At 40.2% G+C, this 60948-nt stretch overlaps 4 protein-coding genes across 4 annotated transcripts; 2 read left to right on the top strand and 2 right to left on the bottom strand.

The window, feature by feature from the left end:
* The first annotated feature begins 1241 nt into the window (after positions 1 to 1241).
* Positions 1242 to 2442, top strand: SmB (small ribonucleoprotein particle protein SmB). The gene is made up of 2 exons (XM_065235150.1): positions 1242 to 1397; positions 1669 to 2442. Exons 1-2 carry the CDS (start codon positions 1395 to 1397, stop codon positions 2281 to 2283), a joined length of 618 nt encoding a protein of 205 aa, XP_065091222.1. The 5' UTR covers positions 1242 to 1394; the 3' UTR covers positions 2284 to 2442.
* Positions 2443 to 2542: 100 nt separating this feature from the next.
* Positions 2543 to 4786, bottom strand: LOC135712184 (uncharacterized protein KIAA2013 homolog). The gene is made up of 3 exons (XM_065235149.1): positions 4484 to 4786; positions 3952 to 4423; positions 2543 to 3895 (listed from the first exon to the last, which is right to left on the bottom strand). Exons 1-3 carry the CDS (start codon positions 4653 to 4655, stop codon positions 2665 to 2667), a joined length of 1875 nt encoding a protein of 624 aa, XP_065091221.1. The 5' UTR covers positions 4656 to 4786; the 3' UTR covers positions 2543 to 2664.
* A 3482-nt stretch (positions 4787 to 8268) lies between these two features.
* Positions 8269 to 14112, top strand: LOC135712180 (aspartate aminotransferase, mitochondrial-like). Its single transcript, XM_065235143.1, has 4 exons — positions 8269 to 8381; positions 8480 to 8577; positions 8958 to 9465; positions 13405 to 14112. Exons 2-4 carry the CDS (start codon positions 8492 to 8494, stop codon positions 14098 to 14100), a joined length of 1290 nt encoding a protein of 429 aa, XP_065091215.1. The 5' UTR covers positions 8269 to 8381; positions 8480 to 8491; the 3' UTR covers positions 14101 to 14112.
* An 11732-nt stretch (positions 14113 to 25844) lies between these two features.
* On the bottom strand, positions 25845 to 53877 carry LOC135712181 (BRCA2-interacting transcriptional repressor EMSY). Its single transcript, XM_065235144.1, has 5 exons — positions 53512 to 53877; positions 53234 to 53408; positions 31877 to 32228; positions 28956 to 31803; positions 25845 to 28284 (listed from the first exon to the last, which is right to left on the bottom strand). The coding sequence occupies exons 1-5, from the start codon at positions 53570 to 53572 to the stop codon at positions 27875 to 27877; spliced, it is 3846 nt and encodes a 1281-aa protein (XP_065091216.1). The 5' UTR covers positions 53573 to 53877; the 3' UTR covers positions 25845 to 27874.
* Positions 53878 to 60948: the final 7071 nt, after the last annotated feature.

The following is a 60948-nucleotide window of genomic DNA, read 5'->3' as shown; positions in this document are numbered from 1 at the left end:
GAGTACCAGAGCTGAGCCAAAAAGTTGAGCACGTTATTTCGGGACCTTCTAGTCTTAGAGTTACCTCTATGCTAGTAGCATAGAGGTAACTCTAAGACCAGAAGGTCCCGAAGAAACGAGCTCAACTTTTTGGCTCAGATCTGGTACTACCTTCGGTCCCAAGCTAATCGATGCACCCCTCGAAATATAGGAAAAACCGCGAACCCCTCATTTTATCTGTCATACTTTCATATAGAATCAAAACAAACATAGTGTAGTACTAGAATTTCAAGTAGAATGGGGTACGTTAATCGATTTACTTGGGACCAATAGGCTAGTCAAGTAGTGAGCCAATTTCAAATCGATAGATTCGTATTGATTGTTGCTAGTAGGTCCCGAAGAAACGAGCTCTACTTTTTGGCTCAGCTCTGGTACTATCTACGGTCCCAAGCTAATCGATTCACCCCTCGAAATATAGGAAATTCCACTAACCCCTCATTTTATCTGTCAAACTTTCATAGTGAATCAAAACAAACATTGTGTAGTACTAGAATTTTGAGTAGAATGGGGCACGTTAATCGATTTGCTTGGGACCAACAGGCTTGTCAAGTAGTGAGCCAATTTTAAAATCGATAGTTTCGTATTGATTGTTGGTTGTTAGCTGTTAGCTACCCATCGGTGTACCTCCATGTTTGTCTTTTTCATCAGAGTGTCGCTTAGTTCGAGATCAAGAGCACATTGCTCTCCAAACCTTGTGTTCACAATCCCTACCCTGCCATCCATTTATTACAATTTGTTACCCCTAACCTCGAGATAGCCGCGAGTAATCGGCCCCCGCTTTACTAACGTTAGTTTTAAGTAATTTTGTAATCTAAACAATGAATACCGGCTCCGCAAAGCTACATCAAAAGAGCCTGGAAAAATAAACGCATTATATAAAAAAAAACTTATTTCAATCCGAAATGGGTTTTGTTAAATACTTTCAACCACAACAAATTTTGTTCTACCGATATCCATTTATTTTCATAAAATCCCTTGGTACCGGTAATATACCGGTTTTACTGAGATTTTACGGAAGAGATGAAAATAAGGCCGCGATAAAAAGGGTTGTGTGCGAGGTTGTGGACGCATTATTTGAACGTGCCCAAATTATAGATAATAGTGCAGCGCCCCTCGGTAGAGGAATCGATATTTTTGACATTACACGAACGATCCAGCTCCCGCTCCTCGCTCTCGGTCTGTTTGTCATTTTCTCGGTCGCTCGTTTGCTTGTCGTCAAAAATCACTTTGCCGAAAAAGAAGCTGCTTTCTTGGGCGGCTAGTTTCTTCCCTTTTCGTGTATTTTGTGGTCAAAATACCAGAATAAAACGTTTGTATTGTTCTAAATCGGTAGTTCTTGGTCAAAATTAGTCAAGATGGTAAGTGGTGCTTAAATTTTACGTAAACTAATAACACAAAGCTTGGTTTGATCAGTGTTCCTCTATAGAGGTTAGAAATTTTGTTTCCGCATCAAGATGGCAGAAATTTATGATTTTCGTCCATAAATCGTTAACTGGGGTTGTTTTATCTCTACGCTTAGATTTCTATTGCATATCATACCAGTGCATTCTTAACATATTATGATACAATGTTCGTTTCCAACATTTTGCTCCTAAACGTTTACTAACAATGTCAACAAACCTCTTCCAGACGATCGGCAAGAACAACAAAATGATCCAGCTCCTGAACTATCGGGTGCGGATCGTTTTGCAGGACTCTCGAACCTTCATCGGTACCTTCAAAGCATTCGACAAGCACATGAACCTGATCCTCGGAGACTGCGAAGAGTTCCGTAAAATTAAACCTAAAAACACCAAACTACCAGAGCGGGAGGAGAAGCGTGTGTTGGGATTCGTGCTGCTACGAGGTGGTAACATTGTATCTTTGACGGTTGAAGGTCCTCCGCCACCAGAGGAGGGTCTTCCAAGAGTGCCGATTCCAGGAGGTGCTCCCGGACCCGGAATGGGACGCGTTGCTGGTCGAGGTATGCCAGCCAATATCACCGCAGTTCCGGCCGGTTTGCAAGGACCCGTCCGAGGTGTTGGGGGACCATCTCAGCAGCACATGGCCCCGGTAGGACGTGGCGGTCAGGTTTCGGCTCCTCCTCAGATGCGGCCGATGATGCCGGGTGGCCCTCCACCTGGCATGATGCCCGGCCCGGCAGGACTCGCTCAGATGGCCGGTATGGCCCGAGGTGCTCCTCCACCGATGCGTGGCCCACCACCCGGTATGATGCGCGGAGGACCACCACCGAGGCCGTATTAGATGTAACAACTATACATATACATACTGCTCTGCCTCTGTCGTAGGGGAGACCTAGAATTAAGTTTAAGAAAGCAAGAAGATCTTTCTGCATTCTTTTCTCTGTATTTGCATTATAATCAATAAAACTGATGAACTAAAAGAACGGTTTGATGTTTAGTACCTAGTAATTTATTTCCTTCTATAAATAAAACAAAACCCACCTTATTGCCTTCATTCTAAAATATAGAAAGCACTTACCGATGCTTTTATTGCCAATACTTTGCAAACCATTTCTACTGGTTAAACCGAGAAGAAAAAAACACTTCTTATATACAGTCTCTACGGCAAATTTTGCGTGCGGGCGGAACATCCCTTCTACGGCAGCAACAGCAGCCCACCGTCTCATGGTTTACTGTATCGGTAACGCATCTTATCCGGGGGCTCGCAGTACTCCTTCACTATTAGCTTGCAGAGGAACACATGGAAAACGACAATGATGACGCAAATCGAAACCCAAAATAGCGTCGGAAGTGCCCCAAGCGAGTGGCCATGTTTGTGCAGTGCAATGACGTGATGTTCGTGAGCCGGCGCTTCGACGACCTCCTTCACGTGGATCGCGTGCCGCAAATCCTCCATGTGCATCTTGTCCGAAGTTATGTAGAGGATCGATGTGAGGGGTTCGGTAAGTTTCACTGGGAAAATCGTTTTGGATGGACCGAGCTGAACGGGAGGATCCAGGCAACCGGCATCGCAAGCGTAATAGTTTCGATCGGAACGATCCAATGCGACAAAGAGGACAGCTTTGTTATCATCCCGAACGGCAATGGAAACATTCACGTGCGTCATATTGCCATAATTTAGGCGACGGAAATCGTAATCTCTATGAAGGTATTTTGGGTGAATATTTAACTCCAGGTGCTGATTGCTGAAGCGGAAACCACCGAAACTGAGGATCATGGCTTGAATGATTCCACTCGCACCTGCCTTGATGAGGTTGTGACAGCCTTGCTTTTCTAGAGTCAACATCCAAGAAGCCACAATGATATTCAATTCTTCCAGGTTACTCATCTTCCTCCAGAGGTTTTCAGCTTGTAACGTATGATAACTGTCGTAGCAACCTTCCGCATAGGTCAGTGCCCTCTCAATATCTTGCTTACTCTGCACAGTGCTGGATACTTCGTACTCATATGCCCTGGACTGCGAGATAACAGCATACATGGTCGCATTGACATCGTTTCCATTCAACGTATTCTCCGCCTTGGAAGTGCTGATATGAAATCCAGTCTCCCACAGACTGTTCCACACCTTGATGTGATCTCGCTTGAAGGCATAATATGCATTGTGCTCCCCGTGTTCCGCAGCTTGCAATGCCTTATTCATCGCATCAATCGTCTGCTGCTCAATCATTTCTTTGTACGACGTATACTTGTCTCTAGGAATCGCATCGGAATAGTTTATAGTCAGCAACAAGTCTAGCTTTGTGGTACCACGCTTCTTCAATGTCAAAACCCGCGGCATTTTACGGGCCACAATGCAAACCACTCGGATTCTTCTATCGCCGACGGAAGTGGCGATGACGTCCACCAATCCCGTTATCACCTGGTACTCTAGGATGGTCGAACCATGTTGGAGCCTAAAATAAAACCAATCAATCAAACTCGTTCCCAGCTCCTTCCGATTTCAACTCACTTTACGCTCCTAGTGACGGCTGTAGGCCAGTCTGAGATCCTCGGAACCACCAGTTCCACGTCGACCAGTTGATTTTTAGTGTTTGTGATCTGTATCTCCTGCACCAGCACCGAAGGCATTGTCCGGTGGGCATAGTACTGATAGGACACAAAATATCCCTCAGAAAAGCACTGGAACCGGTGCACGATTCCACTTAGGTATTCCACTACGGTCGCTTCCCGGTGCATTCCCATTCCACCAGCAGCGACACTAACGATCGGATGAAAGTTGACCGGCTGAAGTAACGCTCTGCCACGGAAAATATTCAGATTTGCATCCGCTTGGATCTCCAACCCGAACATCCCGTTGCCCACGTATGGAATGGCATCGTGTTCATGCGGAAAGATTGGCTGATGACGGATGTTGACATTGTACTCCAAATTTTGCAAGTAGAAGGGCGTCAACCGGTCATCCATACACCGAATGGTGTGATCTGCTTGGAAATATTTGTTTTTTCTTTATTTACCCCAATCAACAGAAACATCTTTCATACCTTTAGCCGGTTCGCTTCCGCCAAACAGCCACCGCAGGAAGGACGGTCCAATGTACAGAAGGAAAACGGCCACCACGAAGAGCAGTGCAAAAAGTTTCCGGTAGGAAATGTTGCCGTCGAACGTCCGCTTCAACCGACGCGTAAATTCACTCACGTCGAACTTGGTATTCATTTTGAAAGTAACACTGTCGCAGTTATTGCTATCGATAATCGGCCACTGCCACGCAAAATTATCATGTTTTTCAGCGACCTAAAACTTGCAGCATTTTTTCACCTCCGAAAAAATCTGATGTTTTTCACTGTCCTTTGCGTTTCTTCTTCGGTGTTGAACTTGTCAAAGTTACGAAACGAAAACAAAAGCATTCGCCCTGTGGCTGAAGTTTTGCTGCACATATATATACACGCTTACTTGTAAGTTTCCATGAAATGAGTACAGAAAATTGTTTGCATTGAACCAAAAAAAAACTTTATTTGTATCCCGCATAAACGCGAACCATCACATGACCTTACCGATAATGGTTATAAATTGTTTATAATCCCTGCTTAACTTCAACTGAAATGGTTATGGAACTTTACATGAACGTTTGTGTGATAAAGTTTTAACCTTATGTATTATGGTTTTTTGGAACTGGACCTTACAAATAATGGGTTGTTTAAGAACCATTACCATTCCAAATTCTTGTTTTCTCCATACATTTTCGGAAAGAGAACTATATTAGAACGTTCTTACTTATGGTTTGAGAACATTAATGGTTATGGTTATGGCTATGGTAGTCAGTAAGGTTCATTAATGGTTTTGTATTATCACTCAACTTTACGTGAAATATATCGTGAATTGGTAATCAGTAATTTACAGGCAACCAATTAATCATGTTTTGTTGTTTTTGACATCATCCATATCCAGAGGGCATTTCAATTTCGAATGTATGGGAATGGTAGGAAACCATTTGGAAATGTATGAAAATTTTCAGTTTTTATTCATTATCGTCTTTATGGGCAGTTTTAGATGCACAAAAATTGAACGAGTACATTATTATGGTGATAAGGTAAACACTCGTTTATTTGTTTCCTTCTGTGAAAGCATGTTTAGTCACCAATCGTGGATTTTCTGATATTCTCCATACTGCAAAAATGATTTTCCTACCACTGAAGGGGCGACATCTCTCGGATCTTCAGTATAGCTACTACTCAAATCATATAATTAATTCGCGATATATTCCACATAAAGTTGATCGATGTTACAAAACCATTAATTGACCTTACTGGTTACCATAACCATTACCATTAATGTTCTCAAACCATAAGTTAAAAGGTTTTAGTATAGTTTTCTTTCCGAAAATGTATGGAGAAAACAAGAATTTTGAATGGTAATGGTTATTAACAACTCATTATTTGTAAGGTCCACTTCCAAAAAACTATAATACTTAAGGTTAAAACTTTATCATTAAACGTTCATGTAAAGTTCCATAACCATTTCAGTTGAAGTTTAGCAGGGATTCCCTAATAAAAATTGTATGGTTAATTCGCTTAACGACGTGTTCTGGGTATCATCCAAACCATTTGTGGAATAGTTCAATGATTTGGGTTATCGTTTGTTTATGGTTATTTTTTATTAGGGTTATAAACAATTTTAACCATTTTAGGTAAGGTCAATTTATGGTTCGCGCTTATGCGGGATTTAAACAAACAATTCCGGTTGAAATTATATTGCATTTTATTGATTCGATAATACTTATTCAAATAAATTCAAAATAAGATTCTTTTTGTTTTAATAAGCCACCGTTAAACTCCAACTATTGTTAAAATAATAGTACGTTCAGACTACAGAGTTATAAATAACATGTTATAGCGCTATCTTGATGGTGGTTTCTGTGTTGCAATTATTTAACAACCGTTATAACATGTTTTAACTCTCCAGTCTGTACAGCGTTTAACACGAGGTTTAACAATATTCTTTTATTAAGCCAACAATAGTACATTTTAATTTACCATTTATTTGTTGTGTCCGTTCTCCGTGCAATGAATGAAAAAATAATTACCAACCATTCCCTCGTTTTCTCCTGGAAAAAAATGTAAACAATAACACAAAACTGTTCTCGTTTGATTCCTAGTTTGATTCAGCACTTTTCCGCGTTCGACGTAAGCATTGTTTTTAACAGTGAATTGGGTTCTTTAAGGGTATTGAGATTAACCTCAACATATTCGTAATCTGCATTAAAAATGGAACCGAAATCCAAAATTTCATCCATTTTGGAACACTGGAACTATTTTAAATAAGTACGATTACATTTGCAAAAATCACATTATTAGCGCCCCTCGGTGTCACTTTGTATGGGAGCAAGCTGTCAGTTTGTGAGTTAAGCGTCAATCAGTGAAATTATTATTTTGCTTCAGGGAGTAGCCTTGCTTTCCGGCAAGACTGACGAGGCTGCTCAAAACACATAAATTATTAAAATCGGAAGCAAGATCGAAAGTATTCGAAAATTTCATCAACCTACCTCTAAATCCCGTAACTGGAATATCTTTCCGATCCTTCCACTCCTAGTTCCACTCGATAGCGTCAGAAGAGAAACAAGCGCGCCGACGGATGAAAATGTGGGAAACTTGAAGAAACGGCTGCTGCTCATGTTAGCTGCTGGTTTCGTTTTCTTTTTTTCACATGTCCAATTTGGCGGGAAACGGTGGTCTACTACTGTCAAAAACTTTGCAATGAAGAGGTTTTTGACAGTTTTTCGACTTTTATTCTAAAAAATACTTTTATAAAATTACAAGTGAAAGAAACACTTTCAAACCAAAAAAATATGTTTTATTTTGAAAATTTTCATAGTTAAAACTACGAAATTTGGGAAACTTTTAATTTGATCTACCATTATTTTTATAGCAACAATTTTTGTTCTTTGTGTGTAGATGCGAGAAATGAAAGAAGATGTTTTGAAGATTGATTCGCTAATGTGAGATTTATTGAGCATAAAGAATTGAGATTTAGATGTCTCGCGTCACTTTTCAAATAGACCAATGTAACAAATGTAAACAAATCGAGTTAAGCGATACAAACTATTGCTTTTCTGTCATTGTATGTGATACAAAAACATCCATCCAAATTTACTTTAATTTATTTAAAATAATCATTGATCAAAAATTGTCCAATGTACAGTTTGAAATGATGGGTACATGATTGTTACTTCGGTCATTCGGACTGCCTAACATGATTGGTGCTCATTTTCCAAAGGCGGGGCCAATCTAAAGTTAGGTACTATACTCTGAAATCTGTGAAAGGGAATCTAGTATCATGTAGACAAAACGTCCAATGTAACACTCACAGATTATGTCATTGAGAAAAATCGTCCAATGTAACATGTCCGATGTACAACTCGACTTGTCAAAACGTCCTATGTGATTTTTTATATGTTGTAGCATGAAATTCAAAGTAAAATTGTGATTTTACTGTTTCTTCTGAATTTTCAACGTTATTATATGCTGACTACATTAAAAATAGTAATGCAAAATGTATTGTTTTTAAACAATTAAAATAATAATCTGTCGATCTTCAACTTCGATTTTTTCAAAATGGTGGATATGTTACATTGGTCTATTTGAAAAGTGACGCGAGAAGTCTGACTGTAGCATCTTCAGTCTCGAGGTAAGAAAATAAGAGCGGAGCAACTTGCAAAAACGGCAGTAATTTTGCAAAATCTCTTCGTTGCTCTCTCCGTTCCGTTATCTTTCTTGTTGAGTGTTGATCGACTAAATAAACCGCAGTCGCTTCTCGTCTCGTCATCTTTACTTTCTCAACCAGTGATAGAGCAGTGTGCGATTATAACTATTTTTTTTTCCTTCCGGAATAATAATCTCGTTATCAACCCATTTTACAACAGCATTTTGATCACTCCAAACTGCAGTAAGTGGTGTGGTGCACCGCCTGAAATTTTAATAATTTTAGCAGTGAAGGTAAAACGGAAATAACTTTTTTTTTACCGTGCGCTTCTTCCGTTGTAGTTTGTGTGAAAAATGGCCTGTTCCAAGACGATTCACGGCTCAGCTGCTCTGCTGAAGAATTCAGCTGCATTCAATAGTTTCATCGGTAAAAGAGCCTGGTAAGTAAGCGTTTTACACACGAATAAATTGATTGGAAAATGGAGTTTCCACCGCACTGGAAACGACCTTACCGGCATTCAAGGTCACGGTATCATGCGGCCTGCAGAGTAATACAATTGAATTCGACGATTAAATAGGATGTTGTGTAATTTGCTAATAAATGATTGTCAGGTGGTGTGCTGGTTATACCTAATTTTTCTAATCGTGGCGTCCTGGTGTTTGACGTCCTTCTTAAATCATTGATTACCTAACAAATTTTATGTTTGGTGTAGGGAAGTTAAAAATAGAACAACACAACATTGTCTAGGTGGTTAACCTTGTGCGAAACGCGTAAATGGGTGATGATAATGAATCTAACTCCTATTTCCTTCTTTTGCAGCTCATGGTGGGGTGCGGTGCAGATGGGTCCACCGGACGTAATCCTGGGTGTGACCGAAGCCTACAAACGGGATACCAACCCGAAGAAGATCAACCTTGGTGTGGGTGCCTACCGGGATGACAATGGCAAACCGTTCGTGCTTCCCAGTGTCCGCAAGGCCGAACGCCGCCTCATGGAGAAACAGCTGGACCATGAATACTCGCCCATTGGTGGAACGTCCGAGTTCTGCAAGTACAGCATTTCCCTGGCATTGGGAGATGACAGCCAACACGTAGCAAACGGACAGAATGCCACGGTACAGTCAGTCAGTGGAACCGGTGCCCTGCGCATCGGAGGAGCCTTCCTGAATGGGTTCTTCCCGGGCTCGAAGGACATCTATCTACCAACTCCATCCTGGGGTAACCACGGTCCAATCTTCCGTCATTCGGGACTGAACGTCAAAGCCTATCGGTATTACCAACCGAGCACTTGTGGATTTGACTACCAAGGAGCTCTAGAGGATTTATCGGTAAGTCTTAATAAAACGTAAATTAGCCTTTCAACCGGTTTCTTGACTTGGTGGCGCCATGATATGGCAAATTACTCTGTGAAGAGAATGATAAGAATGCTTTTTAAATAGTCGTTATTTGTTTCGGGATCACTAGCCTATATGGAAGAATAAATCGTCATTGAGTGTATATCAATTTACACAGGGGAGATAAGTCGAGACAAGAAATAAACAATAAATTTAAACTGCACTTTGCTGGGGGTTCTATAGTTGCTACGCAATCAATTTGCTAGTGTTACTGTTTGATTGATTCGTGCTTGGGTTATCACACGATGACGCATTTGAATATTTGTAGAGCCAAGTTGTTGACTGTTTTTCATAATGTTTGTAACTAATTCCATTTGTTAACCGAACTTGGCATGTATTAGGTATGAATCCTAGCCTATCTAGGATCCATAAAAAGCATTTGTCGCCATGAAAATGACCCTTATATGGTACGCAGCGATGCCAAATGAATGACAGATTGTTGACGATGAGAACATTGACTACGATTTGCTTGAGTTTTGAAAAGACTAACTTGGTTTAGTCTGGTTATGGATGTGAAAGTTACGCAAGAAGCTTTGGAGAAGTTCAGGGGAAACATTGACTTCGAACGTCGATTTCTCTTGAATGACCACACACCCACGGAATCTGACTACACCAGCTCATAGAACAAACATACACAGAAAAAAAGTTGTTGAATATTACATCCAAACAGCTGCACAGAGGTCATTCCGCCGGTTGTGTAATATTACGTTGTACGATGTACATCGATTTTGCGAACAAAATTACATCTATTGATGTAATATTGTATCTGCTTTTTGCTATTACATCATTATTTCATACATCAGCTTGAATTACGTTGATCGATATTACATTTTTTTTGCTGTGTTGTTCTGCACGGTTAGAAAAAAGTACCCAAAATTAAGTTCTTTTCACTCATCTCGGCACTATAGTGCAGGAACCCAAAAGTAGGTAAAGCTGGTCAAAGTAGTTTTCATTTACTTGTGTGCAGTTCGTATGGAATTTTCCACTGGCTTTTTAACCAAAAGTAAGTTAGTTGTACCCAACAGTAGGTAAATATGATTATACTCAACGTTGGGTTCCCACACTTTACCACTCCTGTTGGGTGGATTTGCTCCTCCGTTTTTGACAACATTAGAAGGAGAAAAGGAGACAAACTAGTCAAAAGTAGGTAAAAGTGAACTTTCCGTTGGGTACTTTTTTCTTACAGTGTGTTAGATGATTTAGTTAGTTTGAGTTACAGACGGTATAGTAAACACAGACCGGCGGATACGAATCTAGCGGAGCCAAACGAACTGTCAAAATGTTGAGCCAAACGGACAAACGAATAATGTGTGGAGAGTATTGTAATCCCGAACATGGTTTTCCGTTATTATGTTTTTAATGATTAAAAAAAAGTTTAATCTTCTTGGTGTCTTGGGTGCACTATTCTTTATAATGCAAGAAATAAGCGCACCGAAAACACCAATAACATGAGACGTAACCGAGCACTTTTATCACACTTTTTAATAAGTTTAAAATGCGATCATTTGTCCAGTTAGACGTGAAGTACACAATAGATCCACATTGATCTAACACACAAAATAATCACTATTTGATCTCACAGAACTTTATTTTTGACACTGTTGACTCTGGGTTTTGTTCCAGACAAATTGGTTACATTCAAGATTCTCCGGAGGATTTGATTGCATACTTGTATCCTCGCTTGTATCATTAACGGATTGAGAATAATAAACAAAATCGGCACTATTTTCGCCGTCATGTTCATCCGGGTGTAGGAAAATTTCGTCGAAATATTCAATATCTTGATACTGCATACTTGATACTGTCGAGGTTTGTAGGCTTGGATGTATGTTCTCAATATCATCAACGTCATCCTCCATACTACGATCAGTGCGTTTTAGATGAGAAATTTGCTGGACATCTGAGTAGCAGGGAATCGCCCCGGAAACTTTTCTGATTTTTCCTCCACAGTCCAAATACCCATGCTCCTCGCCAAAGTGCAACTAAAATCGGTTTGAAAAGCTTTGTTGTTAAGTCTTCACTTGTGAAAAATAAGTTTACTTACGCTACAAAGTCGGTTACTTCCGACTATTCGAAAATCTTCCGGCAGTCCGCAAAACAGTTTTCATTGTTTCAGAATGCCATTCTTCGCGGGGAATCGAAAAAAAACCCAACATTTATTATGCCATAGTGGGAATTATTCATGCAACCTTTATATAAACACTTCATTTTCAAACCAAAATTAAAGCTTGTTTACATAACAGCTTGCTGCACTGAATACGAGTCATTCTATGTGTAAGCATTTGCAAGTGTTGCTAGACAATAGGAAAAATAATGTAAAAATAACCGTGCTGCCATTTTTACGGGATTTCTATCCGCCGGTCTGTGTTTGCTATACCGTCTGTAGTTTGAGTGGGTGTGTTGTCATTTGTCATTCGGCGCACAGGTCTACTTCACATCCATATATATCAGTGCCAACATTTCAAAGGGGCGTAATTGCTTTTGTAAACAATGACTTTAGCCGTCAATTTCTCGCGAATGAAATCTTACCTCTCCAAAATTACAATGCTAGCAGGTAAAGTAAACATTCCTCTACCTGGTGGTGTCATTATTTTTCATGAGTGAGCTTTTATTCGCGAGAAATCGACGGCAAAAGCTATTGTTTACAAATGCAATTACGCCCCTTTGTAATGTTGGCACTGATATACCGCGTATAGCCTGGTACGCAGCTGAAAAGAAAACGGAAAAGTAATTTTTGAGGATTTTTCCCAAAAGAAAATTTGACAGCTATAGTCTGCTAAATTTTGAGATTACAGGGAGATGTCGTCAAATTGTAAAATCAACACTTATTAGTGTTTATGTTGTTTAAATGCATCCAAAACATCAGTTTTGAAATAAACGCCAACATTACCTAACGGAATAATTGATCAGACCATTATTCCGCAAGGAAAGTGAAATTGCATTCAGAATGCGCCACCTTCATGTCGATCACGATACTAATGTAATCGATCTTTCCTTTACCGATTTCTTTTGAACTGCATACTGGGTCAAGAAATGCTGAGGAAAAGTAATTTCTTTTGCATTCCGTGTCCCATCCGGTAGCACATAAAAACGTCATTACTTTTCAGCTGCGTACCAGGCTTATTCCTGTATATACCTCAAAACACAGATCAGTTGGAAATTTCTCCCGGATGATACGTTTAATTTTTCCATATTTCCCTAGCACTTTATCCAGCTCGTTGTCGGGTACCTCTGGTGGCAAATCATACACGCGCACATATTGAATGAATTCACCAGCATGCGCCATGCGTACCTTTGCCGTCGTTCCATTCGCATAATGGAAGATTAAATTCTCCGAATTGAATGTCAGAGCATGGAGCATCGCTTCCTCTGATTTGAACTTCATGAAGACTCCCCTTTCCTCACCAATGCGATAAACTGCTTCAATTTCAGCCGAATCCGCGTCGAGTACTTTGGCGACATTTACAGTCTCTCCGATGTTTGGTTTAACATCATGGTGGCTGAAGCTAAACTTGATGGTGTTTTTTACTTCACACATCTTGCACCGTAGTAGCGAGTCTCGAAAACAGGCTATCGCGAGGTTCACACCGAAATAAAAAATCGACTGCTGCTGTAGTCAGCTATGGGACAACTGATAAATACTTTCCTTTTTATAGCTGAATATTATAAACCGGGAAATTAGTGAGATTTAAACCGGCAAAAAAAACGAGTATTTCAAAATTAAAATTCTCTTGCGACCCTGGTTTGAACAGACATGAAATAACTATATCTACCTGACCTGAGATAGACAATATTTCAATGTCCATGCTAAGATTTTCCCAATGAATATCTTCACCTGTTTGATTCTTATTTCACTTTTCTTATCCTCCGCAGAAAATTCCAGAACGTTCCATTGTTCTCCTGCATGCCTGCGCCCACAATCCAACCGGTGTCGACCCGCGTCCGGAACAGTGGGCCGAGATATCTGCCGTCATGAAGAAACGAAACCTGTTCCCATTCTTTGACATGGCCTACCAGGGCTTTGCCAGCGGTGATGTCACCAAGGATGCGTTTGCCGTTCGTGCCTTCCTGAAGGACGGTCACCAGATTGCACTGGCTCAGAGTTACGCCAAAAACTTAGGCATGTACGGTGAACGTGTTGGAGCATTCTCGTTGGTCTGCACCGACAAGGAGGAAGCCGCTCGTACCATGTCGCAGATTAAGATCCTGATTCGTCCGATGTATTCCAATCCTCCAATTCACGGTGCTCGTTTGGTGACGGAAATTCTTGGCGATGCCAGCTTGAAGCAGGAATGGCTGGGCGATGTCAAACTGATGGCCAACCGTATCATCTCGGTGCGTAGCAAGCTGCAGGACAATCTGAAGAAGCTGGGCTCTTCCCGCAACTGGCAACACATCACCGACCAGATCGGCATGTTCTGCTTCACCGGCATGGACCAGAAGCAGTGCGAACGACTGACGAAGGAATTCAGCGTCTACTTAACCAAAGACGGCCGCATCTCGATGGCCGGCGTTACGACCAAGAACGTCGACTATCTGGCTGAAGCCATGCACGCCGTAACCAAGTAAGGCAAGCTCGAGCTTGGCAACGAAAGTAAACCGAAACACACACTTGAAAGCATTTTGCCTGTACCCCTTCCCTTGGTTGGACAAGCTTGAAGGATTCATTTAGATGGAGGCATTTAAAACCAAATTAATCAAAGTCTGCACTAGAGCTTTTTTGTTTTGATCTATCAAACTTACTGCGTACTGTTTGCAAGGAAAAGTGATTTACAGTCAAACCCATATTTTGTATATTTATATATTTACCTCCTAAAGGTGTACGAGCACGATAAACAAAAACCAATATGAATATAAAAAACGATGCATGCACGAAAAAACACGACTCGGATACTGATTCGCAGCAACTGATAGTTGATAGAAATAAAAATCATGTTAACAAATGTAGACAAGAGATGGTTCATTTTAATGAAACTCCTCCTTCTTCTCTGGTTGTCGCCTAATTTTCCTCTGAAGGAAAGGGTTTCATTCCGAGACCGTACACAGTTTTTATGTCATTAACATCAGGGATGCAAAATGTCTTCACCGCTAGACCGCTAAAAAGTGTTCAATATTTCATGATGTCAAGGGGCAATCAACTCTGCACACTGTGCCGAAACACATCGTAGCACAATGATCGGTACGTTATAGGGCACACGAGGACAACATGATACAGAGTACATATAAAATGGCATCACTGCTTTGAGTTGATATTTTACCAAGCGTTGCTAACGTTTACTACTTTGTTTACTTCAAAGTAAAGGGGACGTGTTTTTTTCAGTTTCATTGTTTTGTTGATTTTCCAGCGAGATTGTCCCCATAATAAAAGGTTGGACAATCGACGCGACTCTCCGTGCTTATACCTTTTGGGGGATGGACCTCTAATTAAAGAAAGTCCACAGGATATTGCAGAGATGTCCATAGCTTCGGAAGGATTCATGTTTTAGGGGAAACCCAAGAGCCACTATGCCGCGCAGAATAGGCCTTCTAACGTATTAACCCCAAATGGCAATAGGATTGATGTGCGCTGTCCATAACAACCCGGTACATAACGATCCCGTCATTCTTCAGATGCAACTAAAGGGCGAACACGAAATTATTGCGACACATTCAACAGGGCATAACTTTTTTACCATTGGGTAAAAATCAACCAAATTTTGCACACTTTCTCATTGATGTGTATTGTGTACATGCTGTCAAACTCGAAGTCGTGTTTTTCGATTCAACGAAAATGGAGGTGAACCAACGCGAGTTGAGAGAACAAATTATTTCCAAACACCTGGAATTTCCTGACCTGTCGCACCGGCAGTTGGGAAAAATGTTGAACATTCACCATTCAACCGTCTCCAGAGTGTTGAAGCGGTTCCAGGAGCGGTTGACGTTGGACCACGGCAAAGGAGCTGGAAGAAAACCCGGACCGGAGAACAAAAAGACGGAGGGAAAGGTGAAGCGGATGATTAAAGCAAATCCCAACGTCTCAAGCCTTGATTTGGCTAAAAAGATCGGCATGTCGCAGAGCTACGTCCAGAATGCAAAGAAGAGAGCTGGACTACATACATACAAGGTACAAAACTTCCCAAACCGCGATGAGCGGCAACAATCGACGGCTAAAACTCGGGCACGGAAGCTCTACGAGAAGATGCTGACAAAATATGGCTGCTGTGTGATGGACGACGAAACGTATATAAAAGCCGATTTTAAGCAAATTCCGGGGTTGGAGTTTTTCACCGGCAAGAGCAAGTTCGATGTGGACGACAAATTTAAGAAGAAGAAAATGTCGAAGTTCGCCTCCAAATATCTCATTTGGCAGGCCATCTGCTCTTGCGGACTGAGGAGTGAGCCTTTCGTGACAAAGGGCACAGTAAATGGCGAGATCTACAAATCTGAGTGCCTCGAGAAGCGCCTTTTGCCGTTCTTGCAGCAGCACGACGAAGCTCCGCTATTTTGGCCAGATTTGGCATCATGCCACTATTCTAAAAGTGTCCTGGAGTGGTATGAGGCCAATTCTGTCCATTTTGTTCCAAAGGACATGAATTCGCCAAACTGTCCGGAGCTGCGCCCGGTGGACCAGTACTGGGCAATAATGAAGCGGGAACTTCGGAAGAGCAAGAAGACAGTCAAAGACGAGAAGGACATGTTGAGAAAATGGAAAAAAAAACTTAGAAACTGGTACCGGATGACACTGTAAAGACTTTGATGGAGGTCATCAAGCGAAAATGCGTTCAATTTTACACTCAAGGCTCCATCGATTAACTTTTCTTTTGATTTTTGAAGTAAATATATGCATAAAACTACCCTAAAATTTTGGTTTGATTCTAAACATTATAAGAAAATTGGCATGACATTTTCGGTGTCGCAATAATTTCGTGTTTGCCCTTTATAACCGCAGCAGTTTCTCCCGCAGAACCACTCGATACAATTTACGGTCAGCCAAAGATATCTAATTAACAAAATATCCCACTAATTAATTCTTCATACAAAGCTTATAGCAAAGATATCTAATTAACAAGATATCCCACTAATTAATTCCTCATACAAAGCTTATGGTCACCACCCTTATGTGATCGCAGTGCTATCTGTTGAGGGCACATTGAGTTCCCCGACAACTTTACCACCAGGGCTTAATAACTGACAGATGTCAACGCGGACGTTGATGATCAGCCGAGGGTAGAGGACGATATCATCCTCGAAGTCATCATTGATTGCTTCGATTTTCAATCATTACCACTTTATACGCAACAGAAATACTTGAGAAGACAATCACACATCCAAGCGCGCATCATGATGTGCTTGTAAAATGTTTTACTTTCGAGCGAAAGAGTTTCCAATATACCACCGGTATCAGTAAGATGCAAATCTCTAATAGTAATTGATGATTTACGGAGCTGTTGTTCAACATAATCTTAATAAGCATAGAAGTAAACGTATGAAACCCTTCCCTCTCTCTAAAGAATTATTCCAACACCCCAGCCACTGGAAATGCAACGTATCGAAATCATTGCTTAACGTAATAAAATATTCCGGCTTCTTTGGTCAACGCAGCACGCATTCCATTCAAAATTACGTTGTAATAAACATTACTTTTCTATTTTATAACGTAGGAAGTATTTGACAATGCCGGTGAAAACAAACGCAAACGGGAGTAGCCGAAGCTGAATGATGACGATGAGTGATGACACCGCTTCGTGTTTTGATTTGCGCTGTATCGTCCGCTCAGTTGTGTTGGTTCGTACCTTGAATATCTAAAAAAATATTGAAGATAGGGACTTGTTTCCCAGGACAAAACGGCGTATTTAAAAAAAAAACAAACATGCGACTATGCTATATACACATAAATAGCTCGTTTAATCATCCATCCGTGGCCAAGTGCTTTCATACGATGTTCAACGTTTCTATTTGCTGTTAACGCATTGTTCAGGCTATCATATCAAGCTATGACCGACGTGACGACTGTTTAAGCCCTGGTTAAACAAGCTATTCAAATGAAATTACGTTCTCGAAAGCAATCAATGATGTATCCCAAACTGAATCAAGCGTGCGCTATATTTTTTCTAAACATTCCGAATCGTTCCATCCAGGGTCTATAAGTTTCGATTTTCTACAACTGTAGCTTGGGATAAATCGTAATATCAGTGTTGGCAAAATCAGAAATCAATTGATATTTTCCGCTCTCATGCTCTCGCAATATCACACGTGATATTGGAATAAAACATCATGCTTGATATTGATTTTAAGCTCCTTTGATATTGCGAGACTATTACCAACAATCAATACGAAACTAACGATTTTAAATTGGCTCACTACTTGACTAGCCTATTGGTCCCAAGCAAACGATTAACGTACCCCATTCTAGTCGAAATTCTACTACTACACAATGTTTGTTTTGATTCGCTATGAAAGTTTGACAGATAAAATGAGGGGTTAGTGGATTTTCCTATGTTTCGAGGGGTGATTCGACTAGCTTGGGACCGAAGATAGTACCAGAGCTGAGCCAAAAAGTTGAGGACTTTATTTCGGGACCCTTCACTCACCCCTGCATGTTCTGCATGAATCCACACACCCCTGATGTTATCTGTCAAACTTTCATAGCGAATCAAAACAAACATAGTGTAGTAATAGAATTTCAACTAGAATAGGGTACGTTAATCGTTTGCTTGGGACCAATAGGCTACTAAAGTGGTGAGCCAATTTAAAATCGTTAGTTTCGTATTGATTGTTGCTATTACTATTCACAACGTGCAAAAATCAAGCTGAGCGTTGACTCGACACAAAAATGATTCCATTGCACATCGTTTTATTAGAAAGAGAAAACATGGTTTGCTATCTCTTTTTAATCTTCACCGATGGCAGACACGAAGGGACTATAGTCGCTATATTCATAGTCTAGCGGATAGAATCTCGGGAACCAATTGAGCTGTCAGCTATTGCAAACACAACTTCCGAAACCGTTTTCTCGTGATTCAAGGCTTGCCTACGCAAACTAACACTATCTTTGGGTAGGGGAAAGATTCCCCTATCCGATGATGCCGATTTTTTTCCCCTCTGCTTGGGACCTAACACTACGGCGACCAATAAATTGATCTATTGTAGTATATCCCGTGTCTTTAATTTAAGGCATGTCGTATTACTCCATCACTATTGAGAAGTGATGAAGTATTCGATTTTTTTTACAGTTGCCACTCTTGCATTTATCGCAAGGATCCGACTCTAATTGAAAGGTCCCGCTATTTATACCCTTCTGAGTGTTGAAACACCCTCCAAAGGCGCGCCCCTTTGTCAGTCAAAGTTAGATTCCTTAACAACAAAACTAAGGTATGACACCGATAATGACCATGCATCAGAACCCTAGTCTTAACCACTTCAAACTAGGGAACAACGAATAGAAGATTAGGAATCACATAGATGAAGACAACCAACTCATTTTTTTCTTGTTTCAAGATCATCCTCGGTAGACAAAGCCGAGTTTTGTCACTATCAACAAGGCATGAAAAGTAACAAGGACTAAATAAGATTACTGAAAAATTCTGTTCCCCTAGTTTGAAGTAGTCGGGACTAGGAATCGGTGGTAGATCTTACATTTCGTAACGTACCACGAAAAGGTGATCTACCCACGCTACGGGGCCGATGATGCCAATAATTTGCGTTCGATTGTCGAGGAAAGTTGATAGGACCTTTTCAATTGTTGGTCTAAAATATATTGAATTGGTTCCGCTTTTTGATAAATCGAAATTCTATCCGCCAGACTATGAATATAGCGACTATAGAAAGGACTGCTGCAAGCCGTTATGGTAACGGCGCCGGTGGTGTAGTGGTAAGCGTGATTACCTCTCACCCCAGCAGGCCTGGGTTCAATCCCAGTCGGCGCCGCCGGGATGTTCTGAGGCATAACATCTCTGATGGGAAGTAAAGCCGTTGGTCCCCGGTTCATGAGTTGATGGGTCGATAGGTAGGGTCCAGGTGTGGGAGCTGCCTTCCTGGCACGTCGGTAGCATTGGTGCTCAGCACGGAAAACAAGATCGACGGAAAAAACAAACCAAAGGAAAAAAAAGCCGCTATGGTAGTTTCGTTTCGGTTGCATTCGGGTGTCAATGAGGTACAGAGAAAGGCAAAGCAGATCGTGAAATATGGTTATATTAGTAATCCAAAAAATCAACGTAACGGCAATTAGTGACGTCACTAATTGCATGTATCGTACAGAGGTTTTACTCACACAACTTAACCGACTGCTTCACCTCGGCAATCCAGCTCATTGTTCGGGTGTAAAGCAAAAATGATTAAACTCAATCTCACCACAGTTTGGTGAGATTTGCAGTTGTTGAGTTTTGTTAGCTTGATATTCCGAGCTGCGATATCGCAGCTTGCAAAATCAACCGCAGTTGTTTGCTTGTTGATTTTTGGTCTACGAAAATCAAGCGTGATGTTGGGCGTTGGTAAGATTTGATTTTTTGATATTTTCCCAACACTGCCACTGCCTACATATATATATGTGGTTTGTCTTACGGAATGTATAAGGCTGATGTTTTGGCAAAAATGTATAAGTGAAACACACGAATAAAATAATTGATTTTCGTTTCGTGGAGGCACACAATTTCCCCAAATTTCAGAATGTATAGGATAACTCGAAAGAACTGCTCATGTGCGAAATAATAAAAGGAAAACTATCGACGAGAGCTTTTTGCAATCTGAAGAATTCGTGAGCGCTCAACTTCCGAGCTGAACAGATGTATTTTTGCTACAGTTCTGTGGAAGTCGAACACAAGCTAATTACCAGTGCCAACTGTGTTTTTTTTTCTCTTTCTGCGCATCGCTGAGCCGTTACGTGTCGCTGCGCGTCCAAACGACTTCGCGATGGGCCGTCGAGAAAACACCTTTCGCATAGATTTTGCGAACGTGCCGAAGAAACCGGACAATGCCAAAGTTCACAAATTCTGTGCGACCATATTGGGTCTGAAGCAAGGTGAAGTGCTACGGATTCAGAACAGCAGAACCCTCGGAGTTTCTTTCGTGAAAGTCGTCGACCTAGCGTTGGCGCAACGAATCTGTGAGGAACATGACAACAAACACGAAATTACGGTCGACGGGAAAAAATATCCGTTGAAAATCACACTGGAGGAGGGAGCAGTGGAGGTGAGGCTCTACGATTTATCCGAGGACGTGTCGGATCAAAAAATCGCTGATTTTCTAGGAAGATACGGTGACGTAATCGCAATACGAGAACAACGATGCGGAACCGATATCGATTTCCCTGGCATTTCGACCGGCGTTCGTGTAGCAAAAATGACGGTGAAACGAAACATCGAGTCGTGGGTCACGATCGACGGCGAAGTGACGAATGTATCGTATTTCGGGCAGCTACAAACATACCGACACTGCCGCGAATACATGCACATCGGGGCTACTTGCGTGCAAAATAAAAAAAACTGCTCGTGCAAAAATCATACGCCGATGCCGCAAAGCAGACGCCGTCGCAAAAAACGAGTCCAGTCGACTATAGTGCGAACCAAACCAACACAAACTCAAACCAAGCCGCTCCCATTGCGAACCTAACTAAAACGACCTCGAACCAAGCTTCCCGGCCTCGGTTCGAACCAATCTCGGCCAAAACTGTTACCATGCCACCACCGAAACAAATTCCCCAACGTCAACAACAGAAGCTGTTACCACCAGTTCTGACCGAACAGAATTTCCCCACGTTAGCCCCTACCTCGGCTTCGATTCCCCCATCGGACAGCGGGTCGTTGACTCCCTATACAAGTCAACAACCCCCCGCTAGCGGCCGAGTGGATCGCAAAACTGCTAGTGGTAAGTCCGATGGAAACGAAACAGATTCGTCTGTAGGGTCATCCAGCTCCAGAAGACACCTCCGCACTCGACCACCAGGCAAGAAGCCTCGCGTGGATGACGACTGCGACGACAAGCGAGATGGGAGTAACCAACCGTCCTAATGGCTGAGTTCTCCAGTTACAACCTCGCCACCATCAACATCAACAATATTACGAACGCAACGAAGATTGACGCTCTTCGAACCTTTGTACGAACACTGGAACTGGATATCGTTTTCCTCCAGGAGGTGGAGAATGAGCAACTCTCTATCCCTGGCTTCAACGTTATCTGCAATGTGGACCAAGCAAGGCGGGGAACGGCAATCGCGCTGAAAGACCACATACAATTCTCGCATGTGGAGAAGAGCCTGGATGGTCGTCTCATCGCTTTGGGGGTGCAAAACACGACGCTCTGCAACGTATATGCGCCATCGGGGACAGTTGTTCGTGCGGAAAGAGAAAGATTTTTCAACGGCACGATCGCGTACTACCTTCGGTACAACACTCAAAACGTCATCCTCGCTGGAGATTTTAACTGCGTGCTACGTCCGAGCGACTCAACGAGTTCCAACACAAGCCCGGCTCTCCAAGCGACCGTACGGCAGCTACAGCTTCACGATCTGTGGCTGAAATTGTACCCCACAACCCCCGCACCCACGTACATCACACACAATGCGGCATCCAGGCTCGACCGCATGTATGTCAGCGCTGGGCTTTGCGAGCATCTGCGGAGTGCTGCTACGCACGTATGCTTATTCACGGATCACAAAGCGCTAACAGCGCGCATTTGCCTTCCCCACCTTGGACGCGAACAAGGACGCGGTTACTGGTCCCTCCGCCCTCACCTCTTAACCGCCGAGAACTTAGAGGAATTCCAAGTGCGATGGCAGTTTTGGACCCGCCAACGGAGAAATTTCCCCAGCTGGATGACATGGTGGCTCTCATGCGCGAAGCCAAAAATAAAATCTTTTTTCCGATGGAAGTCAAGTGAAGTTTTCAGGACTTTCAACGCAGAACAACAACGACTCTACGAGCAATTACGACTCGCATATGATGGCTATTACCAGAATCCCACCATGCTGGTGACCATCAACCGCGTAAAAGCACAAATGCTCACGTTGCAGCGGCAATTTGCGCAAAACTTCATCCGCATCAACGAGACGTTTATAGTATAGTCGCTATATATATATAATATAGCGACTATAGTTTATAGCCGGCGAGAGCATATCCACTTTCCAGTTGGGTGATAGACGACGTAAAAAAACAACCATAACAGGACTGCAGAACGAACGAGGAGAGCAAATACAAGGCTCTCTGGAGATCGAGCAACACATGTTTCGATACTTCAGGGACCTGTATGCGGCGGAAGAGACGAGGCAGGTGGGGGAAGAAAGTTCGAAACTGAGAGAGCCGTACCCGAGAACGACGAAGCCAACGCAGCTCTAATGGTAGAGATCAGCATTGACGAGTTGAAAAACTCCATCCGAACGTCGCAAAAACGTAAATCACCGGGGATCGATGGTTTGCTGGTAGAGTTCTACCTACGAACTTTCGACGTCATCTATCGAGAGCTCTACTTCGTTATTAATGAAGCTATGACGAATGAGCTCCCATCTGAATTCGCCGATGGCACTATTGTGTTGGTTAAAAAGCGAGGTGGGGATGGGACAGCAAGAGCATACCGTCCGATCAGCCTGCTCAACGTCGATTTTAAAATCCTCTCCCGCGTGATGAAGGCCCGCCTGGAACGAGTACTGCGGATCCATCGAGTCCTGAGCGCCTCTCAAAAATGCGCAAATACCGACCGTTCTATTTTCCAAGCTACACTCTCGCTCAAAGATCGTATTGCGCAGCTAATCGCGAGGAAGCAGAAGGGGAAGTTGATCTCGTTCGATCTTGACCACGCGTTCGATCGGGTCTCTCATGAGTTCCTGCATCGGACCTTGCTCTCTCTGGGCTTCGACCAGAGTTTCGTCTGTTGGCTCTCTCGAGTCGCTGCTGCCTCTTCATCACGGCTGCTAGTGAATGGGTGCCTCTCAGAGCCGTTCCGTATAGAACGGTCCGTACGTCAGGGAGACCCGATGTCGATGCTGCTGTTCGTGCTCTATCTTCATCCCCTCCTCACACGGGTGGAGCGTGTATGCGCTTGTGACCTTTGTATTGCGTATGCTGATGACATCACGGTGATTGCCACCTCAAAACACACGATCGACCGTATTTATCAGCTGTTTGGTAGCTTCGAGATCGTATCCGGGGCAAAGCTAAATCGACTGAAAACAGTGGCGATCGATGTTGGTTTTATCAATGGAGATCCACTGACGATACCAGGGCTGCAGACAAAGGAGAATGTCAAGGTACTGGGCGTTATTTTCACCAACTCAATGCGACTGATGGTTAAACTAAACTGGGACGCTTTAGTATCGAGGATCTCGCAACTCATATGGTTGCATAACATGCGCTCCCTTTCCCTGCAGCAGAAAGTGCTACTGCTGAACATCTTCATTACAGCGAAGGTGTGGTACCTCTCGTCTGTTATTCCACCGCAATGTGCTCACACGGCGAAGCTGACATCAACGATGGGGACTTTCCTTTTTCGTGGGCTACCCGCACGAGTCCCAATGCAGCAGTTGGCGCGCAGCAGAGAGCAGGGTGGTTTAAAACTGCAACTGCCGGCGATCAAATGCAAAGCACTTCTAGTCAATCGTCACCTGCAGGAGATCGTTTTCCTTCCCTATTATCAGTCCCTTCTCACCCAAAATATTCCTCCCCCCGCCGATCTTCCTTGCTTAAAACTTCTCTCACAGCAAATTCCCTTATTTCCACACCACATCCAACAAAACCCCTCCAGCGATCAAATCCATCGTTTCTACTTGGAACAAACTGAGCTACCCAGAGTGGAACGAAACCATCCAGGCATCAATTGGAAAAAGATCTGGCTGAACATATCATCGAGAAGGCTATCGTCGAGCCAGCGTACTGATCTCTACCTGCTAGTGAACGAGAAGACGGAGCACCGTAGACTGATGAACGTCATCGGCCGTGCAAACGACCCAAACTGTCAGCACTGTGCGGTAGGAATCGAGACTTTGCAACATAAGTTTTGCGAATGCCCTCGAGTTGCTGCAGCTTGGGCACACATCCAGCGAAAATTGACGACGACGCTCGGCGGCTGGCAGAGGCTGAGCTTCGACGATCTTGTACGGCCAATCTTGGGTAACATGACAACAGCGAGAAGAAATCAAATTTTAAAAACGTTCATTAAGTACATCAACTTTGTCAATGTGAATATTAATAATAGAATAGATGTAGGCGAGCTAGATTTCATTTTGACTCTAGAAGATTGATATATTTTTTAAATATCTTGAATATGTTATTTAAGACCTAAATAAACAATATTTTACAAAAAAAAAAAAATCTCAAGTGATGTCTAACAGAAAACCGTTTTTAAAATTTTCATTTACTCACTAGGCTACTTTCACCTTAAAAGAAGGAAGATTGTCAACGAATTGTGTATTGAATTCAGATTTCTCAGTCGTCATTTTAAGCCAGAAACTTAGAAGTCTCCCAAAGTTCAGAATTACAGGAAATTTAGAAAGAACTGCTCATGTTTAAGGAATAAGGAAAATTCTCCCAGGTTTTAATTAAGATCCAATCCTGGAGTCAATGCTAAAAAGTACCTACTTTCAGTCATCAAACAATCCGCCAAAAGTGATGCCACGAAACAGGTTATTCCGCCAAATGGAACTCCACGAATTGTCGTACATCGGTACATCCGTTGACCTATCTCAGCAGCCTCTCATCAGGAGTTATCAGATGAACCAATGAATCGTCGGAAATATTGGTGGAATGGGCCTACTGTGTTCCCTGACTTATAACGAATATAAGTTGTATACGAGTACCCCGAATACAACGTATAGTTCGACTAATTTTACATTGCAAATTCTGTGCAAAATTAGACGAGTCATTCGTTGAAAATATTCGGGGTACTCGTTTACAACGTATATTCGTTATAAGTCAGGTAACAGAGTAGGCTAATTCTTTAAAATTCTGGTTAGTTTCCAGAAAGGTTTTGCATAATCTGGACGAGAGCGGATCTTAATAGCAAAGTCATTGTTTCTGAGCTCGACCATCCTTACCCGACTGATTAGACGGTTACAATTGGTCTTTAAGTTGGCACTGCCTTCAAATGGAGTTACGGAGTCAAATAACGACTTTGGTAGATCTATCAAGGTTCAGAGTATTGTTCACCTGTCTGGATACTGGCCAGGCATATCGCCTGCTACATGAAATGTAGACACCGATCGATTTCTCCGGAAGTCGTTTACTTGCTGATGCGATGATGTAGTCGTCGCTTATTGGTGGTCTTCGTTCTTCGCTGCTCGTTGGTTAGGGGGTTAACAATTAACTACGCCGGATGGGCTTGTCCTTTAGCTCAGTGAAACTGCATTCGACTATCATTAATTAAAATTTTATTTCTTTTCAAAAAGATCAAATGTACAATAATATCCACTTGCCTTTGCTACAATGTTTTCATACATCTTTTTTGCCACTACTTGTAGAGTTCTCGCTATCAATATATATAAATATTGTTGTATGTTTTAAAAATTACTTCATAATGCTTTTGCTTTCATTGTTTTTTGTAATTTTCTCTTATGTCCGGAGAGCTTTTCTGATTCTTTGTCGTGTTTTCATGAAATCAACCAACGTTTCACGTTCGGAAACAATTTTGTGAGTTCTACTTTTTGATTTGAAAATAGTTGTTTTCACCAGTGTTTCGCCTTCCAATGCTTTTGTATATGTTTGTGTAAGGTGTGTGGATGTTTGAAACAAACATAGATGTTGTTCTTCTTTTCAGTTTTCGATAGATGATAAATTAAAACTTTTCTTATCGCTAGAGACCCTATGATTATATAAAAACATGTGTACACTTTTGTCGATTTGTTTTCATTTACTTCAAATTCTTACTTATAAACTTCACTGCGAGGAAGTTATACCCTCATTGCCTAAATTGTATGCCCAATTGTTTGGGATTTTGCTCTCTGTACAAAATTCCACTGATTTTTTTCGACAGCGTTATGTTCGTAATCACAATCAATTAATGCCTAAAGTGTGAATTTTGTCCCGAATCTAGCATTCGGTGGATGTGCGTGAAACAAAATCAACTGACGCCGACAATTTAATATTCGTATGAGATTTTCCGCATTTACACAACCGAAAACGTTCGAAAAACTGACAACAGCATGCCAGGCAACAGTTTTAAGCTGCAATTAACTAATAATGCCTGGATTTCCTACTCGACCCACCATTACTGAATACCTATACTTGTATGCACTCGACATCTGCTAGGGATGTGTGTTTAATGTGTATTTCGCTTAACTACAACTGTTTTCAAACCACTATGATGCCTTACTTTCACTACTATGTACAGCAAATTTACAAAAAGTTGTTTTGTTTGTGTTTGCTTATGCTTACTTTTCTCAACATTGTACACTGTTAAATCAACGCGCGCAATCATACCGACGGGTGCGATTCCAATGAAAGCGTGCCTTGCCTTTTTTACTAAAGATGAAATCTGTATACTAACTGCGCTTACATTTAGGTACCAGAGAGTGATGCGATATCGGAAAACAAATCGAAAGGATGTTTGTGTCGAATCGCGAAAAAAAAAACATTGTTAAAGGATTCCCATTGAGATCTAGCGTTTAGAAAGCTTAACTAAGGTTATACCCATTTATTTTCGCCAAAATCGAAGTTGTATCCGAAATCTATCGGTTGACAATTATACAGGGATAAACTCTTGGTAAGTAAGTTAGGAAATTGCAACTCTCCATTGGAACGCGCACTCGTTCGCCTGAAAAGAAACATTCTTTTATTCCTCACCTATAAAGTCTGATAACACGGAAACGAAAATAACAAATCAATAAAATATGCAGATTTGCCTTATTAAATCATTATATTAATAATAGCAATCCTCTATATTTTCCGTCGTTTTAAAAACTTAACAACTTGCCACCAGAATTCCTGTGTAATATTTTGTTTTACCATTTTCTTAAACAAGTTTAATCCTTAACGCCTATCAATAAAGCAATGCTCTCAAACTGAATACGTATTAGAGAAATAATAACTATAAGTAGTAGGACACACGCTACAATTGTTTATCAGTTTGTAAAAAAAAACCTAAACCAGTTGTAGAAATATACTCAACACTATTCCTAGTAACAAGATATTCTCTGTGTCTGCTTTTCCTATGAAGGTTGAAATTTTTAGTAAAATCCGTTCAAAAAAAAAAAGCAAAAAGAAAGTGTTCAAGCCAACCGTGTGCTTTCTCCTTCATAGTTTGATCGATGCTGGTAGGTGACCCTGCATCGTTGGCGAGGAATTCACTGTCTGCATCTCAGTGTAATATATGGCCTGCTCATAATGAGTGCTGCGCTGCAATCTGCGACAAATTTCCTAATATGAATCCATAAACCGCCCCCTTCTTAGGGCGTCGGTTTCGTTTTACCCTTGACCGTGCCCGATCCTGACGTGCTTCCGGTACTTTTGACTGACTCTTCCGCAGCGACAAACTGCCCCTCTGCCAGTGCCTGCTCGTACGACAACGTTCGAGTGTGCTTGTTGCCATCGGCATCGATCTCCATCATTTCGAACATAATGTTGTTGCTACTGCTTCCGCTGCCACCCACCGCCGGGACCATTGTTGTTCTGGAGAGAACCTCGCTGGATGCCCCATCGCCGTCGGCGTCCGCCTCGATGTATTGTTCGAAATTCATACTAGATGGGTCTACACCGGTGTTGCCGGCTTTGCCATACACGATGGCACCTTCCTGTACTAGCACCGGGCTACCACTCTCTGCCCCTTCCAAATCGGCAATCAGCGCTCGCGATGTGTCTGTAATGGGAATGGAAATTTGACTTATTAATCGGTATACCTTGTTGGTAAAACCATGGCGAACGAACATTTCTTAACCTTAACTATGAACATCAACTATGTACTTTGGGAAGGTCCATTAATTATGTCAAGTAAATTAGGCCCATTTTCAACCCCAAATAAATCACATTTCCAATGGCAAATATCCATTAGAATTTCACATAACTTTCATGTGATCTCATGATTGAGAATTGCACTACAAAATCACATGAACCTTATGTGTCCAATGAAATTCAAGTGAATTTATGTGATCATATGAATGTTATGTGAACTTAAATACATAAATTCAGCAATCGACTAAATTTTCAATAGCAACCAAAAACATCCATTAGTACCGTCCCAATGACGCGTTCATCTAGATACAATTGATAAATAGCAGATTTTTAGCGATGGGTCCAATCTTAAATCCATTGGCCAACAGTAGAGCCATTTCCCCTATCAAACTATAAAAAAACTTTTTTCGGTGTAGGCTAGTCCAGTGCGAGCCAATTTAAAATCGTTAGTGTCCTCCGGTTGGTAAAATGACCATTATGCCAAATGGGGTAAAGCTGCTAGGAATGGTCCCTTTTTACTAACGAACACCTAACTTACCCCATTGATATCACACAAGAAAGAAAAAAAAAAGCACTCACCGTAGCCGACGCTAACGATCTCGACCCGTTCGCCGTGGATCTCCTGCTCGTTGAATGCCTCGTCTGGATCGGGATCTTCTTCGATGACCTCGTTGAAGTGCTCCTCATCGATGATCATCTCCTCCTCGATCGCCTCCGGACAGTCTTCCTCTTCTTCCACTTCGGGATCCTCCTCGGCGTCGGCCGAATCCGTAGCCGAGGTGTCATCGCTTCGCTCGTTCGGAGGCGATGTCGTTATCAGCGGAGGATGTGGTGGTGCGGCTTTCGATGTTGGTGTCACGGTATTTGTCGGTGTCGTCGGGACTGTTGGTGCTGGGGCCACAGGCCGATGAATAGGGAGCCTCGTCGTATCACTGGGAACGGGGGTTTCTACAACCGGGGTCGATGTCGAACTGATGGAACTGGATGATAGGGGTTGCGATGTTTTTCGGACAGTACTGTTGGGAGCGGTAACGACTGGTTTGGGAGCTATTGCTACCGGCTGTGCCGCAGGATTGGATTTGGAGGCAGGTTTTTGAACAGTACTAGGGATAACGTTGTTTGATTTACGGTTGTGAACTTGATTTGCTTGGTCCAGTTCGAGTTCCCAATCGGTTGAGCTCATCGTGGAGGATCTCGTTTTGGCGGGATCAACTGCAGCCGTAGTGGAACTAGCTGCAGCCGCAGTGGGTTTTGTTTTTGTTTTGCTATTTTGTACGGTGGCGGCGCTCGTGGAGGCTGCAGCTTTTCCCTGATGGTTCGCCTTGGTCTTTTTAGTGACCGTGACAGAAGGTCCCGGTGCAGTGCTGTCCGCTTCAAATTTTGTTGCTTTTGTAACATTTGCACTGTTGTTTGAATGGTACTTAGAGATAGCTACTTGGGGAGTTGATTGCGATTGCTGGGGTTTCACCATTTTTTCTGTCAACGGCGATGCGATTGAGCCCGATGCCGAGGAGGAAGCTGGTGAGAGGAAACCTTTGGAGAGTTCCTGAAGCTTGACTGCTCCCGTGACTACATCCAGAGGCGTTGAAACAATGTCGACCGGAGTATCCTCAGTTATAACGGGTTTATTCGCAGGAGGAGGTTTTTGTTGCAGGGTGGTTTTGAGCTTTTGATCTGACGCTATGTCGAAGACTACAATGTTATTCAGATCTGGTTGCTGTTGGACGATCACTTTGGGGGGACTTAATATGTTAGCAGCAGACAGAGCATTGGTATCAACAACGCTCTTCGGGATGGTGATTTTCTGTCCAGGATTCAGAGTGCCGCTGGTTGCACTTTTAACGGGTAAAACTATGACATTGTTTTTAGCTCCGGGCGGCCCAATCGGCATCAGTTGAAGTTTGTGTACGGATAGCTTGCTGCCACTTTTCACCGGTGTAAATCCCGCTAGGTTGGGTCCCTTCAATGTAACCACCTTGTTAGTGACCGGAGTAACAGGCGTAGTGATCGGTTTGGATATTGGCACACTCAATGCCATCGTGTTCGTAATTAGTGTTGGCGGATTGGGAGCGATGTGGGTGGTCAGAGATGCATGCTGTGACGTTGGAGGGATAATCGTTACTCCACCCGATGTCGATGTTTGAATTATCGTATTCGGCGGATGCAACGTGATTTGATCTAAAATGGTAATCTGGTTTCCTGGTGTTATATGGCTAGTCGACTCGTGGTGGGAAATTGGAGCCGATGTTGAGAATATAATTTTCGGGTTCGGAATATCAGCCGGATTTATGATAGGATCGTTTTCACGAAATTTACCAGTTGTGTCCTTCCGATGGATTGATTTCGGGATCCCTAAACTGGCTAGGGTAGCTGCTGCCGAAGAAGTAGGGATCAGCACATTTTTCGAAGGGGATTTCTTTTGATAGTTCAAAAGAGGGTGACCCTTTCCTGGCATTAACGAAGGGCTTGATGATTTCAGTTGTATGTTGACATTGTTCTTGACCGGTATGTTGTTGGTAGGGTTCAGTTTGGTGAGATTGTACTGGATGTCCTTCTTAGATGACGGGAGTATTTGATTCTGTTGACCGTACACGGCATTAGCTGGCAAGTTGGCATTGGGTTGACCGTGTGGTTGTTGAACGTTGTACGATCCGATAAGTGGTTGATGTGGAGCTCCAGGCATCACGCCGTACGACTGCTGCTGCTGCTGAGCAGAGTGTTGCGTTTGATAGACAATATTCGAAGTAAGGTGCTTCTGCAGTTGCAACGGTTCTTGGATAGCTTCTGTGCCACCACTTTGTTGTTGAGGAATTTCGTATGGAAGCAGTGGACTCGCGTACGAGTGGATGAGGTGCGGACTGCCCACGCTGTTTCCTTTAGCACCACCAGTCACCTTGGCTTGAATCGGCACCGGTTGCTGCAGTTGTTGTTGGGTCATGTTCTTGGCAGCCTTCGCCGATTGTTTGCTTGTCTGATATGGAGTTTTTGTTTTGTTTTGATTCTTCTTAGATGAACCAGATGTTTTACGTTGTCGTTCGGTGCTCTTATTGCTTCCTTTTGGGGGTTTAGCATTGACATTATTGTTGTTGTTGTTATTGTTGTTGTTAATGGGAACTGGTCCAAAGTTGTTAGGGGACAAAAGGGCTTTATGCGGGGATAAAGGTTGTTGCGGAAGGGGAAATTGGAGTTGCACTTGCTGCTGCACCTGCACCGGCGGAGTGTAAGGCTGCGTATGGAAAGTAACAATAGGAGGTGGATGATATGAGGGTTCCTGCTTCTGAAGTTCTTGATACAACTGGGGTTTCTTTTTTAACGGGGAGTCATCCTCGATGAAATTTACTATACTGGGAGTAGTCGGGCTCGGATCAACCGGGTACGACCTTTTCAAATCGTTATTTATATAACTCTTGTTAGCTGCTTCCACAAACTGAAAAAAATACAAACAAAACAAACAGATTGTTAGGATCAGGGAAAGTGTGGCAATTGAAAGAAGTTATTACCGGATCCATCGAGACCACCAACGGTGGAGGTGTTAGTTTGGCTGGTTCCGGCGTGGGTATTGGAGAAGCAACCGTTGGTTCCGCTTCTGGCTTCAGCGGTGTTTGCGCCATCTGCTGGTCTTGTTGTTTTTGCTGTTCTAGCACTTTACGCTTTTCTTCTTCCTGCTCCTTCTCGAGCCTATGTTGAGACGTTTCAAAGGGATGTGGTAGTTTGGCATTCTCCCTGGAGATCTGTTCGCAAACGGTGTTGGCTATATAGGTCAAGGCTGTATAGGGAGCCGTTCGGGGAAGAATAGGGAAGCTTCGGCGACCTTCGCGACACCAGTCCTGAACGCTGTTTGGTCCAGATATTCTGAAAATGGCAAATGAGTCTCTATGAGTTATTTTGACTGGACGAGAGACGATGTTCGGTTAACAGTCTGATTACAGTAACGATTTGCTTAGTAAACGACTGGGCAATGCCTACAGTTGGTGTTGGTAATACGCTGATCATATAACGCTACCCCGAATGTTCGTTTAATCATGAAAAAATGCGAAACAAGCAGGCCGTCTCCCATTTTATATATGCAGGGTGTCCATTCAAATCCCATTTTTCAATTCCCGGTTTTTTCCCGGTTATTAAAACAGAAGGCCGAACCACAAAAGGCCGAAAACACAAAAGGCCGAAATACACAAAAGGCCGAATCACAAAAGGCCGAATCACAAAAGGCCGAAAAAACTCAACGAGGTGACTCAGTTGTAAGAGCAGAAAGGCTTTAGATGCTGAATGAGAGAGAAAGTGATAGTTAGCTTTATTTTTCCGGATGTTTGAGTATTCAATGAGGTGGCTTCGTTCAAGATGAAATTCAATATGGGAGGTATTCTCAAATCGAAAATCGTCATTAGCAGCGATATGGCTCTTGGTAAGTTTTGCTGAACGTTCTAGCACAGACAAACAGACGTAACTCTTTGAAAAACTTGTTCTTGAAAACATAGTATCTCAAAACATATAACCTCAGTAACGACATCTCTCTGGCTTCTCGCGAAAGACAAGCTTGCTCGCTAACTCGTAAACAATATTGCATAAAAGTTCTATAGAATATATAGAAAGTCAAAGTGATCCGATGCCAGCGCTGCGGCGAGTAGTTCGCGGAACTGATAATATTCAAATCAACCGTTAAATGCATGAACGAAGATACATAATGAAGAGTTACGTCTGTTTGTCTGTGGTTCTAGTTACTTAATTTTAACTGCTTGCACAACGTGCCACCCAATAAGAATGTTGCGTATGCGTAAATAAACCGTTCACCTCTGTCGCATCTCTTATTCTCTTACCAGCAGCTTACCACTTACTGGTTTTTCACAAAAAGTCAGCAAGTGAGAACACCTCTATATCTATTTTCATCTTGGCTTCATTTTTTGTGAATGCGAACTAAGCCTGGTACGCAGCTGAAAAGTAATGACGTTTTTACGTGCTACGGGATAGGACACGGAATGCTAAAGAAATTATTTTCCTTTAGCATTTCTTGACCCAGTACGCAGTTCAAAAGAAATCGGTAAAGGAAAGATCGATTATATTAGTATCGTGATCGATATGAAGGTTCCGCATTCTGAATGCAATTTCATTTTCCTTGCGGAATAATGGTCTGACCAATTATTCCGTTAGGTAATTTTAACGTTTGTTGTAAAAATGATGTTTTGGATGCATTTTAACAACATAAAAATTGATAATTGTTGATTTTAAAATTAGACGACACCTACCTATGATCTCAAAATTTAGCAAAAGACACCTCCCTATAGCTGTCAAATTTACTTTTGGGAATATTCCTCAAAAATTACTTTTCCGTTTTCTTTTCAGCTGCGTACCAGGCAGGCTTAACGAGCCGAGTCAGTTGTGCGAGCAGAAAAGCTACAGAATCTGAATGAGAGAAAAAGCGATAGGGCATGATTGCTTCCGCTCGGTGCTTTTCATTATTTTTTTTTTTTTTTACTTTGGCAGCGAGGATTTTGAATCGAAAACATCACGTTTCTTTGATTTGATCGAAATTTGGGTTGGTGTTAGAAAGAAAATGAGTGCGATTGAAGAAGAGTTCAATGGGTTTTCCGATGAAGAAGTTGTGCCAGTAGTGAAAGTGGTTATTTCCCAAAAAGGAAAGCAGATGCTGAGTGTCAATGGATTTCTGTACAACGTAAACAAGGAGGTAATTCTTCTTATTAACTGATGGTTATAGTTTGTTTATCAAAACATTATTTTTAAATTAGGCTAAAGATCGCTTCTACTGGGACTGTGCCACCAGAAAACATGCCAAAAACAGTGACGAGGCCTGCAAAAGTCTTGCGATTACAAGATTACAAAATGGCGTCCACATTTTAGTTGTGCATAAGGAACTGCATAATCATGATGTTAACCCTTTGGACGGGATGGAGAAAAATTACAAAGCTGAACTAAAACGGAAAGCTCTAGAATCGAAGGAAGTTCCTTCGAAAATAATCCGTAAAGTTTCTACCCAATACGCACCTATCGTCCAAACCCGAGCATCAAACAAATTGCAAAAATTGTTGATTCTGAGGCAAAGGCAAGCAAGTGGTGGTGGACTACGTGTGATTGAACAGGATGGTGAATTTATCCTTCCAGAGGAACTTAAGAAAACGCTGGATGGTCAGCTTTTCTTGCATAAATACATCCGCAACGAAAGTACACATATTATGATTTTTACAACCTTACCAAACCTTCAGCGCTTGGCTGCCTCTCGGTTTTAGCTGGTTGATGGTACATTCGCAACCGTTCCTCTGGAATTCACACAAATGTACTCTATCCACGGATCCACTCCATATCAGAATCACGACGCAGTTGTGTACCCCTTGTATTTATGCTTCTGAAAAACAAAACACAAGAGACTTACACATGCGCATTTGAAGCATTACTGGAAGTATGTCAGGAAGCACAGATTGAACTACGTCCGAAGTTCATCATCTCTGATTTTGAGAAAGCAGTTATTAATGTAATGAAGGATATCTTTCCGGATGCAGAATGTTATTTGTGCTACTTTCACTTTGCACAAAATTTAATCAAACAGCTGAACTTCCGGGGACTGAAAACTATGTATTCCAATTGTATACATGGCTATTAAACGCCTACAGGTTAGTATTAAGTAATCGCTGGGTGAATGCAGATTAACGTTTTTGTTTTTTAGGCACTATCATTTCTACCGTTTTCAAGAATTGCAGGAGCATTCGAGTGCATCAAGGCCAATATGCCGGTAAAACTAGCTGGCTTCCTTGAATATTTCAATGTTACATACGTTTCAGGACGAAACAGCAACAATAGGCCGATGTTTCATCCTGCCCTCTGGTCGAATCACAAAGTGGTGAAGGAGCAACTGCCTTTAACGACCAATTCACTCGAAGCTTGGCATAGGCGCTGGACAGAGGTTGTTGGATGCAACCATTTATCAATTACCAGAATAATTCTGGAATTGCGAACCGAGCAGCAGGCAATTGAAGGACGGATTCTACGCATATTGCAAGGCGACGTTCAACAAGGATCACGAAACCATCTGGAAAAGATCAAAGAAATATGCTTGAAAAGTGACGATATCACCGATGTAGATACATCCGCGTAGTAAACCGATTGAATAAGTAAATCCGTTTCGAACGAAACATCTAAATTATGAAAGTTACGAAAACCGCGCGAATTCCGAAAGCCGTGCGAGACAACCGAAGCGAGAAAAAAAGGCTTATTATCATTTATAGAGTGCCATCAAAATAAATGTGATAGCCTATGTTGGCAAGTTGATTAATTTTGGTTTCCTCCCTAGATATTCTACTTATTTACTACTGAGCTTATCAAATTAGTTAATTTAAAGAACGTATCTTTTTTTTTTCCTTTGGTTTGTTTTTTCCGTCGATCTTGTTTTCCGTGCTGAGCACCAATGCTACCGACGTGCCAGGAAGGCAGCTCCCAAACCTGGACCCTACCTATCGACCCATCAACTCATGAACCGGGGACCAACGGCTTAACTTCCCATCCGAAGGAAGGCGTGATCAGAGATGTTATGCCTCAGAACATCCCGGCGGCGCCGACTAGGATTGAACCCAGGCCTGCTGGGGTGAGAGGTAATCACGCTTACCACTACACCACCGGCGCCGTTAAGAACGTATCAATCATTTCAAGATTTCGCGACCGTACCGAACAAATTATATACTACATAAGCTCAAAAGCGTTTGACAGGCTCTACCGAATTGCGTATCACTTCTGCATAAGCTCCGTAGACGTAGGCGCGTTAGTTAAACAAGCATCAATACCACATTAACAGATTAACATTGACTGCTGTTTGCAAATGTAAGTACTTGAACACTAAGAAATAACCGGATATATAAGAGATTTCGCGTATTGAGAGAATAATATAGTAATCGAGTACAACAAACTCAGGGAAATACAATGCCTCCAAAAGTTTAAAATTTATTAATTGTCACATACCTCTACTTTTACTTATTTCCTAAACTATTCCTCTTCTTGTTAATCTGCTTAATGCTATTGGTCTGCTTGCATTTTCTTATTAAAGTTCAAGACTAAATAAGAAGATTTATTCTACAACTTTAAAGGTTAGTTGCCTCCCTAAGTAGACCCCCCGCATCCTAATTCTTCTGTTAATCTACTTAATGTTATTAGACTTTCTGAAGTTTCTTATTTAAGTTCATTTGATGATTATGATATCTCATTAGTCTAGTTTAATAAATTATTAAAAGTTCTAATACACCTAATGAATCATAACCCATGCTTTATTAAGTACCTGCACTTGTGCTTGTAATCTAAAATTAAACGTGTTTCAAGTACTTTTGATTTTGGCCTATACCTATTTATTATATCTTAGTTCGACCCAGGAAACACCTTCATGTGACTAAAATGCTTCATTTTGAAGTTAGTTTCCTAGCTGATTTTTAAATTATATAGGGTATATGCTCCAACTATGCTCACACGCTTCCACTATGTCGCACCACAAAAATACGTATGGGTATGTCACAATAGAAGCACGCCACAGTGGAAATCCCGAGCCATAGTTCAAACACTTATCCCAAATCAAAATGAAGCACATATAAGATTAGTTACAATACCATGTACAAACATGATGTTTAACACTGTTTCCTGAGCAATACCTCAATGAAAACAACAATGGAAGCTTGTCACGCAAATAGAAGGAGCACCGTTGGGCACTTTCTGACATATATCAATAGTATAATTCCCTTGCAAACCCAAATAAATCTATCTGCGTAAAAATAAATAAAAATAAGAGTGATTTGCGGCAAAACCCGCCAGTATCATACCCAACGTCAGTGCCTATACGTAAGCGTACTACGACGCGGCTCTCAATTAAAGGAGTAACAAGTGTGATACTATCACTGCTAGACTAGATCTTTGGTTCTCTCATGCAGTGGTTTATCAGAGAGGGGAAGCCATTCTATTGCGGCATGAGCCAGCAACGCCGACCATAAACCTACCGTCTCCAACACTCCACTATAAAGCATGAAAATAGCCAAGGGGAGCGATAAGAAGCGACCAAATAGTGACTTTAAAACAATAAAAAAAAAGACCATTGATCCGAAAGACATGAAAGATATGGATCCAATCTGTCGTTGAATGCGACCCGCTTTGAGAAATATTATAAACTCACAAACCACCATGAGCATTTTCTAAGCTTCTTTAAAAAAAAACCTTCATTTCCTGCCACAGTACTCATTTGTTTGTCTTGATTGTTTGGAAACTAACCATTTAATAAGTTGAATTTATATTCAGAATGCGAATTGGTTATTAAAATTTATTTCGGGATGTAAAAGATAGAACATGGACATTTATATGAAATCTTGAAATTAAGAAAAAATGGAGGCGCAGAGAAAAATGCTAGGACCAATTTTTCAATTTTAAGGCAAGCAATTTAAAGATCTCGAATATATAAACTTCTGTAAAACTTCAAACATAGACAAATATGCATGCCTCTGGAACCTATACACCTCTTCTAGATCGTAGTCTAAGCAAAATTACCATTATTCCGGAACGAAGAAAGTTTTCCCACTTACAAGCGTTTATGATTTAAAATCTCGATCTTGAAAAAAGTTGGAAGATTCTGGTATACATTTTAGAGATATTGTATATTTTTTTATTAATGCTGGGACTTTCTCGAGGTTCTAGAAGACATTTTTTTCAAAATATTATCCCACGGCCAAGTTCGAGTGGTAGGAAACTTCATTTTAAACTGCTCGAATATATCCATTCTGATGTGAACTCAAATTCTTAGCAATATTCAAAGAACTAAAGGGCGAACACGAAATTATTGCGACACCGAAAATGTCATGCCAATTTTCTTACAATGTTTAGAATCAAACCAAAATTTTAGGGTAGTTTTATACATATATTTACTTCAAAAATCAAAAGAAAAGTTAATCGATGGAGCCTTCTTGAGTGTAAAATTGAACGCATTTTCACTTGATGCCCTCCATCAAAGTCTTTACAGTGTCATCCTGTACCAGTTTCTCAGTTTTTTTTTTCCATTTTCTTAACATGCCCTTCTCGTCTTTGACTGTCTTCTTGCTCTTCCGAAGTTCCCGCTTCATTATTGCCCAGTATTGCTCCACCGGGCGCAGCTCCGGACAGTTTGGCGGGTTCATGTCCTTTGGAACAAAATGGACAGAATTGGCCTCATACCACTCCAGGACACTTTTAGAATAGTGGCATGATGGCAAATCTGGCCAAAATAGCGGAGCTTCGTCGTGCTGCTGCAAGAACGGCAAAAGGCGCTTCTCGAGGCAATCAGATTTGTAGATCTCGCCATTTACTGTGCCCTTTGTCACGAAAGGCTCACTCCTCAGTCCGCAAGAGCAGATGGCCTGCCAAATGAGATATTTGGAGGCGAACTTCGACATTTTCTTCTTCTTAAATTTGTCGTCCACATCGAACTTGCTCTTGCCGGTGAAAAACTCCAACCCCGGAATTTGCTTAAAATCGGCTTTTATATACGTTTCGTCGTCCATCACACAGCAGCCATATTTTGTCAGCATCTTCTCGTAGAGCTTCCGTGCCCGAGTTTTAGCCGTCGATTGTTGCCGCTCATCGCGGTTTGGGAAGTTCTGTACCTTGTATGTATGTAGTCCAGCTCTCTTCTTTGCATTCTGGACGTAGCTCTGCGACATGCCGATCTTTTTAGCCAAATCACGGCTTGAGACGTTGGGATTTGCTTTAATCATCCGCTTCACCTTTCCCTCCGTCTTTTTGTTCTCCGGTCCCGGTTTTCTTCCAGCTCCTTTGCCGTGGTCCAACGTCAACCGCTCCTGGAACCGCTTCAACACTCTGGAGACGGTTGAATGGTGAATGTTCAACATTTTTCCCAACTGCCGGTGCGACAGGTCAGGAAATTCCAGGTGTTTGGAAAGAATTTGTTCTCTCAACTCGCGTTGGTTCACCTCCATTTTCGTTGAATCGAAAAACACGACTTCGAGTTTGATAGCATGTACACAATACACATCAATGAGAAAGTGTGCAAAATTTGGTTGATTTTTACCCAATGGTAAAAAGTTATGCCCTGTTGAATGTGTCGCAATAATTTCGTGTTCGCCCTTTAATTAATATTTTTCTAGAGGGAAATCCAAAAGTGGTTTACAGAGAATTTTGATAGCACTTAGTTACACAAATTTCAATGAAATGCCAGAAAGAATAAAACAATTATTCAGTGGAATTAAGGGGAAAGTATATTTGGAAACAACTTGGGATGATTCTAAGGAACATCTCAAAAATAATCCAGATATAAAATAAAGAGCTATTTTCTAGAAATGTAGAAACTACCTTCACAGGTATTTCAGAGATTGAAAATTTGCTCAGGCTCCGTTCAAGACATTCAACATTCAAGATTAGTTAAAAGTTTTTTTTAAATTCTGAGACTTTGAACAGTTGTTAAGAATTCATGCTTACAAACCAATTAAGAGCCCGAACTTCATACAAGAAAGCCACGCATCCACACAGAGCCTTGGCAACATTGTCATTCCGGAGGACTCTGTACCTATGCCCATCAACCTTTCGATTCGATGAACTGACCCTTGCACAATCCCGCAGCAAAGGTAAATCCGCCGGTCCGGATGATATAGGATACCCCATGCTGCAACATCTCCCGTCCAGCACCAAAGTCGAACTGCTAGACCTAATAAATAAAATCTAGATAGAGAACACCCTGCCAACGAATGGTCCCGCAGTCTGGAAGGCCACATCCCAAAGCAGGGGCAAGTGGCCTCTACTCTGGAAAACTTCCGTCCGATCTCTCTGACTTGCAGCATTAGTAAAGTCATGAAACGGATGGTCAATCGCCGTCTAATTCGACTGACCCACAACATGGGTAGCGCTACCTTTTTTCGGAAGTTTTGCTACTCCTGCAACACGATTATGACAGTCGAACACCTGATTGTTATCTGTCCTTGCTTCCATTACATCCGGCTCCTCTATGCAATACCGAACAGCATACAGTACTGGCACAAACGAAGTGACAGACGACTAACTGGCGAAGAAATCCATTTAAATAATGTGGTTCACTGTAATAGAATTTTCTTGGAAGCTTGTGCCATCATCCACCAGATGGGTTAGTTTTTTTGTTTTGATTTGAACAAAGTTGATTTTGTGTACAATGATTCTTTGACAGTGTGCAAAGAGTGCGTATCATTTTGTCATTTTTTTATGCATTTCAGATTTGAGTAGAGTGAAAGAGATAGAACCAAAACATTCTAGTACATTTGGTGAAAATGCTAGTTCAATCTAGTAGTAGTGTTGCCATGTGGTACAATCCAGTAAATAGTAGTGGTGTTGCCATGTGGTACACTGAAAAATAGCAATAGCAGGTTAGTCACCAAAGTTTTCGAGCCGCTCCGTCTGTCACTTCGTTTGTGGTACTGGACAAAATAAATAATACGCTCAACCCAAATAAAAGTATATTACATCATAGTAAAATTTTGCACGCAATTTCAGCAGTATATTAAGAAGAGTTCAAGTATTTCTCATGGTGCATTCAATTAGCTGAATGAAAATTGTTATAATATTTTGCTATTTTTGTTACAAATTTAAATAAATATACCGTGCCGATTCAAATTTCGGACACTTAAACTCGAATTTCGGACACTTTTAAAAGTTGATTATCTCGGTCGAATATGATCCACATGTCTTGTAAATTTTAAATTTTTTTGACTAGTGCCCTCCACGATCATCTAACATTATTACTTTGTTTCTAACTGGATGTAATATTTAATTAAAAATGAAAGTGTCCGAAATTTGAATCGTCCGAAATTTGAATCGGAACGGTATGCTCACTTTTGTGCATGGACAAAATAAATTATACACTCCTAAGATTTTATTTTTTAGCCAACGAATAAAAACAAAATCTGAAGATTTGGCATCACGGCGTAATATTTGACAGTTCTTGTTCCGGGAAGCGTGCGCATCGCATTATTGTGTTTTGTTTGCGTCATTTGTTAGAAATTTGGTGATTCACGATCGTGGAAAAGGAATTTCTTTTTGGAAAATTGCCGAAAAGTACTCGATCTCAGTTGGAGCTGTTCAGCACATATCAGGGTATCGACTACCTGGAAAAAAACCTGGAATGTCAGGGTAAAAAATAATGTTGATCACATTGCAAAAAATCATGTGTGGGACACATAAAACAATCTTTGAAATTTTATCAGTGCATGACGTCAAAGTTTTTGGGAAGATCCCGGGCATCAAATTTACTCGCTGCGTTTATGAACGCTCTTGCCAGTATCTCTTCTAACAAGTTGCTGCAAGTGTCCATGGAGGGGCCCAATGTGAATTGAAGCTAGAGGTACAAAAAGGTGGCGAGAAGCTGATAGATCTGGGAAGCTGTGGGCTGTATATTTTGCATAATGCATTCAAGAATAGTGTTCGCAGTATCAATTGGGATGTTGTCAAATATTTGCGTAGTATCTACAATATCTTCAAAGATGTACCAGCAAGACGAGCGTTTATCACGATGTATTCTGGATCTACCATATTCCCGCTAAAGTTTTGCGGTCACCGATGGTTGGAAAATAGTGCTGCTATTCAGAGGGCAATCAAAATTACTCCGCAAATACGAAAATTTATTCAAGGCAACAACGTCAGCTTCCTACCAAGATGTTAAAAACTGTTTGAAAGTCTCGCTGCTGATGGCTAATAGTACGTTCAGACAACAGATTTATAACATGTTATAGCACTATCTTGATGGTGGTTTCTGTGTTGCAATTATTTGACAACCGTTATAACATGTTATAACTCTGTAATCTGCTTTCTTCAAATCAGTTGCTGTCGAAGTTGAGCCATTTCAATGCGAATTTCAGATGGACAACCCTATCGTGCCTTTTTTGTGCAACACGATGTCTCAAATGGTTAGAGGCGTTATGGAAAGGTTCATTAATATTGACCATCTGAACAATATTGCACAGGTAAATGCACATTTGATCAATATGATCGCAAAAAGGAACGACTGGACGTTTTTTGGCACAGGTTATTGGTCGGCGTATTCAGAACTATTGCTGGTTGCGAAAATGATTTGCTGCTTATCGCATGGCAACGCCAATGCAGAGAGAAGTTTTTCGGTAAATGCAGAATATCTTTTTGAAAACATGAGGGAAGAGTCAAGGCCCAAGCGCAATGACAGCGGAACGGCAGTGGTAGCGGAAAAGCCCGATCTGAGTAAGCCAATTTGTCTGATTGAAAACGAGTTAAGAGCCACCCACAATAGTCCGTCATCGTCACCGTCACCGTCTGTGTCAACTGACAGCTTGGTTTGAGCCAACGCTATTCAGTTTAGCAACCCACAAAGATCCGTTGCGCTCACTGCGCGCCAGTACTAAAACGCTGACGCTGTGCTAAATTTTGAAAATTTTCAAAATTGACGCAGCGTCATGTTGCTGTTTTGTCACATCAGCGTAATCAGAAGCGTATGTTGTGCCGTGCTGCTTTGAATTGTTATTGCATTGTTAGTAGGAATTTGCATTTGTATGAAGGGCCAACCCCAATTCCCAAACAAATTTCAGTGTTTTTTTTTCAATAAAATACAACTAGTCAAATAGCTTTGTATACAATTTAAACTATTGCAATGTTTTATATATCCTTTAAAAATATTGTATGAATACATGTTTGGCCAACACATTTCGGTTAACGTATGCAGATCGTGTCGCATTGTTGCCTGTCTGAAGGGCCGCAGAGTTAATACATCTCAGAGGATCAACTAATGTACGCCATTCACCAGGTTCACTGACGTTCCCATCACCATTCCTCCTGACTCTGGACAGCCATTGATTGAAGTTGTCTTGAATTGGCCAACACCTGGATATGGCCGGAGCAAGTTATTCTTAAGAGGAAATGCAGCACTCCCAACAATGAAATACGGCATCACTTCATTTGAGTGCTGGCAAATCCAATTCGCCATTCACCAATCGCCTCCCAAATTCAGAATGTTCGAACTTTTTTTTTAATATTAAATCTTCTACCAAAACAAATGATTAAAACGTTATTATGCTACTGTCAAAACGCAACGCGTGACGCATGATTGTGCGCAACCGCTGCGTCAATGCGTCCGTCAGCATTTTTAGCACATGACGGATGCGTTGACGTTGACGGTGACGGTGACGGTGACGGACTATTGTGGGTGGCCCTTTAGAATCAAATCGAGTGCGGTTAGGCATCTTCAGGGTGTCTACTAAATCCAAGGAATCAAACTCCCTGAGTTTTCCAGGTTTTTCCAGGTCGAATGAAAAAAATTCCAGGTGCATACAAATTATACACATTATTATTTTATCTATTTATCCATCTGGAATCCCTTTTATGTACTTATTGATTTATGTTATTTTCGATTGTTCAAACTTGGGCGTTGGTACTTATAAGTCGGCACAGCAAAAAAGTTATTGAATATTACAGCAGAACAGATGCACATAGGTTGTTTAATATTAATTTGTACCACCAATAGTGGAGGTACGTTAGTACAATGTACTTCTATAGCGGCTTAGGGAGACTCTATAAGCCACCATAGTAACATATTATACTAAAGTACCTCCACTATTGGTGCATTTATCCTACACATAATTTGCGAAAAGAAATTATATCCATGGGTGTAATACTGTATTTGGTTTTTGCAATCACATTAGTTATTCATACAGTAACATGCATTACGTCAATCAATATTAGATTCTTTTTTGGTATTTGTGTTAATTCAAGAATATAAATACAAGTAAGAAACCTGTCTATACTATTTCGATAAAACGATAGATCAAAATTTGATAACAATATGTTTTGGAAGACCAAGACAGAATAAATCATGGTTTCACATGTCTAAAATCTCTTAAGGTCCGTTGAGACTATCTGATTTCTTGGTCTGATTTTGACCACCACCATAATGAAAAATCTGCTCGAATTTACTTTCGACACACTTTGTCGAACCCCCCTGTTTGCTGGTGTTCACACTGCTTGCACATGTCGAAAGAACTGTCAATTTAGATTTCAAAACAAAACTGTATCAGGAATCAAAAGTAAATTCTTCCATCATGAATTACCGGAAAATTGCGCTAGTTTCGGCAGACGTATTTGCTTTTATTATTTTAAATAAAATGAGAAAAAGAAGGTGAACTTTGTGGAGTAGGAAATGGTTGCTCAGGAGGAACACCGGCAGGGATCTGGCTCATCTTGTCCATCAAGAGCTGCGATATGAAGATGAAAATGTATTTCAAAACTTCGCCAGGATGTCGATACCAACCAGTGATGGAAAAGTTCTCGAAAACTCACTATGACTCGCGAACTTTTCCCCTGGTGAACTTCGTGAAATATCGCGATCTTTTCCAACACTGATACCAACTTTAAACAAGCTAGTGGGAAAAGTTCTCACTAGAAATACATGATTCCTTGAGTTCTGAACATTTCTGTTAACAACTCAGTTCTGCAAGGTCTTCAAACCTTCTGACGTCGCTGAAGTTTTGTTTCTGTTCTCCGGTAAAATTTCTTTAAAGATCAACAATCTTTCCTGACAATCTGCTAATGTCTAGGTAGTTCTACAGATTTCTTTGAAGTTCTGTGTGTTCTTCAGAAGTTCTGCAAATTTTCTTAAAAATCTACAAAGTTCCTGAATCCCTGAATATTTGAGATCCTTAAAGATCAACAATTATCTCTGATGTTCACATAATTTTCAATAATCTAAAAACTTCTCGAAAGTTCTGTAATTTTCTCTGCAGATTATTATGATTCAATGAATATCTGCAAATATCTCTGAACATCTATACAATTTTCTAAAGAATTAATAGATTATCTAGAAATTTTTGAGCTTTCCGGAAGTTTTAGGAAGTATTCTGAAGTTTTTCTGAAGCTGTGCAAATATCTCTAAAGATCAGTGAACTTAACTGAAGTTCTGTAAATGTCTTTCAAAATCCAAGAACCGCAGTAAAATTCTGAAAATTTATTTAAACATCTGCTAATTTTTGAGTAGATTTACGATCTACCCTCTGAACTTTTCTGAAGTTCCTAAAATTTATTTCAAATTCTGTAAAGTTTTCTGAAGTACTGTATTTCTGCTTTAAAGATCTACGAACTGCTTTGAAGTTCAATAAATTTCACAGTAAATCTCCGAACTTTTATAAAATTCTTTAAACTTTGTGGATTATTTATCTAAAGATCGGCGAACTTTCCCGAAAATCTGTGAGTTTTGCTGAAGTTTTGCAAATTTTTCTAAAAACGTACAAACTTTCGGACGTTCTACAGACTTCTCTTAAGGTCTACGGGCTTCTCTTAAGGTCTACGGACTTCTCTGAAGTTCTTTAGATCTATCTATTTCCGACTTCCATGGAGTTCTGCAAAATATTGTACTTTTGTACTTCGCTGCGATTTGTTTTTGGAATTGAGGTGCTTTTCTGACATTTAACGAATTTTTCTGAAGATCTCACATTTGTGTGGAACTGTGAAACTTTCTGTCAAATTCCTGCAAATATCTTTAAAGTTCTGTAAAGTTGTAAAGCTCTATTCCCAAGATCTACAAAAAAAACTTGAGGCTCAATAAATTTCTCAGTAAACTTCTCTGATGTTTTGTAAATTCCTCTCGGGTTACCCTGAAGATTTGAAAATTGAAGATTACCTAAAGTTGTCAAAATTTATCTGAAAATATTTGAGCTTCTTAGAAGTTTTAAATGTCTCTCTCAAGATCTACAAATCTTCCTGAAATCGTGTAAATATTTTTTTTTATTCGCCGAGCTTCCCTGAAGTTCTGCAATTTTTACTGAAGATCCATTAACATTTCTGAGATTCTTGTGATTTTTTCAGAAGTCCTGTATTTTTTTTTTCAAAGTTCTGTAGCTTTGTTCTGAAGATCTACGAACTTTTCTGATGTTGAATAATGTTTCGAGGATCTCCAAATTGCTGTGAATTACTTTATATTTCACTGTAGATTCTTGGACTTGTCTGAAGTTATGCGAATTTCCCTGAAGATTTGGCAAAATTTCGCTTATAGTAATTATTTTTACATGCTTGAAGTTTTGAAAATTTCTTTGAACATTTATCTGAAGATCTTCGACCTCTCTTGTGATTTTGTTTTTATGAATTTCTGTTAATTACTTTTAATTTGTTTGTAGTTCTGTTCTCAAGATCTACGAACTACCCTGAAGCTCAACAAATTTCTCAGTAGATCTCCGACCCTCTCTAAAGCTCAAAAAAAAATTCTATGTAGGCCTGCTGTCTGGCATGCTTATTAGAGTGATGCAAAATTTGAAATTTTCGCTCCACAATGCTTAAACGGTTCCAAATCGGATCCTGAATAACCTCTCAAAATTTGAACCCATTTGGTGAGAAACTGAGATGGCACAAACCATTTGAAGTTTGTATGGGAATTACTATGGTAAAACCAAGATTTTTGTTCATGTCTATCTAATAATTCATCATATTGGTCTGCTTCAAAAGTTTTGAACTGTGCTTGTAGGAAATTATCCCAGCTGCAACTTTGCTCAAGACCACTTTTTGATTAAATGCAAGGATCGAAAGTTATCAATGGTTCAATGCGCTGATGTCTTATGATCATGCTCAATCAACTGCTCAGCAGGCAACATTGGTGTTTCTGGGGCGTTGAATAGAACACAAAAATCATGGCTACTATGTCACACTGCAAAATACAGTGTTGCCTACAGAGCAGCTGTTTGATCATGTCATAAGTTTACCAATCTCTTAAATAATTAATAACTTTTTCCTATCTCGTTTTACATAGAAATGATCTGCAGCAAAGTTGTAGCTGAGAAAATTTTCTATAAGAATGGCTATCGAACTGTTCCGCAGCTCAATATGGAAAAAGACTAGAAGGCAATGAACAAAAAGTTGAGATTTCCCATAGTAATTTACATGTAAACTTCAAATGGCTTGTGCGAAGTCTGTTTCTAACCAAATGAGTTGTAACTTTGAGAGGCTAATCAGGACCCGATTTAAAACCATTTAAGCACTGTGGAGCGAAAAAGTCAAATTTTGCATCAGTCTAATGCTTATTCTTATACAATACATGCCTCGTATGCTTCCTTTTGACGGTTGCCAGTCTCTATTTTTCGGCTGTTTACTTTTTACGACGATTTTGATCATCCACATACAAATCAGCGAAGAGCGAGCGTGACAAGACTCTCTGAATGAACTTGTCTCGTTCACACACGCTGTCTTAGCTGTCAGATGCTTGTCAAGTTCAGTGTTAAGAAACGTTTCGAGAAACTGAACGAAAAACTTCTTTTGAATTACGAATGAAGTGATAATTGGAAAATTCCCTGAGTGGAACCAAAATTCCCTGAATATTCCAGGTTTTCCCAGAAAAAATAAAATTCCCTGTAAATTCCCGGTTTTCCAGGTTTTTTCCAGGTAGTAGACACCCTGATCTTGATGTCATTTGTGACACCGTTTCCGTTCCGCTACCGCCCACATTGCGTTTGGGCCTTCAGTCGTAGCGCGACGTCAGATCTATGGTAGTGTTACTCATGCAGGCGGGTTCGAAAACTTACAAATTTTGAATGAACTTATTCAGCGAGTTCGAAAAATCGCATTCGCTTTCCATGTAGACAAGGATCGTCATTTGCAGGTGAAAATCGTTCGGCTCAAATGATAAAGATTTTTAAAAGTAATCCGAAAATAAACACATATTCAACTTGCAATTTCTCGTTGTAATGTGAACTAACTGAGAGAATAAAATGTTAATGATAATTAAACTTAAATTAGTTTACCATGTCTGCGGTTGTCATATGGAGTTCCAAAGGGTACGAAACTGACTAATGCATGAGCAGTGCATCCTCAGGCTTGGTTGCCAAAGCAAGAATAATCACTACTCTGTTATTTTACAATAATTTATATGTTAAGAGAAAGGATCGTCTACGGGTTGATTTTTATTTGGCTGTGAAATAATGAACACAAATTGAGAGCTTGGTGACATTGATTAAATATTCTTATTATTACTTAGTAATGAATAGTGAGCCCAGTTATGAGCAGTCGTTATTCATTATTATATAATAATAGGTATTTATAGCCCTAGGTTTATTCACATCCTTCGTAGGTAGTCGGTCATATGGTCTGTAAAAATTGTATTAGTTCTGTTGTAAGTCCCATGAGTATGCTATTCTTGATATTTTCGAAATCTTACCCTGCTGCTCATTTTAAACTAACATTAATTTACACTACGGTATAATAAAGCACATCACGATGTAGCTTCTTAGGTTAAAATAACGAAGTTTTGTGGACTGGATTTTTTCTGAAAACCGACTGGAAAGTCAGGGAATTTTATTTTCGACTTTGAGTCGACACCCTGCATATGGAAAAAGTACGAAACACGAGGAATTGTGAGGAATTTATCCGGACAAGGACGTCATCGTGCGACAAGTAATCGTGATGACATCAGAATTGTTCGAATGGCTAAGCAGAATCCGAAGTATTCGTCGAGGCATATTGTGGAATCGATGGATCTCAATGTAAGTTGACGTACTGTTCGCCGGCGGCTTAATGAGAGCGGTTTGAAAAGCTGTTTGGCATCGAAGCGTCCTTTTATCAACGAGCGGAACCAACGGAAGCGACTGAAATTTGCTAAAAAAATACGCCGAAATGACTGTGGACTTCAGGAAACGAGTTCTGTGAACGGATGAGAGCAAATTTGAGTTATTTGGACAGAAAAGGCGATCAAGGGTTTGGCGAGGTTCCGGTGACGCTCTTAAGGAACCATACATTCAAAAGCATGGGGAGCATTTGCGTGATCTGGTGTTGGAAGCTTGGCTCATATAAAGGAAATAATGACTGCAGATGTGTACATTGACTTGTTAAGGGGGTATTCCCGATCTTTTTTTTCAAAAAATCAAATTTTTTTTTTCACGTTTTTTTGTACTTTAGACTATATACTTTCATCCCCCCAAGCCGTTTTCCGATCAGCGAATTCGGTGTCCAGGCATAGCTGACTAATGGTAAGAACCCCCAAATGGTTTTAACTAAAGTCAAAACTTTAAACGCGTTTTTCTCGAAACCACATTTTTTTATCGGGCGAAGATTTTTCTCAGAAACTATAAGAGATATTGACTTGAATCTTTGCGCATTTTGTTCCTTATTAAATTCTTTGGAGCTTCTCCCACTTTCAGCCAAAAATATTAACATTTAACATTGTTTGAAGCACCTTAAAGCTGCAAAAAAGCGGGCTAAAAATCGCCTGTTTTTTCATATGGCCGCCATTTTGTTAATTTGCAAGATTTTTTGCTGCTAACGGGAGAAGCTCCAGAGAATCTTATGCAGATTATAATTTCATCACGAAATCTGTTTCAGATGAAGCCGTTCCAGAGAAAAGTCTTCGCCCGTCCAGGCGTTTGCGGCGAACAGGGGTCTGTTTGCCGCCATTTTGTGACGTCAATAATGTCTTTTTTTATGTCGAAAAAAATTTATTTGTAAACTTTAATGTTCAATAAACAAGAATCCCAAAGAGTTAGGCGCATTACTATTCATTTTCCTTGAAAAAAAAATTAATTGAAAAACAGGCCGAAAAAAGGCAAAAGATTGGGAATACCCCCTTAAGTGAAAATCTGGAGGTTTCGCTACTTAAAACTGGCCTGTAATCCAATTACATTTTCCAACACGATAATGACCCACAGCACACAGCGAAGAAAACAATGGCATTTTTCAAATCAAATCGGATCAAAACGCTGGAATGGGCTCCCCAATCTCCCGATCTCAAGAGAATTTGTGGTCTTACTTGGACAACAAAGTGGATAAAGCATCGGTTTCCAACAAAAACGTTTATTTTGAAGCACTTGAAGCAGCGTGGGAGAATATCGATTCAGGATATCTACAAAACCTCGTCGAAAGTATGCCAAGACGGTAGGAAGCAGTGTTGAAAGCAAAGGGTGGTCATACCATATACTGAGAGTGTTAAAATGTATGTTGAAAGTTGAATTAAACAAGAATTTTCAATAAGAAATCAGGCGTATGATTTATTTTGTCCAACTCGAAATTCTTTTTTTACAACTTATAAATGATGATTGAGAAAGTAATACAATATATTGAATATTCTATACCTGCACAGTTTTAACGAAAAACATACAGAAGTATTGCAGAACAAACCATTATTGTATGTTTGAATCTACCTGATATATCGACCTCCAAAGAAAAAATATATGGGTGTATGATTTATTTTGTCCAGTACTGTACGTAACACCCTCTCTAACGACCCGTCCACGGATTACCCTAATAGTTTTCCCAAAAGATGCTGGACTGTTCTATAAAATATAATCAATATTTACAAAATGATTACGCCTCGAACATGAAGACCACTGGAATAAGCCTGGATATCACATGACGATTACCTGACTGCCTTCGACAACGACCACCGCCATTCACACCATGATCCGCCAACCACGCTAAGAACCAAAACAGGAACTATAATGAACTCTGTTAAAAAAAGTACTCTGTACTAAGGGGACTTCCTTTTGGAGCCCCACCAACCTCCAGGAGAACCCCTTCTGGGTTCTCCAAACTCTCAACTATGTAATTAGGGAAGCCCCCTTCTGGGGCTCCCGGAGATGAACCAGCCAGCGGCTGAAAATCTCCTAAATAAAGAAAAAAAAACAATTAAGAGACCGGTCTAGGAAAACTATTCAAACAGAAAATTTTAAGTCACACGGCACGAGTTGAACCTCATAAGTCTGATCGGTAAAATCCCCTAAAAATATGTGACTCCGAATTACTTGAGAGTAAGGACTTTTTTATGATTCTCTATCCCGACTAAGGAAAATCACAAATCGGTTTGCATACATAGGTAAAGTACATAGAGCAAAAAAGTACATATAGTTAACAAGTTAAGCAGAATTAGGTTGGGTTCGGTTCCTGGTTCTGCCGATTTTCCCGTTTTATTGGCCACTCTACAAGAATCTAGATCAAGGAGTTGAAAAAAAAATATTACATTATTAGATTTCGCAGATTTCCAATGAATTTTTCGGACACAAATTTGCAAATTAGTTACCCAAGTAAGCGTTATGTAGCGATTGTATAAAGGCAAATTCTTTACACTCAACATTGGTCGTAAAAAAGATTAGTGACTAAATTTAAACAAATAGTGGGGGGATGATACAAATGAAACAGAAATTTTTGCATACCTCGGGAACTAATCAAGCAAATGAAACCAAATTTGGCATGTGGAGGTCATAGGAGGTAGCCCCTTAGATAAGAGGGGGACGTACAATATAGCATGGTTTTTTTTTTAATTGGCGCATAAACTCAAGCTAATATTGAATCCCGAGCAAGGCTGGGTACACTCAGCAGGCCCAATCTTAGATCCATAGGCCAACATTAGAGCCATTTCCCCTATATTATAAGTTTTAAACGAAAAGAGTAATTACGGGCCGAAAATGTGCGGTTACGTCACCTGGTACGAGTTTACTATAGTCACTATATTCATAGTCTGGCGGATAGAATTTCGATCTATCAAAAAGCGGAACCAATTCACTATATTTTAGACCAAAAATTGAAAAGGTACTATCAACTTTTATAAACAAAACGAACGCAATTTATCGGCATCATCGGATAGGGCAAACTTTTCTCAACCTAAGTTTGCGTAGGCGCGCCTTGAGTCACGAGAAAAGTGTTTCCGAAGTTTTGTTCGCAATAGCTTATGTGCTCTTTTCTGTTTTTGGTCGTGATTTGCTCGATTGGTTCCGCTATTTGACAGCTGAATTGGTCCCCGAGATTCTATCCGCCAGACTATGAATATAGCGACTATAGGGTTTACTGGTTCTAGGCCAAAAAATTAATAGTTAAACGTCAATGCGACCAATAAAGCGATTAAAAAAATAATTCTAGGCTCCATTTAGGACTATTTAAATCTATAATTGACAATCCCGATTAAATGAGGATTCTGATAAATTGTGCGTCTGTTTTTAGTTTATTTTTTTATATATAATTTTTTATTAAAAAATATTTTTAATTATTTCAACTGTTTAATAATTTAAGGACTTTTTCAATTAACTCGTTGGTTTTGACCATGTAGGTGTAGTGGCAATTTTTATCAATTTGCGTACATTATTTGATGTTTATATTTTAGGTCTAATATGTCCAGCGTGTTGAAGTGAAAACTGAAAGTGTTCCATAATTGTCGGTTAGTATGATACATAAACAGCTCATACAGTCAAATTCAGATAACTGAGTTAAGATAGATAGAGTTGTTGGTTTTCGGATTTTCCCGGACATCACGCACTTAAAATGCAATAGCATGGTAGATAGAACGTTGTGTAGTGAAATTATCTCAGCAATCCAAAAAATATATAATCTTCTGGAAAATACGAAAATGTTCACAATGATTGTTTGTTCTGGATAAGGAATACCTACCTAAAATAGATTAAAAAAATATCATATCACATTTCGGCAAAAAGTGCGGAACCAGGCTTGCCGTACTATTTTTTAAATTAACACGGCTCCCTTTGTTGTACGTAGTTATTATAAGCCATTTTAATGCATTATTTTCTTTTTACTTGTCTGCATTTAAATATCACTTTAATTAACCGCCAAAAGTTAAACATTAACTTTAGTTACCAATAATTATTATTGTATTCGTTTTGTATGTAGCGAAGCATCCTAGATAAGGTTGGAGCTTACCACTATCAGTGTAGAAGAATATTATGATTTATGCGCTGATATTATCCATATGTTGTTATTTGTTTACATTAGCGAAATTTTAAAGGCCTTTTTCAGTGAAATTTTGGTTGTTATTGATATTTACCAACTTGACACAAACACAAAATAACCAAAACACCGCCCAGCGACCTTGAGATTAAGTTTATTAATCCCACAGAAGTAAAACGAGCCTCTCAGTTTAATTTTTTTTTGATACTCACATTTCCGCCACCGTGGTCAGCCGCTCGTCGTTGGCCACCCGCCGGGATTCGGCCTTGTGCCGATCCTGGGAAATATGCAACAGCTTCCGCAGCTCGTCGAGAATCCGCGCTTTTTCCTTGCACAGTCCTCCCTGCGCACGAAATGTACTCATAACACTCGAGTAGGACTCCAATTCTGTGAGGAAAGTAAATTTTGGAGGGTAAGCGAACAGAAAGCGTAGGCAAAAGAAAATGCCTCCAACACTGTGCGAGATCTTCGCTGCCACATCGCTACTTACCAAGCCGTCGCAGGACACCGCGACATTCGTCCCGGGTCATGTCCAGCTTGATTGGCCACATCCTTAACCAACTAACGAATCTTCAATTATTTTTGCACAAGAAATCCCGAGCGTTTGCCTCGTAAAAGTCAAACTTTGTCCGTACTGAAAAAAAACCTGGCGCTTCTTCCAAACTGTCCTTTTTTCGTTCGTGGCCAGGAACTTATCCAACGCGCACTCGTCTGTTTCACATAATCGATCCGATTGCCGGTATCTGGGGCTGCAAAACTGTCGTTGAAAATCTACTTCCGATCGCAAAACAAGAGAAGAATTTTACACACAAATTCAACATTCGCATAATATGTCCTCTTCCATTTCTGTTTATGAGACGTCAAAATTTTGATCGTGCGAAGCATACAGTCAGCGCTGGCAACACCATGGCTTCGCTTTGCTCGACGCGACGATGTGTTTTTGAAGTCGAAGCGTGCCAATAAGCCGAGGCGACGCTTTCAAAACAACCGAACGAGGGGCTTTTGTGTACAGCTTTCATTCGCTCGTTCACGGCGAGGTTCACAGCATGGTGGGTATATAAATGCTCGTATAAATGGTGATACAGCTTTTATCACTATGAGGCCACGGGGGGGAAAAGTGCGGTTTTAGAGCAAATTGCAAACAAACTCGGTCGCTGTCCCATACAAAAATCCAACATGGCTGAATCATGAATTTGACACATTAGAACACCTATATGTAGTCACCTTGGTTCACAGTGTTGAAAAAGTACCCAAAATAAACTGTTTTTTCACTCATCTCGGGACGCCCCTAATTAACAAATACCATAAACGAACTGTATTCCGAATGGGTAAACTATCCCACAAATGGTTTGGCTCTCTTTTATGGTTATTTTTATTAGGGGCCGATAACCCAAATAAAAAAAAACTATTCAACAAAAGGTTTGGATGATACCCCAAACACGTCGTTAAGCAAAACATTAGGGCACAGACAAACAGACATAACACTCAAAATTCGTTCATCGAACATGCATTTAACGGACAATTTAAAAGTATAGTAGTTGGTAGCACCGCCACCTGTGGCGCTCATAGTCGATTCTCTTGCGTTTGACGTTTACACACTACCGCCATCTGTTCTGCGTAGTGCCCACCACAGTGTACTCAACAGATGGCGGTAATGTTTTAGTGACGATGTTTTACAGTGAGAAATATTCAATGTGTTATGTCTGTTTGTCTGTGATTAGGGCGTATAGTGTGGAATGCCAGAAATACGGCCGTTCAATCTCACTCAGACAGGGAGTAACATCTACTCAGGTGAAAGATAAATTTTAGCGCTGAGAAACCCTCGGAGTAACATACGCGGCGTATAAAAACATACGCACTTAGTTTTTTTCTACCGAGCTCGACTGTGCAAATCTCGGCAAAAATAAGTTTCACTGAGATTTCAGCAGAAGTGACATTTGATTGCTGAGTCTTGGATAATGCTTAGCTGAATCTCTGCAAACAAATGGAATGTTTGCTGAGATCTAAGTAGGGGAAATGACGGCTTCGGCATGACAGACTATTTTCGGCAACACAAATTGAAACACTATTTTCACTGGATTTTCTTACGAAAACACTTCGCTGAATGCATGCAAACGATGCTTTATGCTTTCAGCTTCAATTTGACTATATTTTTACCACTGAGAAAAAGCAATCTAGCAAGGTTTTCTTGAAATGCAACACACGCACTACAAATTGTAGCTGATTTCGAGTTGCCAATAATAGAACAGTAGATTTACATGCAGTTCAAATGGAACGGTTGCCGAAGAAAAACTGGTTGCCGACAATACTCGCTCTCACTAGAGAAGATTGGAGCTTTTTAAATTCGTTTCAAAACAGTTTTTGACAATTCTTTCGACTGAAATTGTTAGAGCAGCTGGCAGCAAAATATTGTAAACAAACCAATACTGCATATGTGTGCGTTCCTTAGAGAAAAAGGCTATAGAAAGAAGGTCGCTGCTTAGGTTGCCGAGAATACGTATATTCCCCTACAACTTTTTTTTGCCGAGATTTGCCCAGCCGAGCTCGGTAGAAAAAACTAAGTGCGTATGTTTTTATACATGCAGAAAAAACTATCGTCTTAACAAAAATATTTGAGGTAAATTTAAACGTAAACTCAGTTTGTTCTGGTCACAAACATAAATTAGGTTAATTTCAAACGTATTCCATGTTTGAAGTCATGAGAAATTAATGTTTAAAGTAAAAATAATATTACGTTTATTTCAAAAATATTCGTGTTGAAAATAAACGTATTTATTTTTGTTTGGTTTGACAGCTATGCGAACAAAAATAAATTTGTTTATTTTAAGCATGCTTCTCATGTTTAAAATAAACATACATATTTTGGAATTATTTTAGTAGTTGAGGGCAGGGTAAAGCAAAATAAAACGGTTTGCAAAGAAATGATAAAAAAAAGATCTGCGGGCAGGGCATCTTAATTCCTGCTCTTTTTCGGGTGTGATTAAGGGTGACCTGTGAGTATTGGGGTCCTAGTCCGGGATGCGAGGACCCGTCGGGGTTGATGTCCGGGGGTTCCAGTTCAGTGGAACCGGTACAAATTTGTGTTATTAGCGTCGTTTTGCCGTTTCTGCCACTGGTCCTCATACCGGTTTCTTTCCATGTTCGGTATCGGAGGAGGATCCGGAATGGATTCGGAATGGATGGTCGTTTTCTGTTGAGGTTGAGCAAAGCTGGGGCAACTTTTTCCGAATGTAACAAGAAGGAAATAAAAAGGCATGACACGCTAAAAACCGTTTACCCAAATCCTATATTGTTGAAATAAACATGCTTTTGAATTTAATTCAAACATAAATAATTTAGTTTTAAACATGCTTTCAATTTACTTTGAATAATTAATATGTTTAGAGTATAAACATTTATATTTTTGTTTTAAATGAACAAAATTCGTATCCGTGAAGTATTTTTTTTATCGAATAAACGTGTATTTTGCGTAATAATGTATTATTTTGTATTATTTTGCACTTTTTGAATATATATAATTTTCTGTGTATTAGAAAAATAAAAGTGTATTTTTATGCATTAATGTATTGAAAATCAGTTATAAGTGTATTCTGTCATTTCAGTGTCAATGTTTACCACTCGAACCGAGAATCAAACGGGATCAACTCACAATGTTGACGTTTTGTTTGACAAATGCACAGCACACGCTAACTTTAAAATACCCACTGATGAGTAGAATTCCATCCCATATAAAGAAAATAGACTTAACTCATAAACTCATTAGAGGCTGTTCATTAACTACGTACACAGTTTTTTTTTTTGATTTTTGAGCCCTCCCCCCCTAAGTAGACAATTCTCCATAGAAAATTAAAAAAAAATGTATGGGCTGTGGATAATTTCCAACTAACCCCCCCCCCCCCATTGTCTACGTAGTTCATGAACAGCCCCTTACCTCGCTCATTACACATTAATAAGCATGTGTTACCAATGCTGTTACGCATTCGTTACTTATTTATGGTTCACAACTACTCATTAATGTTTTTTTATTTAATGAATGATTTAAGGCACTTTTCTTAACAATATGCTCGACAATTTGAGACATCCTACTCATTAATGCATTGTTTTGTGATTCGAGCTCGAATTAAAACACAAAATAATAAATTAACACATTTTGTTCGAATTCAGCAATCCAAATGTACATATGTTCGAATTTTTCGTGCAATTAACGAATTATCGTGTATTTTTATTATTCGTTGAATATTTTTGTATTTTATCCGAATATTTTATTTTTTTTTGCATTGTTATGACAAGTAATGATGAATTTTTGTGTATTTTTTTTTATTCACGTATTTTCGATTCATTTTCGAGAGCAGTGAATTGCCCTTCGGATTTTACAACAGAAATCGATATTTTGATCTGGCAACACAATCGATATTTTAACATTGCACACAAAGAACAAAAATTGTTGCTATAAAAATAATGCATGATCAAATTAAAAGTTTCCCAAATTTCGTAGTTTTAACTATGAACATTTTCAAAATAAAACATATTTTTTTGGTTTAAAAGTGTTTCTTTCACTTTCAGCTTGTAATTTTAAAAGTGTATTTTTTAGAATGAAAGTCGAAAAACTGTCAAAAACCTCTTCATTGCAAAGTTTTTGACAGTACTGGACCACCGTTTCCCGCCAAATTGGACATGTGAAAAAAACGAAACCAGCAGCTAACATGAGCAGCAGCAGTTTCTTCAGCAGCAACAGTTTCTGACGCTATCGGGTGGAAGGATCGGAAGGATATTCCAGTTACGGGATTTGAAGGTAGCTTGATGAAATTTTCGAATACTTTCGATCTTGTTTCCGATTTTACTAATTTATGTGTTTTGAGCAGTCTTGCCGGAAAGGAAGGCTACTCCCACCATCACCATCACCAACTGTATCATTTGCGTAAAATGCTTCCCATGATTCCACAATGCAGTGCCCTTTCAGTCATCATCAAAAATATCGAAATATACATAAGCGAAAATATATTAAATAAAATATTTCTATTGTTATTTTTTTTTTTCAAAGCATATAGCAGTCAAATTAAAAATAATTCATATTTGAGATGAAAACATACATCGTTGCGATAAAAATGCCCATCTTTTAAATTAAGTCCTTTCGTGAGCCTATTTAAAAAAAACATGGGTTTTTTATATTGACAGTTCTACAATTCGATTTGAAAGTTTATACTTTTAAAAATAAAAAAACGAGTTACTTTTGAATTGAAAGTTAACTGACTTTTGTTTTGATTGCTAAAGACTTTCTACCAAAAAGAACCAACGCAAACTTTTAATTATACCAATGGTTTTTTTCAATTTCATTAACGATAATTTTTTGTGTGTGGTAACGATTGGTAGCAATATTCTGAGAAAGATCTTTATAAACGATTCACGATTAGACTTTTAGCATCTTTACAATTATTCATGAAATGGTGACGATCGCTATCGATTTTTCTTATGAATGGTTAACGAAATGGTTGGTCGGAGTACGTTGGGTACGTTCAGACTACAGAGTTATAACATGTTATAGCACTATCTTGATGGTGGTTTCTGTGTTACAATTATTTGACAACCGTTATAAAATGTTATAACTGCTCAGTCTGGCCAGCGTTTAAAACGCTGTCCAGACTGGAGAGTTATAACATGTTATAACGGTTGTCAAATAATTACAACACAGAAACCAACCGGTGAACACTCGTGTTTATTTCAGTTACCGTGTGGACGTAATTTTTGATGAGCCCCGGTCCCTTTCAAATTGTATCATTATTTATGTACGGTCCATATATTTGTAATGACGTTTCACATTCATCTAGTGATGGCCGATTTTCATTCGAATTATCCATTAATCGATTAACGAACCGAAAAGTAAAATATTTGCAATCGGTTATATCATGCCGATATAAGCATTAACTTCTCCAGAGGATAATCACCGATCGTTTCAAACATGTGCTGCACTCTCATTGGTGGAAAAATGGCAGCACAGCGAACAAAAAAAAAATCGATTAGTTGTTAATCGAGTAATTAAAAAATGGGACACCTCTGATTTTGGTGTGTTTGTTTTGATAAAAAGCAGCAAAACCACAAAATTACCTTGAATACGAGGGGTATTCAATGGATGAAAGGGACCGTGAAAGAGGACACTTAAATAGAAAGTTTTTCTTCCGACAGTTTCATCTTAGTATTCATCTTTGCAGAAACTAGAGTCGGTGTATAATGAGTCACGCCAAGAGAAAAACAGTTGAACTCGCATCACGGTTTTCGAAAGATTCCCTTTCTTTTCACTTGGCAACAGAGGACTGCTACATCAACTTCAAATGACTTCTAGCGAGCAAAAAAAAGTAGCGCCTGTTGTAAATCATTATATCAGTGATTTTGTCCAATCATCTTAACAAAAAATAGTAGAAATTCTCATTACTGATCGTTACCAAACGTATCATATGACGATTCAATGTTCACTGCGTGTATATGATCATTTCTTCGATCATATTTTATATTTTATTGCAATACCTTTCGTGGACCTTTCATAGCATCGTAATGTTTGTTTACTTTGCACGATAGGTAGCCGGTTTGACAGTTCAATAGGTAGACTTGGCTTCACTCTTGGCGTGACTCATTATACACCGACTCTAGCAGAAACCACCATCAAGATACCCTAATAAAAAATAACCATAAACGAACGATAACCCAAATCATTGAACTATTCCACAAATGGTTTGGATGATACCCAGAACACGTCGTTAAGCAAATTAACCATACAATTTTTATTAGGGTAGCACTATAACATGTTATAACCAACAATCAATACGAAACTAACGATTTTAAATTGGCTCACCGCTTTAGTAGCCTATTGGTCCCAAGAAAACGATTAACGTACCCTATTCTAGTTGAAATTCTATTACTACACTATGTTTGTTTTGATTCGCTATGAAAGTTTGACAGATAACATCAGGGGTGTGTGGATTCATGCAGAACATGCAGGGGTGAGTGAAATAGCTTGGGACTGCTTGGGACCGTTGTTCTGGTACTGAGTGAGCCAAAAATAATAATGATTTTCTTCGGGACCCAGTGGTCTTAGAGTTACCTCTATGCTATTATCAGGTGCGGAATCTATACAATACTATTTAGATTTCAATATTTTTTGAGTGTCCCTTTTTTGACAACAATAACGGGTGCATAAAAAGATCGCAAATTTTGGGTTGTATATTTTCTCCGTATAGAGCTTTTTGACGTTTAATCGGCGCACACTACTGCACCATTTAAATCGAACGAGTGCGAGCAAGAGGGAAACAGATTAAGGGGGTATTCCCAATCTTTTGCCTTTTTTCGGCCTGTTTTTCAATTAATTTTTTTCAAGGAAAATGAATAGTAATGCGCCTAACTCTTTGGGATTCTTGTTTATTGAACATTAAAGTTTACAAATAAAAATTTTTCGACATAAAAAAAGACATTATTGACGTCACAAAATGGCGGCAAACAGACCCCTGTTCGCCGCAAACGCCTGGACGGGCGAAGACTTTTCTCGGAACGGCTTCATCTGAAACAGATTTCGTGATGAAATTAATAATCTGCATAAGATTCTCTGGAGCTTCTCCCGTTAGCAGCAAAATATCTTGCAAATTAACAAAATGGCGGCCAGATGAAAAAACAGGCGATTTTTAGCCCGCTTTTTTGCAGCTTTAAGGTGCTTCAAACAATGTTAAATGTTAATATTTTTGGCTGAAAGTGGGAGAAGCTTCGCCCGATAAAAAAAATGTGGTTTCGAGAAAAACGCGTTTAAAGTTTTGACTTTAGTTAAAACCATTTGGGGGTTCTTACCATTAGTCAGCTATGCCTGGACACCGAATTCGCTGATCGGAAAACGGCTTGGGGGGATGAAAGTATATAGTCTAAAATACAAAAAAACGTGAAAAAAAAA

This window comes from Ochlerotatus camptorhynchus, unplaced genomic scaffold, assembly GCF_037179485.1.
Source record: "Ochlerotatus camptorhynchus isolate MF236.1 unplaced genomic scaffold, CSIRO-AGI_Acam_v1.1 ptg000462l, whole genome shotgun sequence".
In the NCBI taxonomy this organism is placed as follows: domain Eukaryota; kingdom Metazoa; phylum Arthropoda; class Insecta; order Diptera; family Culicidae; genus Ochlerotatus; species Ochlerotatus camptorhynchus.
This window is presented reverse-complemented; position numbering and strand designations above follow the sequence as displayed.

Coding starts and splice junctions, on each gene's coding strand:
- LOC135712184 (XM_065235149.1), bottom strand. CDS start 4,655: ATGAATACCAAGTTCGACGTGAGTGAATTTACGCGTCGGTTGAAGCGG. Junction 4,424..4,483: donor CGGAAGCGAACCGGCTAAAG/GTATGAAAGATG, acceptor ATTTCCAAGCAG/ATCACACCATTCGGTGTATG. Junction 3,896..3,951: donor GCCGTCACTAGGAGCGTAAA/GTGAGTTGAAAT, acceptor GTTTTATTTTAG/GCTCCAACATGGTTCGACCA.
- LOC135712180 (XM_065235143.1), top strand. CDS start 8,492: ATGGCCTGTTCCAAGACGATTCACGGCTCAGCTGCTCTGCTGAAGAAT. Junction 8,578..8,957: donor TTCATCGGTAAAAGAGCCTG/GTAAGTAAGCGT, acceptor CTTCTTTTGCAG/CTCATGGTGGGGTGCGGTGC. Junction 9,466..13,404: donor GAGCTCTAGAGGATTTATCG/GTAAGTCTTAAT, acceptor TATCCTCCGCAG/AAAATTCCAGAACGTTCCAT.
- LOC135712181 (XM_065235144.1), bottom strand. CDS start 53,572: ATGTGGCCAATCAAGCTGGACATGACCCGGGACGAATGTCGCGGTGTC. Junction 53,409..53,511: donor CGGTGTCCTGCGACGGCTTG/GTAAGTAGCGAT, acceptor CTTTCCTCACAG/AATTGGAGTCCTACTCGAGT. Junction 31,804..31,876: donor TGGTGGTCTCGATGGATCCG/GTAATAACTTCT, acceptor TATTTTTTTCAG/TTTGTGGAAGCAGCTAACAA.